The 58221-nt window shown below is 42.9% G+C and overlaps 2 protein-coding genes across 4 annotated transcripts; both read left to right on the forward strand.

The window, feature by feature from the left end:
* Positions 1–2753: 2753 nt before the first annotated feature.
* peli2 (pellino E3 ubiquitin protein ligase family member 2) lies at positions 2754–14018 on the forward strand. The gene is made up of 6 exons (XM_085258238.1): positions 2754–3079; positions 8848–8977; positions 11044–11145; positions 12360–12557; positions 12795–12983; positions 13381–14018. The coding sequence occupies exons 1-6, from the start codon at positions 3003–3005 to the stop codon at positions 13957–13959; spliced, it is 1275 nt and encodes a 424-aa protein (XP_085114364.1). The 5' UTR covers positions 2754–3002; the 3' UTR covers positions 13960–14018.
* Positions 14019–22123: 8105 nt separating this feature from the next.
* On the forward strand, positions 22124–47164 carry tmem260 (transmembrane protein 260). 3 transcript variants are annotated; one of them, XM_085256154.1, is made up of 16 exons: positions 22124–22197; positions 26859–26890; positions 28904–29055; positions 36998–37175; positions 37271–37384; positions 37804–37983; positions 38062–38102; positions 39408–39494; positions 40551–40659; positions 40978–41150; positions 42423–42594; positions 43074–43213; positions 43786–43962; positions 44917–44970; positions 45241–45325; positions 45439–47164. In XM_085256154.1, the coding sequence occupies exons 1-16, from the start codon at positions 22188–22190 to the stop codon at positions 45697–45699; spliced, it is 1965 nt and encodes a 654-aa protein (XP_085112280.1). In that variant the 5' UTR covers positions 22124–22187; the 3' UTR covers positions 45700–47164. The 3 variants fall into 3 exon arrangements, with proteins under 3 accessions (XP_085112280.1, XP_085112279.1, XP_085112281.1); XM_085256153.1 differs by lacking the exon at positions 22124–22197 and adding an exon at positions 23169–23656; XM_085256155.1 differs by lacking the exon at positions 22124–22197 and adding an exon at positions 23169–23373.
* The last annotated feature ends 11057 nt before the right edge of the window (positions 47165–58221 follow it).

The following is a 58221-nucleotide window of genomic DNA, read 5'->3' on the forward strand; positions in this document are numbered from 1 at the left end:
GTACAACTCTTATGAAAGAACTAGTAGCTAAAATCTAGAACCTACCAAGGATGACACCTGTAATGCTGGAAAGTACCACTCTACTGTGATCATTTGAAAGTGAAATTTTACTATTCTACTTGAGCCCTTATAAAGGCACAAAGGCCTGGGTGTATTCTTTCTAAATTTTCCATATTTTCTTTGCCACCTCCGGCTTTTTATTTTTGACAAAAGGATAAATCTGCATGCGACTAGACATGACTTGACTGTGACTTCTCTTCGCAGAAAGCTCTTGCTCTCATCTTTTGCATGTTAAAAGGCCTTTAAAACAACAGGACTGTTGTGCTGCCTGGAGGAGGGGTGCGGGTCAGATCAGGAACACAGGCAACATGGAATCAGCACATTCCTCACATTCTCCCACACTGTCATGCTCCAGTCAGCTGACTGGAGGTCTAGCTGTTGCCTTCATGGAAACCTCGCGAACAAATATGCTTCACAGCATCTTTGATATGCTTGTTAAACTGGATCGCGCAGGAAGCACCTTTCACAGCCTGTTGTTGCAGACTGCTTAACCATGTGTGCACAACTGACTGCAAAGTGGGTATTTCCTACTATACAGTCATTTGCTTACACGCCTAAAAATGTACATGTTTGATAGTATATCTAAAATGAGGGATATTTTCTACAGTTCCGCCATTGTAATCAATATGATGTCCTTTGTGTGGAAATTGCAGAGATTTTAAAATGTCATAAATCTGAGGTTTCACTTTGTCAGACACATGCTCATTGTTTTCAAAGTCAAAAGTCAAAGTCAACTTTATTGTCAATTCTGCCACATGTACAGGACATACAGAGAATAGAAACTACGTTACTCTCAATCCCTAGATAAAATAGCAAATCACCTCTTGCATAGAGATGCTATCACGTAAAGCCTGCCAAAGAGCAGTGAGGAAGTTGACAGGGGCCTTGTGTTTCCTTTGCTAACACTCATACCCTCAATTGTGCAATTTAGTTTGTTGCAGTACGCCTCTGCTCTGCATGCTTCTTGCTTGCTAACGCTTGACTCCTCCCCCTAAACACAGATTTACACTCATACTACACCAGCACAGCTCCAGAAAAGCAGCCCACTCCCTGCATCTGCTCCCTATCAGTGTGGTATGTGGTAGAAAGCTTTTGATCCCCCCCCCTGAAAAAAAAAATCTGTGTATGTATTTCTGTGGGTATGCATGTGGGAACGTGAATCAGACAGACACAGAAACGACCATAGAGCTCTATTACAAAGACAATGGCGGATGAAAGCAAAGAGAAAGGAGACAGTGACACAAAAAAGGAGTAAACATTCATTATACCCACAGCATTAAGATCAGTCCCTGGCCCTTGTAGTTCCAGGCCAAATGCAGCTTGATCCCTATGCACAAATGCCGAAGAAGCTGATGTTAATCCGTGCTATCAGTGGCACCATTAAAGGGATTCAACAAATGCCAACTATTTGACTTGTAATGCTTACAAATGCACAATACTCTGTCTTATTGTGGTGAAGTTTAAATTTGTTGTTCGTGAGGGTGGGGAGGCTTTTTCCCCCCTTCCGGCTCCTGTATTCCCTGACTACCTTTTGTTTTCTGTAGGTGTTATTGCACTTTGAAACTGGACACCAGTTCAAATAGAAGGCCATTACTGCAGAGGCAACAGGGCTGAAGCAGTAATAGCACCTCCAGCCATGCAGATTCCTGTTAAACAAGACAGAGCCATTAAAGCGTGGAGGAGACTGCTAGACAAAAGTGGCACTTTCACCAGAAAAGCATGAGGGGGAAAAAAAAGTGAATGTGTGATGTACTAAAAGAGGTGTTACTAGAGGCTGAGAGGTTCTTAGTAGCGTCACGTGTGGACATTTGGATAAATTAGATTTCTGAGTCAGTCTCAGAAAAGCAATTAGCCAAATTACTAGGCCTTGGTGTTATTATTTGACAAATGCGCATCAGCCAGTTGACTGACATTACAGAATGAAATAAGCATGCACTCACGGACCGGAAGCCAACAAAAGGCTTCATGCTGAAAACAGAGACAAAAATGAGCAATGGTGTGGTGAAAATAAAACCTCGAGGCATGCACATCCGTAGTGATGTCATTAAGTTGCACAATCAATCACATGCATTAGCCAGCTGCAATAAAGTCATAATCAAATAACACAAGATCCTAAGGGGTTACCAGCAAAATTACAAAATCCGATTTCACAATTTATTTTTTTTCACACACTCGCTGAAAATGTACCAGGAGGATTCTGAATAGTTTTTTTTTAAAAAAACCATGTCTTTTCCCACTTTTGATATCCCGTCCTCGGTAGGCATAACTACTGCACTCATAAATCATGTGATCCTTGGCACATTTTGCTGAAACAGTAAATAATAGAAATGTAAATACAATGACAAAACGTTTAAACCTTTATTTCCGTCAAATATAGGAAACTGAAATCACGTCAGGAAAAAGTATGATCCCTTTAAGAATTCCCAGATTTTACTCTTTGTTTACATAACAGAAGGTGCGATCCATAAACCAAGACGGGTGGTTTCAAAAATGATTATTACATTATTATTATTCAACTGCTTTGTCTACACGAGAATTAATTAAAGATGAAGCATTCTCATGTACTATTATCTATGTGTTTAATGAATAGATACAATAAAATTTGACCAGGCATACCATTTTAACCAAGGCGTAGGTAGAGAGCCCCCCCTGTACAAAGTAAAGTAGAAGTGAATGGTACGTTCCGGCCCTGGTCCTCGCTGTTTTTGTATCTGCTTTAGAGCGCATTCAACCGCCAAGTAAGTTACGTTTTGCTATGTCACGCCGAAGAAGTTTCAGACCAGTTTATTTTTAGCAAACTTGATTCGTGAGGACACTGAAACACATGCTGCCGTGTACGCGATCTGAAGCGAGTCTGCGTCGCGCTTTTTAAGGAGGAATTTTAGGTAATTTGTGAACCGTTATTACTGTAAAGCTAACCGTGAAGTGAAGCCAGGAGCCTCATGTTTTCGTTAAGCCAAGAGGAGCACTGCGCCCCATCCATAGACCTAGTGAAATACGGAGAGCTGGTGGTTCTGGGGTAAGTTGAATCGTTGTTGTATTTGCTTCTGAGTAAGTGTGGACATGAAACTGAAAACGAGTGTTTGTTTTTAAGTTTCACAAACGGCCACTCACACTGCTACCTAAGCTACATGACTGTAAGTTTTTGAAAATAGCATGGAGTTAGCAGTGATGCGTTGTGTATTTTTGTTTTTTAAATTCAAGATCAACTTCCAACACAGGCGACATTATATAACATCAAAGAGGCGCTGTGATGATTTTCAGGGAGCACGTCAAGCTCTGTTTAGAAATTTACAAGCTCACGTTATCCCACAAATCAGACACGTGCGCAATTACAAATGTGGACGTTTTAAATATCCCATTCCCTGTCAACCCTGATAACTACAAACTGCCTGCATGTGTCTACATATCTGTGTCCGTGAAATAGGACAGATTTGGGACAACTTTGGGAACCCCAGTGAAATTTATTCAGCAACTCTGACCGGACGCTCCTTCTTACCTTAAAGTTGGATTCATGGGGTTTTAGGAATTCGGAAGTAGTGATGGTCCCCTCCCCCAGCCCCAGGGTGCTTCCTTTAACACAACTTCTGCAGTCACGCACGCACGTACTGCCGGCTGTTCTCCGAGTTTAAAATCACACTCCTTGACCTGCAAAAAGTTACCTTATATTCCTTATTTAACAGACAAGGGGAGCTTAAATGTCGGATAACAGCGAGAGCCTTATGAAGTACTCTGTAATGATATATGTAATTCGATAAAATGATATTGGGATATGCTACCTGATGTGGGGAACATTCAAATGTTATTTATACAGTAAAACATTTTTTCTGTTCATAGAGAAAATCAGCCAAAGTATGTGCTGAATTATACTGTATAGTAAGTAGTAAGGAGTCGGTTACTGATTTCCATACCTTATACAGTATCTGCCATTACCCACAATGCTCCAGTGCAAGTCAGAGAAACAAGGGAAAGCAGTGGACAAGTTTATCTAATCTCACAGGATATATTCTTAAATTGCTTTATACTAGCAGAGTCTAAGCTGCCTATGGGAACAGCATCAAAGGCTGCTCAGTCAAGCTACCTTTCTGCTGTTTTTTCCATCTTTGTATTTGTTTATATCTCAGTATGGAGTAATTTTTGTTGGGCAGGCACAGAACCACCATGTTTTCACAGAGTGTTGAAAACAAGCCGAGCTGTAGTTCTTTAGTTATTTATTTATGTGTTTTTTATTATTCATCTGCTTTAAATCATCTTATGTGGCTTCTTAAAAGCCTTACTGGCATCTTTACATTTCTTGCCCAACCAGTAGATGATCAGTAATCAGTTCCTTATTGTCAAGCCTCCATACTTATTTGCCTTTAAGTTTATCGCTTACTTATTTCAAGGTATTTACAAGGCTCTTCTGACAGTTTCACATTGCAGAACAATTACGTCAAACCTGCAGCAGTGGAAATTTTGCCTTGGTGTCAAGAACCTGTGTAGACGTGCATTTTTTTTCTATATAGTAAACTGGTCAGGAGTCTCTACAGAAACTGATAAGAGCCTCACCATTAACTGTATTGTTGTCAATAAAATATCAGTAATTTACCCAATGAAAAAAAAAAAGAAGTCAGTCTCATACATTTACTGATATAATTTCAGGTAAATATAAAACATGGGAAAGAAACTGCCAAGGAATTATGACTTAAAGCATTATTTATCAAAAAAGATGGTAATATTCTGTCCGTCTGTTATTTTGCCCATCAGATGTATTGATAGCTGGCATGCGCTGGTCATTTTCAAGCTATTTGTTGAAGTAATCTTTGTTTTTCACATCACTCTTTACATTTAAAAGCCTTTTGTAGAAGAGCACACCTACTCCTGTTAAGTATTTGAATTATTTGGCGTTCATTCTGTAACTATCCAGTTGCCACTTGTACTGGATAATATCAGAAAGTACACAGACAGTCTGTTAATGTAAAAAGGCAAACAAAATAAGCAGTTACTCACATCTGTGTTGTCACCGAATAAAGCCAGTGTAACTTTTACCTTTATTATATCATAACTGCTTTGTCCTCTTTTTGTTTTTGTTTTGTTTTTTCATTTTGTTTTGTGTGTTTTTGTTTGGTTGTTTAGAATTCATTTAGGACAAATTGCCACAAGCTATCCTTCTAAACAGTCACCTTCTCGTCCTGTCTGTATTGTCTTGGCCAACAGATGATGGAAAACATGAGTGACTGAACTTTGGCCAATGGCCAGTCCTGAGGCGCTTATAAAAGTTATAAAATTTTTATAGTTCAGATTTACTGGTGTCCATGCGGCTGTGTGACTTTCATCTTTACAGTATTTGAAATAAGGTGCTGAAATGATGGCTTACACAGAGAGCAGACTACACTGTGTTTTTGTACACTGCCCTCCACCCATACACTCGCAGTCATAGTGCTTATTGTAAGGGATAAAAAGTGCTGAGTGCTTATTACCCCAGGCTCGGTATGTGGCATGTTTGAAGCTGGTACTTTTGTTCCCTCTCCTGACATAAAGACACATATGTGAATCAGATGTGACGGGTGTATAATCACTGCCATGACATCACATCCCATTGATAAAACTGATGGTAGACAAGATAGCTGACAGCATGGAACAAAGCTTGTTTGAGCAGCAGTTCCCTCAGTGGTTTGTTGCCATGACCGTGGTGGCTCTTATTACTTGCATGGCTGCCCCTCCATCTCTGCCGCCGCAGATTGGCTTGGTGCTGGTCAGTGAAAGGAGGCAGGATGAGGAGGGGGTGCTGCATGGGTATCCTGCAAATGAAAGGATGGATTGATCAGGACTCAGCCTTTGCCTCTCTTCAGCTTCCTCTGTCCATTGTGGCAGGGAGACTAGGCCTATTGATTGAACTTTCTACATTTTGCCTTAGAGAACCACTCATTAAAGGAAAGTGTACAAATCAACTTGGGAGCATCTTTGGTACAGACTGACATAGATCGTGCCTTTTTATTAATATTATGTAATTTAAATGGTATAAAGAGAAGAGACATCTCTTTCTGGGGGTTTTTGTCAGTACTACAATAGAAGCATTTAAAGATTTCAGGTGTAACTGGTTTAATCTAGAGTGGTGCAGTGGTTAGCATGATCACCACTCAACAAGTATTCAAACCTCTTGGTGGATTGAGGCGTTTCTGTGTGCAGTTTGCATGTACGTCCTGTGCCTGCGTAGGTTTTTTTTTTTTTTTTTTTTTCCTTTTTTTCCAGTTGCAGCAGGATCCTCCCACAGTCCAAACACACTCATGTTAAGGTAATTCAGAGGTTCAGAAACTGCAGGGCATGAACAACTAGGCAAAAGAGAGACTTTTGTTTATTACCAAACAAGATTTGGCTAATGCTATTGTGCTTACTTGTATATAAAGTAAAGTGGGGTATGCCAGAAGAGGTTTGAGAGCCACTGGGATTTTTGTTGATTGTGAATTGGCTGTAAATATGCATTGGAGAGTATGTGGTAGTCTGTCTTTCTGGGTCAGCCCTGTGATTGACTGGCAGCCTGGCCAAGATGTGCCCAGCCTCTCACCCCGTGACGCCTGGGCTAGGCTCCAGCACCCCTGCTGCCCTAAGTTGGATAAATGGATAAGAAAATGGATGGATGATGCTCATTTAGTTGACTCATACTGTCTTTGCTCATCATGCCATCTGGTTGTCTGTTAATGATGTATTATTTATGTATTTTTACAGCTTAGATTGATTTAGATGAAGTCCTAGTGACCTAGAAACCATCTTGTGTGACCCTGTAAGCCTAACCTAACTTTCTGTATTTCTAATGAGTGTTACAGCTATTCAGCATATCTTCTCCTCATTCTGTGAACACTAGCCTTTCATGTTAGCATAGGAAGTAGGAGGTGCTGTTGGCTCCTTACCGCAACCCTGGAGGATAGGTGATATGCCAGAGTCTTCTAATCCCTGCTGCTAAGTATTGGAAGGTAAATCCGCTGTCTGTCTGGCACGGGTCAAAAGGGAAAGCGATCACAATTAGTTGGAACGCAGCTTTAAAGAGCCTGTCCTAGCTAATGTGACGGTGGCAGTTCCTGCATGACAGAATATTGTTCCTCGGTATAATGCTGAATAATTGAAAGCATATGCTGCGTTTCTTGCAGAGCTAGGGTTATATTCTCCAGTCAGAATTCATCATGGCAAAAACACTAAGCTGGATAGCATTTGATTGTGTGCTTTGTATGAGACACACAGGGGCAGGTAGCCAGCCAGTAGACCCCCCTAAACTGAAAAGACATCTTTATGTAGGGCTGGCTGGTCTTTATTTAGGTGGGGTGTTTTTAGAGCAGGTCAAATAAAAGTGGAGTACAGAGAACAAACCATGTGAAATTAGCTTAGGAATGTGTGCATCAATAAAGGGGCTTTATTTGTTTTCTCTTACAGATTACTTGTAAATGAAAGCAACACAATTACTATATAAATGGGGGGAAAGTGGGCATTATTTTATTTTTCTTTAGATTTAATGTAACTTATGTCTTGTACACTTGTACTTTATTTTGAAAGCAGCATGAGAAGGCCAGCTCAGGCTTTTGGAGCCCAAGATTTCACAACTGTGTAAGGGTCTGCATTTAAAGTGTGCACTGGTCTAATGACATGGAAATAGAATCCCTGAAATGGCCTTGAAAGGAGTACGATCAGACAGTAATCACCACTAAAAGTAAAAGCTGAACACTTTAGGAGAGAAGGTAAGCAGGTCTGCTGTCATTTGACACTTTCCTCCTGTCTTTCTGTCTTTGTATTTGTTGCATTTAGTCCATAGAATCTTCCAGTGCCTCTCTAGCTCTCTGTGGGTGGCTTGTCCTACAGGCCAGCTTTGTGCACTGTGCTGACTAGGACCATGTGTTTCTTTGCCTGGCCAGCCGTGTGGAGACATGGGACAGGTGGACTAGCCTGGGAGGGAGGTGGGAAGGAGCAGAAGGAGGTTCTGTTGCTATTGTTCAGAAACAGAAAGGAAAAATGTCAGATTACATTTGGCTCGTAGACTCTGTTCCCCTCCGATACATTGGTGTGCAAACTTGAGGCATATAATATAAATGTGTATCTTGTGCAAAGTGTCTGTTCAGCACATTTGTGGTTTATGTGAGTGTGTGACAGAAGGTCTGTGTGTTGGATGATAGTCGAGCATGGGGTGTCCCAGCTGTAGGAACCAGCTGGTGGATAGAAAGAAGACCAGTTGTACCGGAAGGGGCTTCTTCATTCACAAAGAGCAGCTTAGGCTAGGTGCCTCTCAGCACACTAAAGGGCAAAACTGGAGTCTGTTATTAAGTGATTTTGGAAACGGAACAGATAGCTTTGTAAGCTGTATCCGTGTATAAAATTCATCTTTGAAAGAATGTGTCTGAGTCATCCACCCAGACCGTGCATTCCCAAAATGATAGCAAACCTGACATGCATCTTAAAACGTGCTCCTGCCTGGGACACAGAGCAAAAGAACAGCTGCAGTTTACACAGTGCACGCACACTGAAATCACCAGCACCAGAGTGCATTATGTAATAAGAGCCGTTATCCAAGGTAACGCTTAGATTACTAATAGGGTGTATTAGATTGTCAGTGATGTAATGCGTGGCAAATCTCCTTTTCAGAACACACGAATGTTTCTAATTCTCTGTGTTTACTTCTTATATGATTACAAGACTTTTGCCTGTAAATCTCATTAGACACATCTTTTTGCAGCTATGGAAGCTATTAGCATTTTCACACAGATGAAATAAATAAATAACTGTCAATTTGCTGTCCTTCTCTCCACCCTGTCCCGTCTCTGACAGGTACAATGGCTCCCTGCCCAACGGAGATCGCGGTAGACGGAAAAGCAGATTTGCTCTATACAAGAGAATCAAACCCAATGGTGTATCACCAAGCACTGTGCACGTCCTCAACACACCCCAGGCCACCAAGGTACAGAAGGATGATTTAAAGTGATTTAATGAACAGGCTCTCAGTGGGATTGAACATCTGTCTGCCTTTCTTCTTCAGACAAAATGTATGAAAGTGTGCAAAAACGTAACAGAAGAAGGAGGTGATATTTCTTTCTTTTTTTTTAGGTAATAGTTTGGGGGTTTGTTTTTTTTGGTTTTTTTTTTTTGTTTGTTTTTTTTCCCACAGCAGCTGAATGGCCTTTTAGTGATTGTGGTAGCTAGTAAATTGTGCTGTGAAAAGCACTTTACATTATTGTTGGCAGACCTTAATGTTGACATTTCCACTACAATGACTAGTTCCTAGCTGGGCTTCAGAGTTTCTCTTCACGGCAGACTGCCTGCAGGGAAGTGCCACATCCAGTAAAACGTGTTTGCCTTCCTGCATTCCTACCTTCGGTTCCTAGGCGAAACTGCTAAACATCAGACAAGACCCACTTACCTCTGCACCACTTGGAGACCAGTGTTTGACATTTTTAGCTAAAAGGCTGTCTGGTTCAGGTTACTGTCAGGTTGCGGAATCCAGAAATCTGCTCTGGGACGATTCAGTGACAGAGGCCTTTTCATGGCAGAGATTGCGCTTTATTTTATTTGAGTTTGAGCTGCAGTGTGCTGTGAAATATGGCTGAAGTGTTCTGCTGCTCCACATCATAAATTACGTCTCAGATAGTTTGCTATCTGCATTAGATGTGGCTGTTTTTACTTTGCATTACATTAGTTACTGGCTGTTTCACTGACCACTTCGACCCTGGCACCGTGTTATGGGACTTGAAGGATGAGCTCAGGGGTTGTTGCTTTATGCTGACCTGGCTCATCCAGGTGTATAAACGGTCAAAAAAGGGCCATTCTGTAAGAGACGAGCTGGGTGGTCAGCTTATTTTAAGGAGAAGGGGGTATTAAAGAGGTGAATCACTAAAATGAAGCCCACCCCCTGTAACCCATTCTTGCTCCCTTCCAGTGCAGCATACGAATGAGCTGAGGAGTCTCTGCGGCTGAGAGGGAGAGCTCACGTGTCGGTGCACACTCTAGTGTTCATGGCAGATAATGAGGAGCTCCCATGATGCCACTGCCAGCCTCGTATTCAAAACATTATGATTCCAACTCCTACCACTCGGGAAGGTTGGGGGAGGATATTTTGGGGGCGTAGCGTTTATAAAAAATACATATTTGTGTGTGCACTGCTCCTTTTTTAGTTCTTTAACAGGTGGAGCACCATTTGTTTGTAGCAGCGCAGTCAAGACAAGACTGCATGCGATGATGACATTTGTCCCCGTGTGCATCTGATGTTACAGCAGACCGTGGCAGCTCTGATGACCCACTTTCCCTCTCCCGCTTTCCCTCCTGCACGTGACGAAGAGGAGGGGGATGTTTAGGAAATGGAATTTTGCAGATTAGAGCAGAGATGGCATGTGGTACAGTGTTGATGGAAGCTGGGGCCGGGCTTTAACCAAGCCTTCCTCGCTACACTGACATGAAGCAGTTCAGTTGCCTGGCGAGCTTGTGTTAACCGAGGCCAGCAGGGAGTTTATGGTCACTGTTTTGCGAGTGTGACTTTACACAGTCTTTTTTTTTTTTTGTTCCGCTTCCCAAAAAATTCTTGTAATAGGTTTTAGGATTTTGGTAACATCATGACAAAATTACACAATAAGCCTGTAGAGCTTTGGCTTAATTGTGAGCTGTAAAAAACCGCACATGCACGCTAATAATCCATAGAAATGTTCCAAGTTGTCAATAACAAAACAAAAATAAGGACAATAACATGTTTTCTTCCAGGAGCACCTCGTAGTTGTTGATTCTAAGGAAGTGAATCATCACTTAAGTGCCATGTGTTTTAATAGTGGGTTTGACTTTTGCTCTGGTCTTTAATTTAACCTCACCAACGAGGAAAGGATTGTGCAAGGAAGGTTTTACTGTAGTTCTGCTGTGCTGTTTGGCACTCTCAGATCCGGTGATAAAGCCACAGATTGGATGATGATTTATTATACTGTTGCACTGTGTACTTTGTTATGAACAAGTTGGGTTTTTTGTTTGTTTGTTTTCACATTTCAGGCTGTGAGCTGTAAAGGTCAGCACAGTATCTCCTACACGCTATCGAGGAACCACACCGTAGTGGTAGAGTACAGCCATGATAAAGACACAGATATGTTTCAGGTAAAAGTCCGTTCACTTTTACTTTGGCACACAACTGCATTCAGATACATTCACACCCCGTACATTAGTTTCTCAGCGATTACAGTACTTCTTTATAGTCAGAAAACATAGAACAAAAAGGCTTTTGTTCTGCTTTTTTTTTAATGTACTTCTATACCTAACATTACCAGTTTCGATCTAGTAAAGCCAGGAGGAGTATTTCCTCTCTGACAGCCAAAAATGGTCAGAGCCTGTTCCCCATTCCCATGGCAGGATGTGGCTGTATTTTTAACAGCAGGAGAGCTGCTAGTTCTGTGGCTAAGACATGTTGTTTGAATTTGATGCTACTTAACCTGTTTTGTTTTTTTAAGGACTGACAGTTGTTGCAAAGATTTTATTGCCCTTTTATTGTTTGTGTTCTGTTATATTGCCTACAGGGGCTTCAAAGGCTGTCAGAACAGTAATTGCTATATCTTTAGATTGTCATTTCAAATGGCTCTTTATGAATGGGATAAATGAAAATATGGATGTAAGCTTTAATTTGACTGATTGACAAGGTGTCTTTGGGCTCTTTTAGCCACTTTGGTTATACACAACCACCTGATTAGACTGCAAAGTTAAACATTTATGTATAAAATGCTTTTCACAGAGTAAAATAAGTAAAGTAAGAAAATTAAGTGTTGTAATAGCAGAAAAGCAAGTTAAGACACACAAAAAGTATAAATGTTCAAAAACACGTCCAATCATATAAATAAAAATCATCTGTGCCCGGTTTACACTGCTCCAGTATTAATCTGAACGTACAGCAAGGCAGTGATGAGCCAAGGGATGTTAATGTTACAGACACATGCTTCATATTCAGCACCCTATCTTCCCCATGTGACTAAACAATACTGAACGCACCAGAGAGAAGAGGAAGCCACTCAAAATGTTGGACTTCAGGACAGTGTAAGGGGAAAAAGAGGAAATGAAAGGAGGAAAGCCTATTTTTGCCTCTGTTTATTCAGCTTGAACTGTTTCCAAGTGCTGAAAATTATGCCCATTAAAATATATATGGATACTCTGTGTGTGTTTGCTTGTGCACGTACATAAGCTAGCAGGATGCAGAACAGTTGCTGTGTCTGGTATGAATTAAAAAGAACCTTTCTTCATTGATTGCACTATTTTGAGATTCTTTCGAAACTGTTGTGCAGTACAGCATAATATTAATTATTATTTTTGTGTTGTTTTTGCAGATTGGGCGTTCTACTGAGAGTCCCATAGACTTTGTGGTGACTGATACAATAGCAGGGGGTCAGGAGGGTGAAGAGACTCTTATCACGCAGAGTACCATCTCTCGTTTTGCCTGCCGAATTGTCTGCGAACGCACCCCGCCCTACACCGCTCGCATCTATGCAGCCGGATTTGATACGTCCAAAAACATCTTCCTTGGGGTAATTACAACTCGGTGTACCATTGTGATTATGCACCATCTCTATCTATGCTACTTTTTTTAGCCTGTAAGGTTACATGGCTGCCTTTTTTTTTTTTTTCTTTTTTAGTGCTTCTAATCCTTGAAGCTTGTAACCAGATAAAGAAAACCACTGTTTCATATGCACTGTTACGTAAAAAGTGAAATGCCACACATCATGTCAGTTTGTGTCATCATCCATTTTCTGTCTTGCCTGTAGGAAAAAGCTGCAAAATGGAAAAACCCTGATGGTCACATGGACGGCTTAACAACCAATGGTGTGCTGGTAATGCACCCTAAGGGGGGATTCACTGAGGAGTCCAAGCCCGGCGTGTGGAGAGAGATCTCTGTTTGTGGTGATGTTTACACGTTGAGAGAGACCCGCTCAGCACAGACCCCAGGCAAACTGGTGAGTAGTTGAAAAGTTAAAATGTATCAGTGTATGTATGCAGTGACACTGTGATGTTAGAGAAATACTTTAGAATATTAAAGTGGTCCTGTTATGTTTATTATTTTAATTCTTCCACAGCCACTTTTAGAGTAGCTTTGAATGAGTCCCAAATCAGAATAAGTAATTATCTTGATCCAAAGTCTGAAATAATCCATGTTTGCTGAGTCGCCTATTGTACACAAAAGGTTTAAATGGCATTTGGGTGGGACTTATGTCTGAAACTCAGCAGTAACAGGAACTAAAGGTTGTCAGTCTGTAGTACAATGTAGTAATAAGAAATATCAGCATGTCATAGGCAGTGGATTTTTTTCCCATGTAGAAGGTAAATGTGTGCGCACTTCACTATCCTCCGCAGGTGGAGAATGAGAGCAATATTCTACAGGACGGCTCCCTGGTGGATCTGTGTGGAGCAACGTTGCTGTGGCGCACTGCTGAAGGCCTCTTCCACACTCCCACGCAAAAGCACCTGGAGGCACTCAGGCAGGAGATCAATGCAGCGCGCCCCCAGTGCCCTGTGGGTCTCAATACCCTCGCCTTCCCCAGCATGCACCGGAGTCGTGCCCTTTCATCTCTGGAAGACAAGCAGCCTTGGGTGTACTTGGCGTGCGGTCACGTGCACGGTTACCACAACTGGGGCCACCGTTCGGAGCAGGAGGCCAACACTGAGCGAGAGTGTCCCATGTGCCGGGTGGTGGGGCCCTACGTGCCACTGTGGCTGGGCTGCGAGCCGGCCTTCTACGTGGACACAGGTGCACCCACATACGCCTTCGTGCCATGCGGACATGTGTGTTCAGAGAAGTCGGTCAAGTACTGGTCAGAGATCCCTCTGCCCCACGGCACTCACGCCTTCCACGCAGCCTGCCCCTTTTGCGCCACCCAACTTGGCCCAACTCAGGGCTATTCCAAGCTAATCTTCCAGGGTCCGGTGGACTGAGTTTAAGGGGTCTTGCTCTGGCAGAGGAGATTAAACAGGAATGCTGACATGCAGTGAAAGATTATTTTGTGCTTTCTTTCATTTATGTAAGCCAGCTCTGGAACGAAGCGAGCCTTTTTCAGGTTCTGGTCATGTACTGTGGATTGACAATAGAGAGCCATTACAGATTGTTCGGGGCCTTTTGTGGCTGTTTGGATGGCCACTGCAGGATACAGAGATGTGAAGCACACTGGACCACAGACGCACGGCTCCTCCAGAATTAAATACTGTTTTAGCTGTCCTGCCAACAAACCTCTTTAAACAAAGCTCCAGTGCTGGGCTGTAAACTACAATGCCTGCTGGTTTTCCATCAGAGGGCTGTAACACTAAGGTTGTAGAAGGAATGAGTTGAATTTACTCATGAATCAGACTGAACCAAATTATAGCAAGCAGGTGTAGTTGAGTCTTCTGGGAAATATGTGGGCTGGGGTGGGGGAGGGTATATAATTCAGTTCCTGGTGGGCCTGAAACCAAGATTTTACAGAGCCAGACAGCTGGACTGTTGGCTGAGAGAAAAGCCAGGTGAAGATGGAAGTTTTAATAGTTAACTTGTTAAATGGTCCACACTGATATCCTGGTCCTTAACCCGTAACGGCATCAACATCTTGTAGCTCTCCGGAGGCGGTTTCTAACTGCCGAACAAACTTTGAGGGAGAGTTGGGGGGAAGACTTTTTATGTACAGAGATATAATCCAGTGCCTCAAATCCCATCAAACTATGGGAATATTTTTCATAGTTGACAAAAAGATATTTTGTTGAAGGTAAAGAGAGAGATAGTTTTGCAGAAGGTGTAAGAAAAATAACGACCCACACAGATTCTAACACCAGAGGTATTTTATTACACTGAGGCCCTTGTACTGTTTTTTAATGCAAATGTTAATATATTTTTCTCCAGCATATATAATGTATGTGAGAATGCTTGAGCGTATGTGTGCGTGCATGTTTGTGTGATTGTGTGCGTGTGGATTGGACTGCGTGGGTGCCCTCGGGCCGTTAAAATCACCCTGCATCGCTTCACCCCGATCCCCAAAACGCTACCAGAGAGAACGCAGGATTTAACACAAGGTCGCAGGGGCTTGACAATGAATGTACTGAAATGCATTGACCCTTCTCGCTGGTGGTGCTTTGATTATACAACTTGCTTTCAAGGTGTGATCGAAGCCTGCTTTCAGTTAAATAAATCGCCGGAGCCGTACAACCATATGAATCAAGCGTACCTGCTTGCTTGCTAGCTGTCACTGCCCCACACAAACACACACAGACACACTGTATTCAATCTGCACTGTTGTTAGCTTTATCCCCACGCTGGGTTTGATCCAATGATTTGTACGCTGTCGAACCTGGGCACAGTCTCAGCAGCATCCAGAGATTATACCAAATATAAGGAGGAGCTGTTTTCTCTCCGCATGCAAGATGCGACGGCCACTTTTTCCTCCAATCCAAAGTGTTTCTGTAAACAATGCTACCCCCAAACTGCTGCTGCTGCTGCTGCTGTGGTGGAATGTTGACAGCTCTGGATTACAGTCAAGGCTGTTCAGTCGCTTCATGGGGAACAATGATATTATCACACTCTGTGCCAAATTTGGTAAGTTCTATTGTGTGTGGATGAGTCAAGTTGTCCAAAACAAAAGTAGCAGATGAATTGAAAACTGAAGAATCTGGGACAAATCTGTCCGTGATGTTAGCTTTCCAGACTGTGCCCAAACGAGTGTCGTTTCCAACATTAGATTATGAAATACAATAGTGAGCATTAAAACAATGAGATGTTAAGGGCGATGTTCTATTATATAGCATTAGGTTTTCCCAGACTTTATTATGATAATTAAAAAATTCAGAGGTATATCTGAGGCGGAGGAAATCTGCCTTTGTCCTGGACATGGTATTTTTAATTTATTTTGTTTTTTCTTTCCGCTTCCCTCTGAAGAGAAACATATTTGGCATTGTTAAGAATGTCAGCAGCATTACACTTTTCCTCTAACCACAGAGCATTTCAGACTCGCTTGATTTCTGCTGATGTTATTTAACTGCCATGCTGGGTCAAGCACTAGGCCACATACTGTACGGTAGCATTCCCTTCTAACCTCACGTGCGTTCGGCTCAAACACTGTGTCCATTGCTTAAGACTGTGTTCTGTAACAGCTGCAAGAGTAGCTGCCTCAAACATTCCTCCTCGGTAAACATGGGTGGGGCCCACAGTTCACCCAAGGGCTTGTTCTATGATTATTATTATTATTTTTGTGTCTCTAGCAGGAACTCTGTACACAAGCCATAGAACGCACTGATGCTCCTAATGTCTCCTTTGCAAAGAATAAAATATTTTTTAAAAACACTCTGCACCAAGTTGGATTTCTCTCTCACTCTGACTGACAGTTTCTATTTCATACTTGTGGGTAATGTTCAGGGACTCCTTTTAAAGTGATCCACCGATTTTTAAAGGGCTGTGTGCAGCTGATGGGGATTTGTTGGTTTTTATTTAGTGGCTGCCTTTGAACACACCAGATGTCTCAGCTGTGTTCGCACAACCAACATAGCAGCAATGTTTAATCACAGTTACATATGTGTTTCATCATTCCTCTGTATGAGCATTTCTCCTATCTTGGTTGCCAAAATGGCTCTGAATTGTGATTGCTCTATCAGTATTTTTTTTCCAGATAAGGCAGAGAATTTTCTTCAAGTCTGTTTTATTCACATTTCTTGTTCTATCTTATCAGCTTCATCTTAATATTTATTAGAGAATGACTGCATGAGTGTAGCCCCTTGTTTTCAGTAGTTTTTTTTAAGTATGCAGTTTCCCTATGAAACCACAGGAGGGCACTGTTTCCTCAACAATAGCGCCTTTGGCATTATGCCTCTCAAGCTACTGAGCCTGCGGGATCCAATAGCTTGAAAACACAGCAAATAAATAAAAGTTTGATGTTGGTTATGAAAAACACTAAATATAAATGCATCAAAAATACATATGAAACATCAGAAATTGAATTATTTAAATTGGCATGCCAGTGAGGACTAAAATCCTCCAATTAGGCTATCAGAACAGTCTAATCAGTTCAAACTAAATATATAATCTATTACATACCATATGTTTTTGCTTATGCAGTCAAATTAATTATAATAGTCTTTTATCCCCATCTAAATCCTGGCGTGATGTATAAGGAGTGCATAGTTGTGTGCAATATTTAGCTTTTAGGATTTTTTTTTTTTTTTTTTTAGTGTACATGCAAAAATATTGTACCATGATGATATTTTCCATCATTCGCATGTGACTTCATCCTCTCTATAATAAGGACGCATGAAAAGGATTTAAATGCATAACATGTCATTCTGGCACAGGGAGGGGAACGGAGCTGTGGGATGCCGTGCTTCCTAATTAACATTTCTGCAGTAGATGTGAAATAGGTTCATATGTCTGCACACTTGCCTGTTTTTCTTAATGACAGAAGAGACACTGAAGGTGACAGCATGCTAATTTTGAGATCACTTGGTGGGTCCCCCTGCCCCTAAGCAGGGCTGGGTTATGCAAATAAAGCAGGATGATACTTCTTTTTCCCTTCTCTCAGTTTCATGAGTAAGAAATGAGGTGCATGTCCTGCACTAATGCTGAGAATTTACACAAACGATGATTCTCCTATCATCCCCCCACCCCTTTTTTTTTTTTTTTACTTTTATGGGACCATTTTGCAGTTCAGTGGGAGTCGTTGTATTATAATTGTACTAAAAAGTTCCTTTTGTTTGGTTGACTGAGCAATCAGAGAGCACAAAGCTGTCATATTTGCCTAAAACAAGATGGTGTATTGACAATGATAGCTTGCAAGTTTGCTCCTGTTAAGTGAGTTTTCCAAACAGGAAAATTAGGATGTTTTAGAAGAAACTTTATTATCCAGTGCTGTAATGATATATTGGTGGCGTCTTTAAGAATATTAACAGCATAAGAGGAAACCATTACCTGTATCCAGACAGAGCATTTAGAGTTTTTGGGTGGGCAATGGCAAAAAGAAATTCACTCTTACTAAATAAAGTATTTAAGCATTCCAGTAGTTTTAATTTGATAGCTGAGAGAAGTGAGCTGCAAACTATATAGGTATAGGGTTAATGCAATTATTTCTCAGAGATCAGTGAAAAAGTATATGCTGTACATCTCCACACTCCTCTGGGTAGGCCCCTGCACATAGTGATAGTAATGAAATCCAAACAGTTTTCAAGGCCTGGCTTCAAAATGTGGCTGGTGGGGCGGGGGGGCAATCAGTTGTAAGTGCATGCAGCCTTGGAAAAAAACCCAAAAAAACACTGAAACTTTTAAGCAGTGATCGTGCCACTTCCTCAGATATTTAGATGAGATTTTTTCCCCCTCTAACAACAGCCAGCAATATATAGGTTATTGGATTAAAGTCAACAACAGTTGTCAATCATCCAGCTGTTACACATCTGAAGGTTGTATTCAGAGTTGTGCCTTAGTTGCCTTACATGTTTTCTTTTTCTTTTTGTCTGTCTGCCCTGTGATTTCACCCAACATGTGAAATGCCACAGGTGGCTGCGGGCTGTACGCCAAGCTATCAGCGGGATACCTCAGCTGGCAAGTTGAATGCTGTGATATTTACCTCAATTACCCAGCGTGCAACTGAGGCAAATTATATGCAGATCATCATCTGTAAATAAGAGATAGTGCTCTTCCCCTCGTGTAAATTAAGTAACAGCACATACAACCCTCAGAAGCTAACACAAGACACATTTGTCTCCCTGGTTTTTTAATAGTAAACTTGGCAGGTCTTTTTTTATTTTTTATTTTTTTTAAATCTTCTTGCAAATTGGACTGCCACAGCACAGTGCCACATATTGGACTTTGCTGCTAATTCCTCGCTATTTCTGTCTCGAGTGATTAGTCACTAATTGTTGCTTCAATCAAACACCTGCATGTCTTACTTTAAGTCAGGTCCAGCCTTTGTTATCCAGGCCCAAGGTCAAACACCTCACACAGGACTCTCCTCTCACTTCTGAGTCATGCAATTTGAGTTGTCAAACAAAACCATCCCACTTTTTGTATGTGTGTGCGTGCATTTGTCTCCTTTAGCTTGCAGCCAGCTCTGTAGCACTACACAATTCAAAGCTGTATGCAGTGCAGTTTGAAGAGGATTATGATTATATCAGGCCTATTTACTATTTCATGTGGCTCTTGATGATACTTTGTACTCAGCCTACTCAGCTTATTACTTTCTCAATGAATAACAAATGAGTTGTCAAATAAAAGGCAAATAAACACAGGGCTAAAGAGAAGCCGATACAAATATTTCATTAGAACATATGTGGGGAAAAATAGGTTTGGAAAATCAAGCATTAAATTCAAATACTAAAGTGGGGGCATACTTTGCCTCTCTGAGCATCTCACGCCCCCCTTTTTTTTCCTCTCTTGTCTGCTCTTACACGGGCACATGCGGCGTCTTGCCTACTCATCCAAACAAGAGGACAAATTACTTTAATTATGGAGTAATTGCAGAGTCTTGTGTTAATTAAATCTTTATCAGTTCAAGTAAGTGGATTGCTCCCACATGGAAACCATGCAGTGACGTGCCGCCTTGCTCTCTCCCTCCTCCCCCTTCTGCTCTGTCTAAATTTTCAGTCTAAAACCATCTTTTATTCACAGCCTCACCCAACTCTAACGTCTCCTCACCCCTGCGTCTCACACTGAAATGATTGGGATTAGCATGATTTGGGGAAAGGGTGGGAGGGTGGCAGGGGTGGGGTTGTTTTACCAAGTCTGTCGGCAGCCAGCTGTTTCTTAAAAATACCATAACAAACATGATAGCACCGACACGAGGGAGTGTCCTCACGCTGGAAAATGAGATACAAGATTTATCTCAGGTTCCTGGTGTTTGACAAAATTGAATCCTCTCATTTTAATTGCTCTCGACTAGGTGTGCAGCTCCAGGCGATGAAAACAGGAGCTCTGTATGTTGTCCCTTGTTCTCCGCAGACTATTATGTTCCATTGTGCAAAATGCCGATTATGATTTGCTTTATCCTTGTCATCTATCTTATTTAGGATCATTTAAGTAGCCACATGTTACAAAGGAACAGCAGTCAGCCCTGTTATTATGTGTGTTTGAGTCCCCTGCTTGTTGTAATGAGAACTGGATCACAGAGGAGAATTAATCTCTCTGAAGACCTATTCTGTGGTTCAAGGCCTCGCTACATGTACATTTTACAGGGAATGGTTGTATTTTTTCCACTTGCAAAAGAGCACAGCGTTAATGCTTGTTGTTTCTCGGAGCTTTGTCTTTTGACTAGTATTTGGGCCAGGCTGTGTGGAGCAAAAGAGAGGCAGCTTTAAATGAAAGGACACAGTGAACGTACACAGAGAAGAATGATCTAACTTTATTAACCAAATTTTGTTAAAAACACACAAAACATGAACAAAAACATAAAATTACCTCGTTACGATTCCAAATGATATTCCCAGAGCGATGTGACCAAACATGCATTAACCTGTTTTTTTATTGGACAAAAAAGTGAGACTGTTTTTCAGGGATGTGAAAAGTAGTTTGGCACTATGTACTGTAATTACATGTTATACACTTTTATGGTGCTCACTGTACACTAATATCCATGGGCTGATATATTAACAGCATGCATCTGAATGAAGACAAATAAGTCAGAAAGAACCAGAAACAACAACAAGAGATCCACTCCCCCGGTTAATGTCTGTGGGTTCCAGGCTTCAGCCAATCGGCGCAGCATGCCAAGGATTCTTGACAACGTATTAAAAATTAGCATTTTATTTATGATTATGTTAATTTGTCCAATTGCATCTGAGACTTTGGCAAAGGGGGAGGAGGTGGTAGGGCTGTGTATAAAACTGTTCCACCCCCTCAATTAAAGCTGAGAGTGCGCACATCAAATGCATCTTGATTGTTTTATTTCATATGCATTGCAGTGGCCCACAGAGCCAATGTTATGAAAAGTACATCCTATCCAGTTATTTCTCACCCTGTCTGCATGCTGCCCATTGATTGTAAGCGAGAGAAGGTTGAGTAAACATGGCTGCTCTTTTTGCAAGTGCAAATACTGCAGAGTTTTAATCTTTCTGCGTCAACACAATGTACAATTTGGCTCGTGGACACCGCCAATGTGCAGCTGTTTAGCAGAGAGAATGTTTATGAGTCGACGAATGGGTGTAATATGGCTGTGAAGCAGATTCAAACGGGCTTAAGTGGATTACACCTCATTTCAAGGATGCTTAAGGTAAGATTAAAACAGATATGTGGTAGGTTAAGTGAGGAAAATACAAAATCAAATAGATGGAACTGCAGTCAGCCACTTTCTCATGCGTGGCTGCTCTTTTTCTGTATGTATAGCATTGAGTTAAAAAAAAAATCAGCAACAAAAATCTGAGACAAAATGCTAATTTTTCATGTAAAAAGGACTCGGCAAAGAAAGCATACGCACATTTTAAACAACAGTTTTGCTCCACTAGACCGTCACAATTCACCGTTAATGCCCTTTCTTATCTTATGCTACAAATCCCCAGAGCTGGAACATTAGAACTCTCTAATCACACACGCTGGCACACAGTGTGGGCACTCCACACAAACACAAACACACGCATACAAAGTCACACACCTCACATACAATCTGAAAAAGATAATGAATTTAATACTGCTGCTATTACAGTCAACTAATGTTTGTTAATAGCCTGCCGCCATATGGCGCGAGGGCCTCAACCATGTGGGTAATTCCTCTCTTTGGACAAGCTGTCAATATAAAGGCCGTGCGTTTATTTTGTGAATGCATGGGATAGAACGGGGGGTGGGGGGGGGGGTGGGTCTTAATCCAGCTGGCTCTCTAATGATTTCTCTGTGCCCCAAATATGAGCTACATGGCTGCGAATGTGCCTACAGTTGTGTTTTATCTCAAATATCAGAGCTGAAATGTGTCCATATTGGCGCTCCAATGAGCATTTGCGCATATGTGTACAGTTTGGGTACAAGACTAGCTTTCTATGTGGTAGGGGCTAATGGAAGTGATGGTTTTAGAGAGAAGTCTTTATGACGTGCCTGATTACCCCTCACCCCCCACCATCCACCACCACAAATTCATCCCATCTCCTCCCCACATCCCTCTTGCCAGCACTGCACCCCAGTGGATAACCAAGCTTGGATTAGCAGTGACATCACACTGAAGAGATGGCTGAGCCCCAGTATGAGGAAGGGTGAGTACTTTGGTTTGTGTGTGTCAGATGGGTGTGAGTGTTATGTGTGTGTTCAAGTCTGATTAGACGGTGAGGGTGGTGGTGAGAGGGACGGGAGGATTAGAGAGCCATCTGAGAGTTGGTTAGGTGCTGACACCACTCCACCTCACCAAGGGCTCAATTTACTGAAGGATCAGAGTCATTTATGGTGGGCTGGGATTATTATCAGTTCAATAGGGCAATTTCTTTATTACAGTCACCTCTCAACCTGTGAAATATGGACACTTGTGATACATTTACAAATTCGTGTATCTTGTTTCTGGCATAATCTAGTGCTCTACTGTGCACGTAATTGTGCATTTGAAGCAGGTACTGTAACAGCTTTAATATAATAATGTTTTAATCCAGTAATAATGCCATTTTCACTGTAAGGCTTAAAACAACCCCTCCAAATGAGGGAAGGCAGGCTATGTTTGAGTTGAGATACTCAGCAGTCCCTCTCAACTAAAGCTCTTGAAATGCACTGAGAAATCATATGCATTAGAAAATGCATATTTGCATGTTGATCCTTCAAAATGGTGCCTGGCAATGAATAGTAATCACAAACAGCTGGTTTGAACCTTTAGACTTTAACACATACTTTTCATTAGCATATGTAGTTTCAGTTTACAAGTTAGCCAGATTGAGAGTTCTTTCCATTTCTGTACATTTTAGCACACAATATTATACTTGGAAGAAAACCTGAAAACTTGAGTATGTTTTTACATTTATGAGTAAAGCGCAAAAAGGAAAGGCTTTCAATTTTTAGACTAATTTTGACAGAAAAATAAACTGTCGTGCTAGCGTAAAGATGCAGACCCAACCCCTCTCCGTTCAGCTCTGTGAATACAAGTGATGAAAGAAGACTGATGTACATTCCTGAATGACATTGAGTGAACCAGGAAGTAGTCATAACCATGTTGCTTGGCCAACACGTCCGAGATAAAACACTGGTCGTCCTCATTTGAAACGCTCGTTTTTGTTTCCCTTTACAAAGCAAGAAACAGCAATTCAATGAGTAATGCAACTTATGAGGAAAGCGTGTCCGGTAATATCGCGAGGTTAGCCAGTCGGCGTGAATGTGGCTGCTACTTTCCGCGGGCAGGAAGGACCTAACTCAGCACACTCTCCTGCAAGTGTGCTGAAGACTATGCAAAGGTTGTACTTAGAACTAAATTAAATTTACTTAATCTCTACCCAACATCGTTTTAGACGTAGATCAAAGTTTTATTTATACCCCGAAGGGTCTGGAATACATGGACGCTAACGTTAGCTCGCTAGTTAAGAGACATTTCAGTGAAAATCGTCCGTATTTCCCCTGAAAGAAACAAAATGTCCGCGGAGCACAGAGCAAGCTGGATACTGACAGGCACCGTGGTCGCTTGTGTCGCCGCTCTGTATGTGCCCTGTGTGCAGAGGACGGTCCCCGGTGGAGACTCAGGTTGGTGCTAGCAGGCTAGCTAACGCTCATTTGGTCACGTGGCTTTGTTGTGTTGCCGGGAGCCAATCATATTGCACCTTGTTGATGAAACCGCTGCAGCTTGACTGGTGCTGTCCATGGTGCTGCAAGTGCAGGTAAAGCGACGTTTGTCGACGTGACAACGTAAACAAACACATGCCAGACTTTGAGATACACATATATAAATTGAAAGAATCATTCTTTCATTCATGTTTTTAAATCGTCCGCGGTAAATACGAAAACCTCTAAATGAGACACTAATACCTTTTTTACTTCCAGTGTTTAAGGCTGATTTTGGAATCAACGCTGACTGGTAAAGACAAAAGGCATTATTTCATAATATTCAGTCACTGTAATTAACAAATAATGCAAAAATATACACGACTATCTGTATTTATTTCTTTGTTTTCTTTCTTATTCTTTTAAAATATCTTAACGTCAATTATCTTGACGTAAGTTGGTGGTGCTGTAAAGAACAATTTCCTGTCCTATTTGGGATGATGTAGTTTAATGTAGCTTATGCTTTTCTGTTCTTTAAACTCAGCTGCTTTTAGTTGTACTTGTACTTGTTTACTTGTAATTCTATAACATAACTTATTTGGATTTCGTTGAAGTCTGTAGAGGTATAACAGTTCTCCAAAGTCACAGTTTGGTTCACACCTATTTTTATTAAGAGTGAATGAAAAGGAAACATTTTAATGACTTAAATGTGATTCAGTCGTTACTATAAAAATATGCTTTGACCCAATGTTACCTGCTACACATACGTACAATGGTACTGTAATATAAAATTGCAATTAAAAAAAAAAAAATAGATCAAATAATTGCATATTATGTTTTTCAGAACTGTTAACATTTTCATTTTATTTTGTGACATATTAATTAATTAATTTTTTAACAACGGATGCTCTTCCTGATACAATCCCAAAAGGTATTTGTGTCTCTCGCCAGACCGAACCAGCAACCTTTTGTTTGCTAGATGTTTTTGCAAACCATGTTTGACTCACACCTAATTGCACTTTTCCTCCACATTTTATGCATTTTTTCATTTTTCTGACTGTTGGGTAACACAGACACCATAATTGCTGACAAAGCACTGTTGACAGCCACTCACTACAAATAATTGTCCTTGTTTATTTAAATTCAATATTTTGTGTGCATGCATAAACCTAATTTACATTTAACACGGCTTACTGTGGACTTGAATGTATTCCACTCAGTACCTTCCGATGTGTTTTCCCAACATTCTTGTAATGCAGTTTATGAAGGAGTGCCTTGAACAATTACAAACAGTGTTTAGAAGTGATACCAAGGTTACAAACTTGTAAATTATGGACTTGAGGGCATGAAGGCTCTGCTTGTTAGGTTTTTACTGCTTTGGCGTGCGAGCTGCAGAAGGGAATGCATTTTTGCAGAATGAAAGCATAAGAAAAGCTCGGCCAGATATAAGCGAGGAGAGATGAAGCGAGAGCGGGCAATTGGAGTGCTGAGTAGCCCTGCTGGTTGTGCTGCTGTCTAACGAACAGGGCCTTTGAAAAAATGGCCAGCCCCTTCTCCACAGTGTTTAGGGACGGTGCAGGATGCCCGCTCTGATAGTGCCAGCTGAACACCCTTCCGAATTCTCCAGGTCTCCGTCTCTGTGTCCTAATCTCTTTAGGTGTGATGTGCCCTGGAGAGGCTTGAGCGCAGCCCCGCGGGTACGCTGTTGTCTAGGAATGTGGAGTGTGGAAATGATGGGGATTATGGGAAGACTGGTGTGGGTGCCCATGCTCCACAATCACAAAGACTCTTGGCACCCATGCTGCTACCCCGTTGAGTCAATATTTTCCCTTTTTAGTATTGGGGCTGCAGAACTGCATCTCTGTTGCACTGAGATGGATGTTTTGGCTTGGTATTAGTTTGAGTTTCAGTGTTGAATGGTGTAAAAGTGTGCCACTTCTAAGGGGAAAATGAGTGAAATTGAGAAGCCGATGAAGGATGAGAAAGTGTGATGTTAAATGATGGCAGGTAGCTGGCGGCTCATGCCAGGTGAAATGGAGCTGTGGAAACATTTAAGCTGTGCAGGTGGAGGAGTTCTGACTTCATGGTCCATTAGACTGATAAGAGTTAGGGCTCCTCATGTGGCAGAAATTTAGGCATCGTAATTCACTGTATCAGCAAGGTTGCAAAATATGAGAGGAAACCAGTGCCATCTGAAATCCAGCCCTTCTGTTTTGTAAAGGTTGTTACTGCATCCCTGCTCATGTCCCTACTGTGCAGATGTTTGTTTGTTTGTTTTTAAATATATGTAACAGCACCAACAGCTGCTCAGATTGAAACAGCGTGTAGTGTCTTACGGATTCGACATAGCTTGTAAAAGTGATAGAGTCTGCAAGAAACAAGGCCAGCGTTTCATTGGATGTGTTTGACGGAGGAAGGGACTACCCGTCTGGTACCAGTAGAGGGGGCTGTCCTGAACCTAAACATTTATCAATGTCATTTAATCTGAACCAAATTTCAATTTTCATGAGTGGGAGATGCAAACATTGGGTGAGAAATCAGTATAATTTGAAATGCTCTGGGTGTATTCTGGCACAAATGGGTTGGTGCCCAGATACATTAAAGCTCCCTCAAAAAGCTTTTAGGGGTTTTCTTTTCACTTTGTGCTGCGCCTCACACAGAGCTTGTCAAAAAATTGTGCAGCCGGCTTTTATTTTTACAGCTTACTTCATTCTGTGACTGTCACCGGCGTAGCCTTTCTGTTTGTGCCCAACGGACTAAACGAGACATTGAGACATTAGGAGTGTGGGAGCAGGAGAGAGGCACGTAGAGCAGCAGAAGAAAGGACCCTAATGCATGGGGAGGATGGGACTGGAAGCATTATTCTCAGATCTGCATATGTGTGTCTTTGTGTGACAAGGCATTGGAGGGGGAGTCTAATGGTTTGTGTGTATGTGCGTGTGTTTATATCTGTGTGTATGTGCCGGAGAAGGGAGGGAGGCATCGGGGGAGAAGTGAAAGATGAAGAGAATGAGCGTGCCGCTTAGGAAATGTCACACTGGGAAGATTTGCAGGTTTTGATCCTGGCAAATTAATGCAAAACCCCAGTGCAAGTATTTGATTTGGGAAAACTTTGGGAGCAGACTTGTCTCTTAATAATAATTATTGGGTTTACATTAATTTCCTCCCCTATTCTCTTCCACAGGAGAGCTGATCACCACTGCTTGTGAGCTGGGGGTAAGTATTAGCTGTATTGTTTAATCAATTCACTCATTAACTCTTATAAGCATTAAGGAAGTTTAATTAAGCATGGGCAGAAAGCAGATTAATTTACTTTCAGTCCACAGGTTTTTCCCCTTCTTTTCTATACACTTATTTTACTAAGTTGCAAGTAGAGAATGCTATAATTTGCAACCCGTTTTTCAAATCCAATTAAAGTCAATGGTAAGGCGATGGCTTTTGTAGGCTTTGCCTTATGTACGGTATAAGGCTTATTATATCCACCCCTCTTTTTTGTGTGTGTGTGTAAGCCGCGAAGAATGAACTAAATCGGGTTAACAGTTATAATAAGTTTTATTATTTAATAAAGTTTATTACGCCGCTGTGATCCTTTTAGGGAGGCTGTGTCGGTGTCACTATGCCAGTAATCCTGCCGTTAGTGCTGCAGTCCGTGTGGCCTGCCTGTCTGCCTTTCAGGCCTCCCCAGGGCCTTGCAGGCCATCTCTGGGACCCAGGCTGCTGGCCCCCCTCTTCTGATCCCCAGAGCTTGAGAGTTCTCCTTCTCTTTGCTCCCTGTGGCCTTTATCGCTCAGCTGTCCTTTAGCTGCATGTCTGTACACTGCTGTCAGCCCACACAGTCCTTCCTCATGCTCTTAATCGCTCTTCATTTTGGTGACGTTACCCACCTGCGTGATGCTACCATTTAGTTCACCACTCTCGCTGCTGGAGCTTTTCTCTTTCTCTCATATTTACAGCCTCGCTTTTTGCTCATCGAGTTATTGCGACGCGCCTTTTCCATTTCCAGCTCCTCACTCAAATTTTAGCAAAGCTGTTTGTATGTCTGCAAAAAGATCCTTTGCCGTGTTCGAGGTAACTGGTGAGTCAGTCACACTCTCACCTTTCGGCTTTCTGTTCATTCGAAGAGCTGCCCCTTCTCACTGCCTGCATGCTTTGTGTTATCTGTGCCAGGGAATGAGTCTGTGTTTAATGACTGAGTCCTTATCTGGGTGGAAGAGACTTAGTGGCTAATTGCTGCGATTGCCAAGATCTCCCAGGCGAAAATGACTACGGCTCTGCGGTGGTTTGGGGGTTGAGGCTGGCGAGCACCACGTGTTATACCACGGGCTCTAGGGAGCTGCACTGTCCTTGGGAAGAGGCCCGCAGCAAAGAAGTGAGAAAAGGGGAAAAGAAAGGGAGTGTAGGGCTCTCGTATGACAGCACAGTCAGAGTAAAGCCAAGCAGGATGTTTCTGACTCCTCACAAAATTCACGTGTGCTTACCTGCTGAGGATAAAATGTTGATACAGCAATATATTAAATCCCTTTCTTGTGCGATAGAATTACAGATATGGTACACTGTTGTTAAAAATCAGAGTTTTTAAAAGTAAATTTTGTAGGGACTCTCCACACAGTCCCGATGTACCGGAGTCACTACCAGCGCTTATCACATAATTAAGGGAAAACAGAAGCTGAAGAAGAAGAAATTTAAAAGGGGAAAAGAGAGCTGAAAAACTAAACAGTTTCATTACTGAAATGGAGTAAAAGTAATTCATAGTGATGCACACTGGCACTACATTGCAGGGAATAAATACATTTTTTCTTCTATTTGTCTTCTGTTTTTTAAAGTTGCACAGTTAAGGTGCATATATCATTGATTATTGTCTCTTAATGTATAAGGTATTGTGATACAATCATCATCGTGGTAAACCTATTGTGATAGCATCACATTGTGAGCTATTTTTACACATACTGCAGCTCTTTTTCTAAACATCAGTGGTTTGCCTGCCAGATCTCTGGGATTGTGCCAGTGTGTGAATAGCAGATCACTGAATTTAACAGTAGTGAGCAGAATCACGTGTTTTTGCCCCTTACTCACTTTATCAAAGCTGCTTCCCTTCCGAAACCAAATGGAGTATTTCCTCTAGTATAGCAGTAAGAACGCATCTCCAGCTACATGCTGCATGTAAGAAAGGAGCACCTGATAAAAAGTTCACGTGTGAAATGGCCCTTGTCTTTGTTTTTGTGTCTTTAGGTGGCCCATCCTCCAGGATACCCACTCTTCACTCTACTGGCTCACATGGCTATGCGTCTGCTGCCCTCACTCTCTCCAGCCCACAGCGTTAACCTGATGAGTAGCCTCCTGGGGGCTGCAGCTTGTGGTGGCTTCTGCATTACTGTCTGCAGGTAGGCATATGAAAAATGTGTTTCCCAATTCCAGAATTTCTCGATGCATTATGTTCTGTTCTGGGATTTTAGTTATTGTATAAAAAATTACATTGGTGCACTCTGCAATCGAGTAGGTATCAGTAACTGAAGTACTAAATTCTCAAACAGAACTTTAAGGAAGGCACAAAGAGCCTCCCTCCTTCAGCAGAGGAGCCTTCTGGTGACTAACTCACATCAAGGGAAGTAACAATAATAAGAAGACATTTTTGAGTGGCGGCAGTCTTTAAACATTCCCCTACTGACTTTTTGCATCGTGAAGCTGTCTGGAACAGAAAGTGGTATTTTTGGGCCCTGACTGACAGGCAGTGGTCTCCCTGATCCTCTGTTCAGTATTCAGAAGCAGAACCCAGTCGCCGTCCTCCCTCCCAGCACCTTACCCTCCCTGTTTACCTATCAGCCACCCGTTGTGAGAATGCGTGTATGTGTATGTATATCCCAATTATTGTGCCCTCCACCCCCCCAAACCTGACATCCCTGTTCTTCTGCCCCCCCCCACTGCCCAGCATGCTCCCAATCCTGACATGGCACGATTTCTAATCTCTCCCCTTCTTGCCTCCTGGGTCTGAGAGGAACAGGATCACTCTCTGCGCTCCTCCCTCTCCCCTCTCGTCAACTACCTCTCCCCTCGCTCAGTCATAAACACAGTTTACGGTCCCCGCATTGCCATCTACCCACCCTGCAGCTTCGCCTGCTGCTGACCGTATCATGTAAGGAGTATTTTACCCCTTCCTGCTTTGTCTGTGTGTTTATCTTGCATGGTTAACCAGACTGCCTTACATCACACTTTTTGCTGATTTTAGTCATTTTCCACACTGCATTTTGGTGGCAGCTTAGTGTCAACATTTTACCTTTTTGTCCCTCTTTGTGCATACTGGGCTGTTTCCAATCATGTCATATATTTCTAAGTTACTATTTCCAGAATAGAAATTGTTGAATATGATGTAATTTCTTCTTGCTGCACACCTTGGCAGGCTGTGAGGACTCTGTGATAGCGGGAGGACAGCAAGTGAAAATGAAATTGTGTGTGTTATAAAGTGTGCAGTGCTGGGCCGGCTTCCTGTGTGCTTGGCCAGTGTGTGCGATGTGGCAGGAGGTCTGGAGAAGGTCAGGGTACAGGGTCATCCCTGCTGAAGTAGGGCAGGGACTGGAGAGGGAGAGCTACCCAGGGGACTGGCCTTAAGCCCAGACTGCATCAGTCTTAGACCCTGCCCTGTCTTACTGTCTCTGAGAGGTGAACCAACGGCTGCCAGCTTTCACCAGTGTTCCCAGGACAAGGCAAAAAGGACAAAACAATAAAAAGAGGGTTAAAAAAAAGGGGGGGGGGTGTTAAAACACTGCACTTCTTCGTCATGCTTTAACTGGACATCCTTATTGCTTCCCTGGTATTCAGGCTTTTGATTGGACTCCGTTCTTGGCCAGACATTTACAGTTATTTTGAGGGCCGAAAATATCCATGCTGTCTGCTGATATTTGGCTCCTATTTTGCATGTTAACCGTAGCCCCAGTTTATAATCTCGGGGGATTTAGATCCAGTTGTGGATTATGGTCAAGTAAAAAGTCATTAAAAGGCTCTGCAACCCCCCTTACCCACAACCGCCAGCTAGGGTTGATGAGTGGTGAGGACTTCATCCAGTTACACCATATAAGCTCTTAAGTGTGAATGTATAATCTACGCTTCCAGTTTAGAGAAATAAGCATAAAAGGTTTTAGTCATTATCTGTTCAGGGCCTAGACTGGGATGAGCTATGAGGCTGTGGATCAGTTGGCACACTCAGGTTACTGGGGGGTTACTGGAGAGGGCAAAAGATGAGAGAACTGGGCGAGGGTTCCCGGATGGTCGAGACCTGCTTCTTGGTTCTGGCGTGCAGGGCATTTGTGTGATTTAACCCTGTCAACAATACTGGCATAAATGCCACGGCCATGCAGAGACCCTCTGTTCAGGCCTTTCCCTCAGATGAAATGCCAAAACTGACCAGCCGTTCATACCTGCTCTGCCCTTGTAGTGAGTGTGCTGTGTCCCAACATAATTAATTTCTTAAATGTCATTTGTTGTTTTTGTCCCTTTGTTGGCCCTCCTAAACAGTTTTTTTTGTAACTACTTCTCATTTTTTTGCTTTTCATTTGCTGGGAAATAGGCCGACCTCACCCTCCCAAACAAATTATTGCTTTGTGAAATTATGTTCAGATGGCAAAATATTTTGAAGTTAATACGGGTACTCGAAGTCAGTTTCTCTCAAATAATAAATGGTAAGACCTTGAAATTCATCTGGAATATACCCAACATTGTGAGCCTTTGATGTATCAATTTAAATTAGTCGGCCAGATTGCCGTGTTTAATGTGGGGGAATGTAAGTTGATAGGCTTGGAAGCCACTTCTCTCTCTTGCATAAGTTTAAATGTAGCTTAAATTTAGCTTCCCTTTGATTTGTCAATTACAGTTTTCTTTGCTTGATCATATAGTTTGATGGCCGAATTGCATGTCTTGTTATGTTTTCACACCACGGCCTGACAAGCCTTTGAGGATGGTGGACGTAATGATAATTACTATCGATTGCACTTGGAGGTTCACAGAGAGAAACATTTGGCTGGTGGAATGCTAAAGGCCTCAGCTGTGAGTCTCTGGAGGAATGCGTAGCGGGATAATCCAGACAGCTCTGTATTTTGTGCTCTCTCGTTTCATAGTTTATCTGCTAAAGCTGCTCTGAATCTCTGCTACCTGAGAGGAATCTCTCTCCATTCCCCAGCTTATCCCGAGACACCGCGAGCAGACACGTTAGCGAGCTGACAGCCATCACAGCAGAAAAACCCCCCCAACTTCGCCCCGCTCAGTCATCAGCACTTTTCGGTTTGATCACATGATTACATAACAGGCCCGTTGAAGCACACCAAACGTGTCTGGCCTCCCTCTTTCCCCGGCGGCCCTCGAGAGAAAAACCGCACACCTGCGAAAGGCTCCCCTGCCAAGAGCTAGCCCATGTGGCACAGCTGACACCTCAGTGGACGGGAGGGTGGGCGTGGTGCCATCCCCTGCCGCATGCTGCATCCCCAGCTCCTTATAAGGACCTCCACCATATGGTCCCGATGGTGCTTTCTCTCCTTGCTCAGGTGGGTTGTTTTTCCAAAGGGGTGGGGTTGTGTGTGTCTTGTTGAGGTCGTGTCAGGAGCGACGTGTGGGGGAATTGTTTTTAGCAACCACTGATGTGGGTTTGTATCCAAAAAACAGCTGAACAGAGTTGTTTTATTGGGTAATGCTCTCACCTCTTCCTGTAGGTGGCAAGGATGCCCCTCCCTCTCACGTCTGCTACTCTTGGATAAAATCTTCAGCCCAAGTATCCATAGAGAATACACCCATTACTGTTATTTTTTGAAATTTATTTATGAAAATGCAGAAGACAATTTTAAGTTTGTCTGTTTAAAAGGCCTCAATCGCTGGACCTTTTGTTCCTATTCTGCAGTATCTCATCCGTCACATTGTAGTCCAACAGACCTCCTTTACTCCCACCCTCCTCAGCATGACCAATGGTTCCCCCAGGACTCATCCTCTAATACAGTTAAACAGATGTCTAATGAAGATGTTATTTCCTCATTACTGGCTACGGGATGGGGATAGAGCGGAGGAGGGAGGAGGGCTAGATAGACAGCAGAATACAGTACCAGTTTAATATTCCTTTTGCCCGTGGGCCCGAGATTGTGTCTGCTTCGGACGTCAATATTACATTCCTCACCCACCACAGGCAGTCTTAATAAGGCACCAGGCACAGAGACGGATCAGACTCGGCAATTACAATTCACCCAGAATTAGTTAATGGAATCTATACAGCAACATTTATGTATCACTGGTGTGTGCCTAATGACTTTGTTGGAAAAAAGCAGCAATAAAAAATGGCATTCAGTGAATTGCATAAACACGGGATTTTTCTAAATTGTTTTTTTTTTTTTTTCACCCCCCTCTTCCTGTAATTTTTGTGTGTTGGGTGGAGATTAAGATGGCATTCTGGGAGAAATTGTCATGTCAGTGGCTGCATTGTTTGAACAGAATTGTGGTGATTAATTTTACACGCACTTGTAGCGCTGGAGCGCTTTCTTGGAGGAGGGGTGTCTGAGCGGCAGAGCCAGGACCCGTGTTTACCCTCCTTTCAGCGCAAACAGACAGCGTCTTCTTCATACACCGCACGGGGGAAGGAAAGATGGGGAAGTGCTTGGTTTGGAGACTTGATAGACTTTTTTTCCCCTCCTGAAACATACAGTGTGGACGTCAGTTAGAAATCAGATTTTCTCAGTTAGTTCTTATTGTAGTTTAAGATGAAATAATCAGGAAACATATCATAAACAGCCGTCATTCCAGTGGTCATTCCACCAGCTAGCAAAGTTAAAATATATATGATAGGTAATTATAATCAATATTTTATCTATTAAAGGGAAGTGAAAGGGTAACTGTATGGATGTCAGTGCTGCCATATTACTAATATCAACAGTAATATCACCATATAACACGATTGTTATGTTTCTGTTTAAATAACCATATAAAATAAATATAGCATTGCATACCTAAACAATTGTGCAGCTGATAGATGATGAATTTATAAAAATCACAACAACAATTACTCTCAAGCATGAATTAAGCTCTTGACTCTACATGTAATACTGCACATTGCATATTTTTTTTTAGATTTTAAACTCCAGTGTCGTGTTTTTTGAAGTGCATCTTTTGTTGATAACCCAGAAATCTACAAATCTTTCTGCTCTCATGTGACAAAAGAACTTAACCCATATGAACTCGAAACAGCAGAAATGTATAAAATCGTAAAACAGTTCGATCGTACTGTCATGATGTAATTCCTCTGAAAGAAAATTAACATTGGGTCATTTAGTAGTACTAAATCAAAGCCAATACTTTGATTTACTGACATCCCTTAATGTTTGTGTATCAGTTGCAGATTGGCTTTGAAACTTCAAAGCAATACATCATACCCCTGTCATATAATAGCTGCTAAATAGCCTGCCTGGTGTCCCGGCCAGAGGGGAGCCCTGGGGTGTTTGCTCGGGCCAGCTGGAAACCTCAGCCTCAGCCCGAGCAAGGCCACCCCCTCTCTCTCTCGGGCTTTTTACCCTCTTCAGGAATGTGTGATTGTTTTCCAGCACCGCTTAACCCAAACCACCACTCGGTTAGAGAACAGTGCGTTGTTGATCCGCGATGGCACAGCTGTGGTATTGTCTGTTCCCCGGGGTGGTGTGTAACAGCGGCTCTCTTAGCCAGCTCCATTGTGAAGCTTCATTCAGTGCAGAGTGCTGGTGTAGGTTTTTTGTGTGATGCTGTTTAGCGCAGACGGCCGATGCTGGCATGTCTCTGGCCCATACTGTAGAACCGAGTGTGTAAATGAGGCAGGTTCTCATTTTGACACTTCAAAGTGATTATACTGAGCCTTTATTGTGTCCTTGAAGGGGACATTGTCTCTCGTATCATTGTCATTTTTTTTTTTATTTACCTTTAATCCTCCCTTTTCAGCCTGTGCTCCTCTTTCATATTATTCAAGTTGAATTATGGATAGTTTTTTTTACTTTATTTCCAAGTTTGTGTTTCGTTTCAGGCTTTAAGTATATTGGTCATTCCTTAATTACCCAAGTGATGACGCAGGCATTTTTTGGCAGGTTGGATCAGTTCAGGGTTGAATAGTCTCGTTGTCAGCCGTGTTATTCTCCTGCCACGTCCCAACCAGTCCATTGTCACTGAGCCACAACATTTCAGTACAGCGGCAGCATCCTGCACAGCACTGAGTCGTGATAACAGGGAACACGGCCACACTGGTGTCAAAATGTGTCCTGCTTTATCCGAGCGCCCTGCGAGCAGCCAGCCTGGAGAATGAGCTGTGGAGAGGCTGACTGGGACCCAGGTGGTCCCGCGCAGACAGACAGGTCATTTACAGGCTGCACTGTACACACATCACTGGCTTCTTACTGACTGACAAGCTCTAACAGAGAGATTTGTCAGGCACTCAGGGAGAATAAAGAAGTTCAGGAACAGAAGTGTGTGCCTGTGTGTGTGTCTTTGAATATGTGACGAGTGCTGGCTATCAGACGAGCTTCAGAAGGAGGAACAGACTTGGTGTAATAACCCCTTCTTTGGGACCCCCATGACTGCTCTGCACCCCGTGCCACCCCCAAACCAGCCCCCCGCTAGGTGCATGAGCTGTGGGTTAATTGTCATGTGAGGAGGTAAAATAATGGGTGCGGGAGGTCTCTGCACCTCAACAAAAGTCCCCATCTGCATCCCCCCACCCCCCTCTAGAAACGCCACCCTTCTTCATTTTTCCTTCAAGTTACAACTAATTCCTGGAGCGGTGCAGCGAGGAAGTCGGTGCTATCGCTTATTAAGACCCACTCCTAGACGCCACAACCCCCCAACCCCATTAAGTGCATGCGCACACACATACGTGTGCTCATTCAGCAGGCTTGCCTTACAGAGAACACAGAAAAAAATAGTGGAGAGTAGCAGAGAGAAAACCCAAGAATAAAAGGGGAAGTAGTCAGCAAGCTAAAGTTTTTTTTTTCCACCCTTCTCTCGCTCTCGCTCTCCTTTTTTTCCTGATTTACCGCGCTTTCCTCAGAAAGCTCCATTGTTCCCCTAGCCTAAGTCTCATCAGGCCTTTTGTGGCTGACTATCACAGCGGCAGGCAGAGAGCTGGAAATGTATAAATGGTATCATGCCTTGTGATTAATGGCGGTGCTTATGAGTCAGGTCTGATAACGGGCCTGCTCTCTACTCAATTTCAGATACCGTTAATGGAATCTGTCTTCTGCGATTGTAATGTGAGAGCGCCTAATTTGCTATGGAGCTTGAAGCTGTCACCGGCAAGGGATTGTGGGGTCATAAGGGACCTGGCAGCCGTTTGGCCTGCAGCTTGTATCTGCGGTGCTGAATAGAGCAGCTCTCTGCCTGTCAGTTAGCTGATAGGCTGATGAGGACTCTAAGCCACTCCACACAATGGCGGAAAGGGCCATACTGCCTGACTTCCCTAATTGTCGAGCCTGCTCATATTTCAGAGCCAGCATGCTGGGGACTGGGTTGCCTTTTTTTCCTTTTCTCTTCTTTCCCCTCTCTCTTCTTGAACTTTTTTCTTCCTTTTTCTATATTTCATCCTACATCCCGCACACTGTCTCACCCCTTTAATGCACACTTTTCTGCACTATTTTCCTTTTCTTTCCCTTCTCCCCATCATTTGTCGCCTCACTCTCTCTCCCCCTCTGTCTCTCAGTTTAGTAAGTGGTGGGTCTTAGCGTATGACAGATTATCCCAAGTTTGCTTCAATTACCGCAGAGGAGACGGAGACAGTACAGGAGAGGAGGAAGGGGAAAACTTTTGTGCACACATTATATTTAAGAAGCTGAGGATAAAGTGCTATCTCCACCACGGTGGTTTCTGTGCCAGTCTGTTCAAGATCAACCGGCTGCTCGAGAGGGACTTCTCATGATATGTGAATTACCCCAAATCACTGAGTGTTTTTCAAGGTCTTGTCCGAGAAGCAAACTTGGGTAGAAGGAAGATTATAATGGGTCCCCAAATTAGTTATAGGGAAGTGGTGGCTTTTTTGACAACAACATTTAAAATTTGTGTGAAGCTGCTGACTTTGTTATTTTCTCTCTGTTTTTTTTTCAGTGTGTCGTTGCAGTGCAGCTTAGATAAAAAAAAAAAAATTGAAAAAAGCAGTTTAAGTTCTGCAGCCTTTAGAAATACTGTTTTTGAGGTTCATTTTAATGCAGTCGTTTTAAACAACTGAAATATCCAGATGGTTAAATTAGTACAATAGTTAATTTAGTTGACCAGATTGTAATTAACTTCTTGTCATTGTCCTCCGATGCAGTCCTTTCTAAAGAGTAAAACCCTCTTCTTCTACACTTTCAGGTTGGCAGGTCCTGGTCCTGGAGCAGTGCTGGCTGGTGGGCTGTTCGCTGTGTCCAGACTCAGCTGGCAGTGGTCCATGGTGGCAGAGGTCTTCACCCTCAATAACCTTTTTATTGGCCTTCTCTTCTTCTTGACCGCCAGCTTCCGCTGTGCTGAAAATGCCACGCAGAGGAAGAAGGTAACTCAAAACACCACACAACAGATGCAACACACAGGTTATGTTTTATTCAATGTAAACGCACAATGCTGCACTGTTTTGGTTGTCCCTGTTAGATTGCACACTGGGGGGCATTATGCTGTGGCTTGGGGCTCTGTAACCAGCACACACTGGTGCTGTATGTGTTGGTCATCATTCCTTGGGTCCTTTACCGACTGTGCTCTCAAAAGGTAAGTCACAGGGTCTCTTTAAATAAAGAGAATTATAGATGGCAAAGAAGAAATAGGCTGTGTGCAGTTTTTTGACAGAAATAAAAAGACTTCAAAAACAAGATATTTTCCTCTCATATCCTCTTAAAAGCTGCTGTTTGTGAGGTGCAGCCAATCAGAGGGAAGTTGGTTTAAAGGGAGAGGAGCTAAAATGGCTTTAAGATAGATATAAATATGGATTGTTTTAAACTCTGAATTCTAAATATATGAAGCTGGAAATTAGCGCAACTTCAAAGTTACTGTTGGTCTAAGAAAAGAGGGGCTTTTAGGGCCAAACAAGGCTCTCCAGTCTTGTTGACACGCACACGTTCCATTTTACTTTCTTGCTCACGGTTTGGACAACATGAATTTAAGAACATCTTATCCTTGTATTTAAACAGGAGCTGTCTTTGCGTGGCCTTGTATCTCTGGGATTCTGTTTCCTCGCTGGCTTCCTGCCGTACATCTACCTGCCGATTTCATCCTACCTCAACACAGCCCACTGGAGCTGGGGTGACCAGACCACCCTGTCGGGTCTGTTGACCCACCTGCTGCGAGCTGAATATGGCACATTCTGTCTGGTAAGTGTTGCTTGCCTCGCTGCATTTAAACAGACCCTGACCCTGTTGGCTTAGCTTACATTGATTTTTGTTTTGCAGGCAAAGACAGAAAGCTCGGTTAACCTGACCACAATGCTGCAGTAAGTAAACAGTCTTTCTGCTGTTTGCACGTGAAACTTCCTGGTCTGAATATCGTAAACGGCACAACAAGATGGTCATTTAATGCGTATAATGACCATCAGCTAAACTCACATCATCGTTTCCCAGAACAAAGTAACATCACTGAATTTCTAGTTTTTGTGGCCAAAGCAGCACATTTAGTCCGTCTCGCAGGAAACAGTATGTTTCTCATCCATAAACTGCCCAGCATGTTTGATTTGAGTATTTCATTTCTATTTAGACAGTAGGATCTAGGATGGAGAAGGGAGGAAAGTAGGTCGATTTGATCTGAGGCACAGTGAGGGCACGTTTGGGACTAGAGATGGAAGACCCAACTGCTCTTTGCGATGGTTCTGGTGATTTACACAGGTTTAGCCACATACACACGCACACCAAGCCATTATAAGGGCCCACAGTCATTTCTGCAGCCCATCTCTTCCCTTACTTTCCCCAGCAGCTTTTGTTCTTCCCATTCCACTCTCTCCCATCAAAGCAGAACTGAACCTGCTTAGAGGGCCAAATCACTGTGTTCTCTTTCTCCAGCAGTTTGAAATGATCACTCAGCTCTGGTGTTTAAGCGTGACAAGCTGTGATGACAGACACTGCAATAGAGCTTGAGAAATTGTATTTTTCCACTCTAGCACCTCTACCCCCTCCACCCCATTCCCTCCCTTGCTTCCCTCTGCTACCACAACCACAGTCATCCCATTCCTGGTATCTTTCTCCAGCTGACGGGATGGGGTGCGTGTGCGTCTTAAGACCCCCCACTACCAGCCCCCCCTCTGCCAAGCACCCACCCCTTTCCATCACCCCTGCTGCTTGATGGACAAGCACACCTTCAAGATGGGGAAGAGAGGCGAACATGACAGGCATGTCGCACTGGAGACGTAAACCCACTGGAATAACTGACACGCACACACACACACACACGAACACACGCTCATGAGCACATTCACACATAGTGTACATTGGGAGATATAGAGACTCAATAAGCTGTCAAATAGAGATGGGTATTAAGGAAGAGGCAGGAAACTATCTCTCCGCTCTGAGCAAGCGCTGTGTGACTGACAGGCGCTGTGAGGAGAGGATGGGGCTGTGGGGGGTGGATGACACAGTCATTCGTATCTGTCAATCCGATTGAAAGGAGGAGTGCACAGTCCAAGGAGTTTGTTTTGATAGGGGATGAAGGGCATTTAATAATTGGTGTCCTTGAGTTCAGTAGCAGGGAGGCTACTTGAGCTTGTCTTCGGTGTCCGTCATGTCTCTGTGTGTGTTTGTGTGTGCAGGGCTCAGTTGGACCACTCCCTGGCAGAACTTTCACTTCCTGTCTTGGTACTGGCAGGAATGGGCTTTGCGCTCTCCTCATTGGACAGGTAAGGATGAGTTGGATGCCAGCGTGCAACACACCAAACTCTGTCACGCACATCTCAGCACCCACTTCAACTACAAAAATCTAATCCCCTGGAGTAAAAGACGGGGAACAAAACCACTGACAAAATGCTGATCTTAGAAAAAAAGAATACAAAACAACACTGAGGCACCTAACTGTCAAACTGTCACCACGCTCCACATTCAGATCAAGAGGATTTGATGTGTATTTTGGATTTTCAAAATCATGTTTGTGTGTACAAGTAAATCACTGCCTGTATGCATCTATATGTGGCAGCGTGATCCTGTAATTCATTACAGGAGAGCCTTTGCTGGGATCTGTTGGGTGGAGCTGATAAAGCCCCAGTAATGCCCCAAAGCCCCGCAGGGCACAAGCTATTCCCCTTCTCCCGAGGTGCACTTCAATAAACTTGGCTACATACACAGACAGATGATGAAGAAGAGGAAGGTCGTCTAATAGATTGCCCAAAGGAAACCCGGCAAATGCTTATTTGCCCCATGTTAAAGTGTAAGGTTATAAATATGATTTCATTTGCTTTTTAGCTATGGTGCTTGTAAGTAAGGAAAACGTAAATCAAGAAAAGCTTGAGTGATTATAAGTGTCCGGCTGACGGAGATCAGCAAATCAGTTTGTTGGCAGGAAACCTGAAAGCTTGTCTCTTCAGGTTCGGACGATGGCTTATTTTTTTGCCACGAGGGGAAATTTTTTCTTTTTGGTGTATAAGAACGTTTTACAGCTGTACTGTAATGAGTTTGTGATTCAGCGGTTGGCACCAGCTCATTATGACTCAGTCTGCATTAGAAAATCAATCATGCACCTCTTAGCTTGCTGGCAGATACGTTTTCTCTCAGGCTTGTGATCCCCGTCCGTGCATTAATATTCTTACAGACTTATTCAAAACAAGTATATTTTTACAGAGTAAATAGACAAAGTGATACATTAGACTAAAAATATGGAAATGGCAGACTGTGCATGCAGAAAAAAAAGGAAAGCTGGTTAAATATTTGTGCGCTGAATAACCCGAGGTGTCCCGTCCTAGGAGGTGTCGCTCAGTGTCCTGGCTGTTAACTGTCATGCTGGTGGTCTACTCGCTGTTTTTTGCATGGAGAGCCAACCTGGACATTAGCAGACCCTTACTGCTCGGAGTGGTGAGCTATAAGACTTTTATGTTCTCAGACATCTTTTCTCATATCATAGCTGAAGCATCACACCTTGTGCTCAGCATTGAATTACAAGTTTGTCTCAGTTTTCAATATTCTGAAATAAAACCAAAGTGACAGCAGCGTACTGTATGTTGATGCTGATCCTGGTCCAACGGTAAAGCAAACCCAGAAAAAAACAAAGCAAAAAAAACTACAGAAAACACTTATTTGCCTCTGTGTGTGTGTGTGTGTGTGTGTGTGTGTGTGTGTGTGTGTGTGTGTGTGTGTGTGTGTGGTATACACTTGCATGGTCACTTCCTGCAGGTTGAGCGTTTCTGGCTCCAGAGCGATGCTGCAGTGTGTGTGCTGGCAGGCCTCGGCTTGAGCTGGACTCTAGCTGGGCTGGAGAGGAGGCTGGGCTATGGGGGGTTGTGGAAGACCACAGGCTGGGTCTTCACTGCAGCTCTGCTGGCACATATGGTGCACACCAATCACAGGTGACTATTGCACACGCTAACAGTAACAAGCTTGCTGTTGTTTGGTGTGATGAAAATCTGCAGTGCTGTCGATACACAGTCAGGAATTACTGTGGTGTGCAACAGTGGTTTTCATTGCACAAGTCTAAAATGGTAGATTTCAAGCAACGAGTTTAAAATGCTGACTTTAAATTTGAAGATTTGTTGTGTTGTTGCAGTTAGACTCATTTTGGCCCCGGCCTCAGAATTGCACTGCATGTGAATGAAGACACTACCAAAGGAACGCAAAGGCAGCACTTTAAATGTATTCTCATTGTTTAATTTAAAAATCCAGCGCTCCGAACTTTAACTCCTTACAAAATCCTTACAGTTCCATTTCCACTGTTGTATATTTGCAGTAAAAGGGCTGAGTTAGGGCTTTGTAACGTCTGAATTTGGAGACAATTAGAAAACTAATTCTTAACAGCAAAGATTTTGATCACAGTGGACATAATTATTGTAGCTGCATTGTTTTTTTCTTCTACAGGCTATTAGTGATTTCAGGCTCTAATAGTGTTTTTGTGTCCGACTGCTCGAGTCTTACGGTTTCTTTTCAGATACTCTGCAATCCATGTATCTGTCAATTTAATGTTTTTACATTATTCATGTTGCAGTAACTACACTGAACCCAAATGCATATGAAGAATGAAGTTAAATACTTCTGCTTTGTAAACTTTAAATGATGTAAAAACTCCCCTCTTCTAGCTCCTTCTAAAATCCCCATGCACAGTTTTTCCTGAGTCAACCTGATTTGTTTCTCTTTTGCTTCTCTGCGCTTCATACTGCAGGTCTGAACTCCACATGTCAGGTTTTTCTCTGCTCACCCCATGGTAGGGGCTAAAGAGAGGCACGGTTAGCACATAGATTCTACTCTCAGAGCTCAGTCTGAGATGTTAGCTGTCCGAGAAGGCAGATTACACCAGCGTAGCGCTGGGGAGTGCCAGACAGCCATCACTGAGCGGCTTTGATCAAGGGGAGAGCATGGCCTGTGCTGTCAGACCCATCACACCTGTCTCCCCACGATTAGATAGGCAGCTAGAGTGAGGGGAAGGGGCGGGGGCACTGACAACTTACCCTCAGAGCACCTTGAAAGCGTACCTACAGACACTCACATATACACTGCTGCACACATCTCACACACACTTCTGAGCAGGGGTAAAGATGTGTTTAACCATTTTTAAAATGGGAGAAAATGCAACTTCTGTTTTGATGCTAGTGTAGAGTAATTGCTTGCATATGTGCTGATGATCTTAGGGAGTGTGATCAGAGTGGGAACACTGTGGTGGAGAGGTTCGGCAGGGAGCTTCTGGCCTCCTTCTCCAAAGACTCAATCATCCTGACCAGAGGAGATCTGCCTGGAAATTCTCTGCGATACCTGCACTACTGCCAGGGCGTACGGCCTGATGTACGCCTGGTTGATCAGGAGGTCAGGAGGTTTTCCCTGTTCCCTGTATTGAAAAGATTTTTCCTTCATAATATAAGTTAAGGAATTTTATTTATGACGAAATTGTTTTGTCTTATTTTTCTTGTCCATTAAAACCGCACTATATTCAAAAGAGATTTAAAAAATAAAGGACAAAATGTGAATGAAGTGTGATTTCTCATGATAATATAATGTTTTACATATTTTGGCAAAATGTAAAAATCAGCTTTGTGGTAACTGAAAGAAATTCATTGAAAATCATAAATTAGACCCTTAAGTCAGCAAGTAGAGGCCTTATAAATTGGTTGTGTTGTCTTATATACTTATTAGTTTGTATATGTTATCACTATGATTCATCAGTTGCTTTAAGATATAATGACACAAAAATCCCTTTAAACTAATTGCACTGATGATTGTTTAACTGATAATCGACTGGTTATAAATATTTCTCTGGGATTGGTGGTGCTCTTTGTTCTCACTAGATGATGACATATGCTTGGTATGTGGCCAAGCTGGCACAGCACCACCCTGGGATCCACTTTCCCGGCCGCTGGTGGGACCCGGTCAACCCCGAGGAGAAAGGCACCTTCAGTCTCGATCAATTTCTGTCCCGCAACACGCAGTGAGTGTCTCAGACACATGAAAAGAGCAGAGGGGGAATAAAAGGATGTTAAATGGAAAGAGAGAGAGAGTGAGTGAATTGGGAGGGCAACAATGAGCAAGTGGGTGATCTAATGAGGCAGAGATCAGCAGAATGGTCGACACAGTGCAAGCACAAGATAAGCCCACAGAACTGTTGAGGCCATAAAAGGAGTCTGATGAACTACAAAAGTCAGCTAATCTACTTGATTTGGTTAAACGGTCTCTGGTGGACTTGCTGCTGCTCCCATGATTCACTCCTTCAGGAGGAACTGAGATCCAGAAATTGGATAGTGCCTTGTTAATACCAAGCCCACCAGGGGGCAGTGTTTGCCAGGCCAACATATATGTATCTCTGTGGGGGCAACACTGACCTGCGGGATTAACCCTCGGGGTCTGTGAGAAGCGCAGGGCTGATGGGAACCTAGAAGGTGCTGGGATGTGAGGAAATTTCTGTCTCCATGTTGTCACTGTGTGTGTCATTATAAACAGCTACCCGGAGATAAAAACTGAGGGCACGCCTCTATTTAAGAGTTTGTCTCTGTTTTTCTGCAGGAGGGATGTGTTTGCCTGCATCGGGCTTCCTGATGGAGACCTGAGCTGGGAACACAGTTATTCCCGCTGGCCCCTGGGTGTGTGTGACTACTTAGCGCCCGTTCAGAAGCAGTTTCACCCTGAAGAGTGGGCTCATCGTACACGCAATATCTATAACTGGAGTGATCCACACAACAGGTTAACAGTTAACTCTTACCTTCATGCGTATTTCAGCCTGGATTATACTATTAAAATAATTTATATTTAGATTGGTGTTGGGGATGTCATGTTATCCTCATTGCTCTGAAATTCAACCTAACCTGTTAAATGTTTTTAGAAAAGTTAGATCTCTTTGATCTTCATTCGAATTTTCATAACATTTCAGCGTCGCTGATTTTTAAATGGTTAAAAATTAGCATGGTTTAATTTTTAAGGTCTGCTGTTGGCCAAGAAAATAAACAAATCCTTTGGAGTGAAAAGAAAAAATCTCAGTGCTCACTTTTCTCTCTGTGGTCTTCAGTCGTCCCTCCACAGACTCCACAGAACGTCCCTCAGTGGGCTTGTCCTCTGTTCTCCATGCTGTGATCCAGCTCTTTGTGAATTTTACCAGAGCAAGACATTAGGCCCTTAGCCATCTGAAATGAGACTGAAGATGAAAAATAATGAGTTTCTTATTGCGTTTTGTCAATAACTGTGTCAAAAGTGGAATTAGTCAAAGCTCCATATTTTGTTGCTGTTGCCAGGAGCCCTTCATTCACTCAGATATCCACGGCTGAATACTGTGACATTATTTCCCGCACCCTCACGACAAGCGTGTCTGCCGATGCCCACAAGCCAAATATTAGCTCGGAAACCCTGCTAAAATATTCTTTTGAAGAAGAGGTCAAGTGTTTACAGTCAACAAAGTGGGGAAAAAAAGGCAGATGTGGTTTTACTCCATGTCTAATGTGCTAGCTGGTATTGTTGCTCAGTCACTTAATGTTTATGCAGCAAACATTGATGTTTAGTGTATCAAAACCTGCACAGCCAAGTGGAACAATATATTCACATAAATAATCATTTATAGTTAGTGGAACTGTGAATAAGCCAGCGCGGTGCCTGAAGGTTGTATTAGATAAAGAAATGATTTTTTTTCTCCCCATGTATGAACAGTTTCCATCCTGCATCCTGGGAGCGTGTTGCTAATGAAGAGATGTGGCAAGCCAGGTATGCTGAATGCTTTACAGCGGATGCTAGTTTTCTTGTTTGAAGTGGATGTATACTTTCGAGCGTAAATAAAAAGATGTGTCACGATGCATATTGCCCCACCAGAACATCTCCATAAACCAGTCTTGTGTGGTAAAACATCTACACGTACAATGTATTTGGTGCCGGCTTCTACATAAATCACTCCATTGGAGTGGTGCGTCTGAGAGTGTAGATCTGCATGGCTCATCCATCCAGCACTTAGCCCTGAGCCTGCGTGCTTTGTTTCAGGATGAAGACGGCTTTCTTTCTGTTTGACCTGGCTGAAAGGATGCAGGGAGAGGGGAAAGCTCGCCTCTTTGAGCTGTCTTACACTGTGAGTCTGACCCCCACCTGCAAACACTTTACCACAGTAGGGCAGATTAAAATGCATCAGGAAAAGCATGAATGTTTTTATGTTTATCTCTGTTTTTTTTAATTGCCGGGAAGCTATATAAGGAGATTGTTGAGGCCCACTCCGACTATCCTCCAAACTGGGACAAGAACCTGGCTCTGGCTTGCGAGAGGCTGCTCCGCTCCGGTCACAGGGGTTACAGTGCAGACAGCCTACTGACCTGCAGTGTCCAGCACTTCAGTCTTTACTTAGAGAAGGATCCCACTGATCCCCAGGCACCCGCCATCCGCTCAGCCATTACTCACCTGCTCCAAGAGAGAGACAGATTCCGACAGAGCCGGAGGCAAACCCCATAAGATCCACGGAGCTGGAACAATGGAAATTATGGCTGAGCCAATGTGCCTCTTTGTGTGGTTTTAAGGTGACGCTCTATGTGGATCAAGACTGGTGCACTGGTGTTAAGTTTGGCTAAATGTACTGTGCCAAATTGGACTTGTATGTCAGAATTTGAAATGAAGGGAAATGCTGGTGGATAAGTTCTTGTTTGAAGTTACCAAACAGAGCTAACACTGTGCTACGTCTCATTTGATGAATGTTTACAGTTGACCAGCGGCAGGGCATGACTTTAGGAAGCCCTGCCTGACCTCAATCAAGCTCTGCACGCTTCTCTTAAAGTCACCCATTCAATTGCTTTATCGTTACATCTCGTTCTCCCCCCCCTTTTTTTTTTCCTATTCTGCTCTCAGAGCTTTTAACGTGCTGATTATTCTGCCTCAGCCTCTGCTCTACTTCTTTTTCTCACATTAGGATGGCAAGACCGAGATTGAGGGAAACCCAATTTGGGGGCAGAAATGGGGGATTAGAGCGGCTGTTTAATCTAGGACAGACTTGTGCTGTGCCACGCAGCCTCACTCCACATCAGTGGCAGCCCTACACACCCACCCACCCCTCTATCCTTCCATCAGTCTATCTTAGATGGTCCTTTAAATGTTTAAAACTAATGGATTCGATGAGTGCTCCCCCCCCCCCTCTCTCTCTTCCTTCCTAACATGAGGGCGGTAATCCCTCTTGGATTTAAATGAAATGTGAAATGTCAAAATGCCAGGGACCCTTTTAGAGGTGCGTTCGTGCGTGTGCCCATGTGGGCATCTATGTTGATTTGGGTCTGCATGTGTGTGAGAACATGCTTAAATCTCCACTCAGCCCCCTCTCCTTGCCAGAATTGCTCATAAACCTATTCGATAAACAGATCGGCACACTGAAAAGCAAAATGCTTTGATCATTAGAGAGACACAAAGTCATGGAAAGTTCACGGACAAACGCAGATACGCAAGATTTTCAATACTCGACTCACAGAAAAATGGAATCTCAGGTCTGTGAATGTCGGGAAGAGGTGCCGTCAAACTTAGTCTGACTGGACCGGGGTTGTTTGAAGAACACCCCTGAAGTACGCCCTTGTATCTGACGCATCAGTTACACACTGTTTTTAAAAATGTTAGTGTTGATGTTAATGAACCTCGTGCCATGAAATTTGTTGTGCAGAGGTCAAATCAGCATTTTGCCATAAGCTTTATAAAACGTTTCCGAAGAAGCCTGCTGTTTGAGATACCAGCGGAAAGCGAGGGACAGTGAGTGCATGTGCAGTTTTCTCCGAATGTAATCTGCCCTCTGTGTTCGCAGGCCTGGTTAGCGGCTGTCAGCTGGCTGGATGATGAGGTTCGACCTGCTGTAGCGCAGATGGTTTGGTTTCACATAAAAACAAGGGGGAAACTGTCATTCTGCTTTCTACAGATTAAAATATTTCAATAAAGATTTTTTTACGTATTTTTGTGCTCTGTTCTCAAATGTAGTATTTTTGATCAAAAATGTTATCATATTTGTTGTTTTGACATTGCAGGCAAATTAATAATGCGAGTTTAAATCGTGTTTTTTAACTTCACTTGACTGTATTGGTGTAGTTTAATGTTTACATCAGTTATCTGCTGCCACATGGCTCATCCCCTCTTATTTTTACCTTACTTTCCTTTTATCATCCCCCTCTTGTCACCCACCCTCCCCGCCTCCCACCCCCTCTCACTCTGTCTTTCCGTAACCCCTCTGTTCCTCTTCTCTCCCGTTTCTGAGAGTCACTTGCCCACCCTAAATCAGCAAGCTGCCGAGGATTGTGGGAACCCATGGAATCGCCGTGACCAGGGATGCAGGCAGGGAGCCACGGCAACGCTGGAATGTGGGGCGTCTGAGGAGATAAGAGCTGTGAGCCCAGCCAGGGAGAGGCGCGAAGTGGGGGAGGACGCAGAGGCAGAGTGAGGAGGGTGAGACAGAAACAGGGAGAGCAGCAAGTCTGTGAATGGGGAAACAGAAACACAACGCCATAAACAGCCAGAGAGCAAGACAGAGTGAGACAGAGAAAGAGGGGCGGGGGACTTAGGGGGGCACACACTGGAGATGGGAAGCCAGCCTTATTCCTCTTTGCATTTCATTTACATCCCTGGCCGTATCGACCAATCGGATTGGGAGCAAAGCCCAGGGCTTAGGAGGGGAATAAAAAGACAAAATGCCTTTGCTGCTCTCATCCCTCCCTGATAATACCCCTTCTGTTTTTCTTTTCTCCTTTTCTCTCGTCTATAAGTAGATACTGTCCGAAATGCCAGCGGAAAAGCGACACCTCCGCTTGCTGTGTATCTCAGATAGACCGAGCGGGAGCAGGGGCTGAAAAGACAGCTTTAGCAACTGGGCCTATCTCCACTCCTCTCTCTGGCTGGATGGGAGCTTGGAGTGGAAGGAGGCGGAGGGCTGGGGTGTGTTGGTTAGTGTTTGGGAAGAGAATAGAGGGTGTGAGAGGCATGATATACTGAGCTGGCCACAGATTTTGCAAAATCTTACACTCTGAAAAACTTTGCCTTCAGATCCCTTTCTTAAGCATGAGAAACCTGTGTCAAGGATGTTTACCAGGTGCCACCCATCCTTGTAAAGGTTGCCAATGCCTTTTACCAAAGTCTGCACATATTTGTTAGCTTAACATTGCTGTCCCATGCAAAAAGAAATGTTTTTTTCCTCCTAAGACTCGTATGTTTCATTTCATACTATGATTTAGTCATGAAAGTGACTTATTCAGGTACAGTACTGTCCAAGTCCTGAGCAGTTTATTGAAACATGCAAGCGTACATGGAGATACAGTATATGAGGTAAAAACAGTTTGTACATTTCTAACAAGCTTGAAAGTCGATATTTGGTATGACCACTTTTATTCTTCAACACAGCCTGAACTCTCGTAGGCAAGCTTTCTTGTATTTTCTTTAAGTTGTCTTTAGTAATATTTCTCTGGATGCTGTCTGCCTTTTCTTCTGTCAAAATGATCCAACACTCCTTTGGTAACATTGAGGTGCAGGCTCTGGGGAGGCCAGGCTTGCATTCATCCCTCCACTACTGATTTCCAGTCCTGTTCTTGTCTAAGTTGGAATACCTCAGTTTTTTTCACCCTGCTTCCCTTCCACAAGAAGGAATTCTTAACAGCCACTGAGACCTTTTCTGATGAGCCTTTAGTTAGGCAGTAGATGGTTTTGAGGCCTGCCACTTCTTCTGTCCTCTATTCATCGAGTTTCCTCAGTTTTTTTGTGACACATTGCACACCATGCCAAAAGACAGTACTGTATGTATCAAGTAAACATGTATGAGAAAATGTAAAAAAGCAGATAAACAGTTCTCACTTTTGTCTAAGTGTAAGGAGGTGCTGAGTTTGGACCCATGCAGGGCCTCTGTGTGCACTGGACTCTACCACAAAAGTCATTCTAAATCTCAAGAGTTTCACTTCCTTCATGCAAATGTATTCAAAAAACAACATTTGCCTGCAGGTTTGTCTGAAACACCAACTCCTGTGAGCAGGCACACTGTAACCTTAAACTTCTCTCAGAGGTAGCACTACTGTTATCTTAGCTAAATTAACTGCTCTCCTGAATGTGTATTGCGTAGAATTAGGCCCATTAACATCAGTCTGTGTTGACATCATGATTGACTTTTCTCAGGTTTCCGTTTGCCATCACTCTTGATTTGTGTTTCCACAGTGTGTGGCGGCCAGTGTTTGCATGTCAGGTGCAGCATGTGTGCAAGTTTATTTGTACAGGTGTTTGTAGTGCCCTGCATTGTGTTACTGTTTGTATGTTGTATTTGCAAGTTTCTTTACTGTGTTTAAAAAAAAACTGACATTGTCTTCCTGCTCATGTCTTTGTGTGGTTGCACCTATACCGTTGTACTGCAGCTGGATCCTGCACTGCCAATGCTGCCTACGTATAAATAGTGCTTATTGAAATTTACTGTTTGAGAGATGAGTTTATCTCACTTGGGGTTTGTGGCACAGCTGTTAGAGAAAGAGAGGGTCCGTTACCTGCCTGCACCAAAAACCTGTGAGTGATCAGGTCACATTAGGACCCTGTGTGGACCCCCCTGCAGCTTCACAGCATCCTGGTCCTCTTTAGCCCACACAGACTCCTCCCAATAGTAAATCAAACCAAATAATAGAGGAAGATATCCGAGGGATTAGAGGTCAGAGGGTTGGGGAATACAACATCTCTATTTCCAGGATGAATTTTCAACCGCTTGGTAATCTCTGCCCCCAGGCTCCATATACCTCCAGTGGTCTCTCTGGCGGGGAGGTGGCATTGCCAGGCTGTTGGAGTTGGTACTCCAGCTGGGTGTGCGTGGTTGATAGGATAGCGGGAGATGAGGTTGTAGGTTGATGGTGTAGATGGACAGGAGAGCAGAGGGATGAGTAACAATAGGTCCCTCCCCTGTATCCAAACCGTACCTTAATCCTCACGGATAAAAGTGTAAATGTACGGTGTGTACGATCATACGCTCGTGACATTTTAGCAGATGAAAAACGTTCGGCGTGTGTCTGTGTGCTTCCTGTGTGTGCACGTGTCCACAAAGTTTGTTTTAATCTGCAAATTTGTAAATGTGAAATAACTTTGAGTTCTTTCGAGCAGGCTGAATATTATCCCCAAGTTCCCGTTGTTATCTTGTGTACACACATTTGTTTATTTGATACAGCCCCGCTCCACTACAGCACTTCTGTATATCAAAGACAGCAGTGCGGAGCGTAATTGAAAATGGCTACCGTGGAGAAAGGTCTCTCTGCTTTGACTGAGAAGAGGCAGGAAAAAGCCTCATTCTCCGCTCCCTTCTTAGATCTATTTAAATAATTGAGGAGTAAACTGACAAATTAGGCACCTTTATGGACGCCCCTGGGCTCTCTCTGGGGTCCTTCACTTTTCCCAGTACAAGAGAGCGCCACTAGGCACTGGATAATATCTCAGTGTGCTTTGAGAAGAAGGGGGGTAGTGGGCCAGGAGGGGTTTCGCCAATCAAGCGGGCCACACTTCCTCCCCCAGGTTCTAATTTTGTGCCACATTAAAGAGCTCGGCCTCCATTTAGGACACAGAGAGGCATTTTCATAATTTGCCGGGTCTCTCGACTAGCTCGGGGTGCCTTTTTTCCTCTCTCTTGCCTCTCTTTCCCTCACTCTGTATCTGAATGGAAGGCCCGGGGAGGAAGAGGGGTAATTCATTCGTTTCCTTTCAACCAACCAGCTTCAGTTCTGCATAATGTTGCTGCTAGGTGTGTACGGAAGCTAATATTTATCTCTTTAATAATTCCCCATTAGACCTGAATATTATTTGCCACATAAAGCCTACACTGCTTATTGTGGGGTGTGCATTGAAACGGTGGCATTTGTGCATTGCAGCTGTGACCATTGATTAAATATGTGTACTGTACACCCAACACGTAATCTAGGTTAAAGTTGTTTTAATTCTTCTTGCTGACACCATCCATTCATGCAGCTGCAGCATGTGTAAGCATTGATTCATATGTGATTGGTCACATAATTCACAGTCTCAGGGGGCATTTCATCGCTGACAGACAAGCTAATCTGAAATCCCCCAATTTACAAATGAAAATCCCACCATCCAATTGAGCTAATAGAGGGACTTGAATGGGATAATAAGATGTGGTGTAATACTGTGTAAAAAGCCTGTAATGTTGTGTTGGTGTAAGAGCCTGTGTGACTGGATGTTTGACTGTTTGCAGTGATTATAGGGGCCTCCGGGCCTGGCGACGGCTCCGTGGCTGGGACAGGGAGCTTCTCCCTGGGCAAGGAGATACGCCTGTCTGCCCCTTCTGCTGGAGCTACAGGGACCAGGATGTCATGAGGGAGAGTGCTCCCTGTGAGCTCTCTCTCTCTCTCTGTTTTGCTTTCTGTCTCTTTCTGTACCTCTCTCTCTCTCTTCCTCTCGTTCTCGGTCTGTACTATTGCAGTGCTTGCAGATGTGCACAAACAAGGGAGGATTAAAGCAAAACGAATCTAAACAGACAAATGGAATTAGAATGATGGGTGTCGGTGGGCTGGTTCACAGTGATAAACATAATGATGCTCTGCATGTATGTGTGTGTGAGTGTGTGTGTGTGTGTGTGTGTTCCTGTGTCTGGGGGATTATCAGTAGTTAGGTGTGTGGTGTGTATGGCTGGGTGACTGCTTCTGGGTGTCTTTGTGTGTTTGCCTATCCGTCTATGTTTTTGTAATTATGTGTGTGTATATTTACTCTGTCTATAGTTGTGTGTTTGATAAATTAGTTATTCCATATTGCCTCACAAAAACAAGTCTCTCCGTGCCCTCTGCATGTGTGTGGGTATGTTTCTCTGTTTTCCTTTCTGTTAGGGTCACATTTCTTTCTCATCTTCCTCTGTGTTTCTGTTTGTGCAGCGGACACTTTTGCCTGTGTGTACTTAGTGGTCACCGAACTCAGTACTGACCTGCAACTTGAATATCATAAGGCACTATTTGCCGGAGTGGAATATGGAAGTGTAAAGCTGACCACTGCTCTGCTGTTTATGTGCAGTTGTGTTGTGTTCTTCTGTTCTGCCAGCAGTCTGTGCGTTTATGTGGTGTTGAGGTCAGGGGTGTGGAGGAACCAGCAGGGGGGCAGTGATCAACAGTCTGGGGCTCCCCTGCAGAGGGGCTCTGGGATTAGGGCTAAACCCTGTCCTGCCAGATGGGCACAACACATCCCCACATCACATACAAGCACCAGCACCTTTAGGACTGCTTTTGCCCTGCCCCCTTTCTCTGTGGAAACTGACTTAAACCCGAGGTAAAAAAGAGAGACAAAAAAGCAAACTGATATGCTTACACACTTTTTAAAAAATCCAGTCTGTGCAGTATAGATATGTATTTTTTGTTTGTTTGAGGAATACCAATTTCTCCACTGATTGAATTTTCAAATTTGGTGCATGAGGGTTTTGTTACACTGACATAGCAGGAAAAACGAGGCCGTGACATGTTGTCCATCGTTTCTTCTCAGGACCTCACAGAAACGCGGCAGAGGAGACGACTGAGATGAGGCACGCTTCAAAGTGTCAGGTAGTGGACAGTATGGCCAGTCAGCAGGTTTCAAGGGCATCAGAAATGAAACTTACAGGTTGTTTTGATGTGCTGTATTTTAGAGCCACAGGCTACACTGAAATGATAAAGTGTGTCTGTGTGTGTGGTAAGGTCTGTAAGTGTGTAGATTGGTGGCTCAGGCATCAGCAGTGGGTTGATTGCTTCCTGCTTGACTGTTATCAGGCACAACTGGCACTAAATAGCATTTATAATATTGAATGCATTCCCATAAATCTATAAAATTATTAGCTTTTTATGCATTGGCTCATCGACTTTATGAAAAATCTTGCTGTTTTCTGTTTCGTTACAATTCCTTCTTAAACTCGTAGCGACCTATGAGTCCATCAATCGCAAGTGGATAACTTGACATTTGCACGAACCTCCGGTGCTTTGTGATAACAGCCCACCTGTAACTATTATCCACTGGTTCCCCAGCATGACTTAGGAAATCATCTCTGCATTACTAGAAAGCAGATTACATGAGACAAGTGTACAAACAAATAAAAGATTACAGGCTGTGAACATGTTTCAGTCTAATTCCCTTTCAACAAGCTGTGCTCAGCACAATGCTTTTCTCTCCCCAAGCTAAATTTGGATTTCCCTGTTGATGTGAAGGCCTGCTGGCCAGCCATGTCTTCCACCAAGAGCACAACCTCTGTAATGACAATGTTCCACAAGACTGGCCTGTCTCCTCTGCTGGTATTAGTTAGGCTTTGGAGTTCAAGTGACTACAGGGTTTAAACATGGATTTTTTTTAAAAAAAAAGAGGGGAAGAAAGACTCGCTGTTGTTCTTGAAAAGCTGTGTTTATCCAGGATTAGAGACACCAACATGTTAATAATTGTTTCTCACAGAACTGCAAAGAAGCACTTTCCTGTAATCCCCTAATCAGGCATTACACCTCTGAGCGAAGCCACAACGCAGGCGCGTGGTGTCTGTGACGCAGCACGCCTACGCTGTGTCGTACACCCACATCTTCCCCAAACCACACCCACTTTGTACAAAAGCACCTGCTCTAGTTTTCCTTTTGTAATCTACACTTCCTGCATTCACCTCATCTGCTCAACGCTGTAGATCAGTTGGGACGATAATAAATGTTTTCACTTTTATAGTTTTTTTTCTTTGTTATGAAGCATCTGCTGTGGATGTATCAGAAAGTTCTGCACGTGTCTTTCATTCATTTTTAACTATAACAGTCTGGTGTTGTTTGAACATAACATTTATTAAAGCACAATACTTCTGCTCCACTAGGTTTCAGAAATATATATTCTGACTTCTACTTTGCTACATTTACAGCCAGAATTGCTGCTCACTGGTATAAGTTTAGCAATTTAGCTATTTTAATGAAAATGATAATTACACATATACATCATCCTATCTATAATAATTGGATCATATAATGATATATGATATGCCAATGCAAAAATCAGTTACTTTTGGTATTTATAGTTAAATTGTGTGCTTGAGTAAGGATCACAGTAATTATTTATGTTTATGTTTATGGTAGCGTTTGCCTGCGTACGTGTCAGTTTGTTCAGTTTTCAGTGAATTATGATTTAAACTTTCCATTAAAATTTGGCTTAAATCCACTCAGGCCTTCAAGGTCAACTCAATAATTTATTTTTAGAAAATTGACAAAAATCTTTCAAACTCAACTATGATTTTTACAAGTGTGGCGTGTATCGTCAACATATAGAAAATGCAGTATAAAGATATAACAGCTGACCTTTGACCTATTCGCCAACGTCAGTAGCTTGATTTGAAGGTCAAAATGATACTAATGCTATATAGAGCTATTCCATTGTTTGTATTGATACAGGGGCATGTATGGAGGGGATTGTAAATATCACAGTACTTTGGAGCGCTGAGCGCTTCTTCAAATAAGGTCAAACTTTAATAAAATATCTTATCTTTACAACTGTGGTTAAAATTCTGCTGCCTTTGCTTGGATGGACAACATTTATGAAATTATACTGATATATGGAGGTTATAAATATCACATTACAGTATCATGTCACATTTGACCTCTGACCTCACTTTTGCATTTCATATCTGCTTTTCTTTGAAATTGATTGAAAACTGTGTTTTAGCTTTAAGGAAAGTGTTGTCAGGAGAAAGTGAATATTCTGCCTATTTAGTTTGAACTATATGATATTTTATAATGAGCTCAAGTTATTCATGTCCAGGTACTTATAAATCAGTACCTGTTACCCATTACATACATCTGCATAATGTTTGTGTATTTAAAGTATCTGATTTTTACTGTGCTTAAAAGCCTCTTTAAAATATGCTGAAAAAGAAAAAAGAAAACAAAGTGAATATGTAAAAAATTCAGTATTATTTCCTTATTAGTAAATACTGTCCAGAGAGTGAGCTGCCTTGGGAGAGGTTGTGCTCTTTTTGTTCTGCCATTGCTCACGACATGGTAAATATCTTGATTTGTAGAAAGGCAGATAAGATTTGTTTTCTGTCTGTAATGGTGTTTGTGCCCTAAACGTTGTATAAAGACTTGACAGCTCCCAACTTAAGCTCATTTTCTTTCGTCATTACTTCATGCTCATGTCTATTGTTTTGGGTGATCAATTATTGGTCTCTGTCACGATGAAACCTCTTTGAAAGCCAGTTTGTTATTTCTTAGGCCAGCTTGAAAGTAGTTTCTGCAACCTGAAGCTGTGACACCTTAAGGAGGTGGAATGCAGCACCTGTTGTGATGCTGCCAAGGTCACATAGTTTGATAGTCATTGGTCAGCTGTCCTCGGTTGTACAGTGGCAAAGGGTCAGACGTGAGACCACTGTACATGCTGAGACGATGACAGGGCTGAGGTTGGTGTTGATGAACTTTTCTTCAAAGCAGTCCTGGGAATGTGATGGCTGTCAACGTGGAAGCAGTAGATGAGCTTTCGTGTGCTGTTTATGAAGATTCCTCCAATATTGTGGCCTTTTAGCTTTACACATGCTTGTTGAAGTTATTGCACCCTTCCCCACACAGATGCATGTTTGTCTGCATGCTTGCTTGTTTAAATGAGACTCACCACATGTGGTTTTTCAGTCCTTTCAGTTCCTCATCCAGTTTTTTTGTGATTTTCTTCTTTTCATGCATCCATTGTTAGCGCTTAATGTTTGTTTGTTTGTTGTTCCCCCTGGTTTCTGCCCTCCTCCTGTCTCCTTGCGGGTTGGAGAGTGTGGTGAGGGGATCGGCTGGGATTAACCTGGGGAATTTAATTAGTGGACCTGTCTTCACTGCTCTTAACATTTCAATCTCCCTGGGCTGGCTGACTGGCCAGCAGCTGGGGAGTTCAGAGGCAAGACACATGTTTAACAAACAGATTAGTCAGTCATCCTGGCGTATGTATGTGATGTAGAAGCAAGAAAGATGAAGAGGAGAATAACTGAGAAAGCACAAAGGTACGCCTTTTGCAATTTTTACAACTACATATTTTGACTTTAAAATGCAGTAATAACCAGCTGTGACCATGAAGGGGGGGGACTTTTTATTATTATTATTTTTTTATACATATGCAGTACTTGCCACTGACTTTGATAGCTAAAACTGGGGATTTGTGAGGCTAAATTAAAACGTTTTTGGTTTTAAAATGACGTGTAAAGTAAAAGTGGTCGAGACGTAATTTTTCACAGGACAGTTATCATGCTCTAATATTTTAGAATAATTTTGACGGGTATGAATTAAATATCTGACCACACCCTGTCCTGTTGGTGGAGGTGTTGGGGAGCAGTGTTATTGTGTAACCACTGTGAGCTTGGGGTAATCTCTATTCAATTCAAAGCCACACTATTTCATTGTAATCCTGATGCTAAACTCCCCATTACCCCATCTGGGACCCAACAACAACACCCCCCCTCTCCTCCCACCTACGCTGCAAACATGCACTCAAAGCAACCGTGGCTGTGTGTTAGAAGTGCTGTGTGCCCTGTGAGCGCCTGCTAGGAGGGGTCATGTCCAGCAAATTAAAAAAAGCTGCCGTAGGAATGTCGCCAAGTCTCACAGGAGCAACCGGCACCCATCCCTCTTCCAGTGCTGACCCACTGGTCACCGGTGAATCCCCTGTTTGTATTCTGCACACACACCCGGCTCCGGGGAGCGATCCCACAAGCCTCCTGTGGGACTGCTGATAATTTAAGTCAAACATTATGTCCCCGCTTGTTTGACACCCATTTAAAGCTTTTCAATCACATGTGTTTGCCACAGTCCATCGCCTAGCCCCAGAGTGCTATCCATGTCACACCTTTTGAAAGACCTAATCAATTTTGTTTGATCAAGTTCCTCGTGTCAAAACAATTGATTTTTCTTCAGAATGAGATTGGTTGACTGATAATTCTGACTAGGTTAGCTGCCCCTTTTTGATTTCTATGAAACGAGGTTTGTGGACTTTGTTCCCCTCCCCCAGCGTGCCTCCCCTCTGTACCCCTCCTAGTTTGGGGCTGACTGGTGTCACAGTGTAATTAAGGACTCTTAAAGAGCTACGGAGCATACTCATTAATGAACTGTAGCATCCTTGCTGTCCATAGACTGAAAAGAGGAGGGAGGGGCAGATTCAGCTGGAGGGCTTGCCGGCTGAATGGCTCGTAGTTCAGTTGGTGTCCAGAAGGCTGAAGAAGAGCCTAAAACTTGCACAAAAAAAGGTTTTGTTGATAATTAAAAGCATGATGGGAAATTGATTATCTTTTTTCAGGGGTAATAGTCATAATTTAACAGGCAAAATCTTGTCACTTGGGTTGGAATCTATTAAGGGCGTTCACGAGTTCCTCTATCCTTTCAGCAACAACAACAATCCCCCCCCCCCCCCCCCCCCCCGTTTTAGTTTTTGTGTGTTTTTTTTTTTTCATTTTCATGGAAATGCAAAACAAAACAAATGGCTGTGTTTGTCTTTATGAAAGTAGGCCAAACAACTGCTGACAAACAAGAGGGGGAGTTGTAGGTCAGGGCGCCACAAGCCATGTGTAACCGTGCCTGTTGAGAGAGCATGACACACTGTATAAGCCACAATAGACACAATAACATACAAACGCCCCTGCCAGAATGATGTAATATCGTCTAGGCTGAACAAAGACGCACACGGGGGGAAAAAAAGTGTGTTTTTGTTTTTTGGACCGGGCAAATGAACTCCATATCATAACAGACTTAAACATTTATACCAGCTCCAAGTTGTATGACCTGCTTTTGAGACTCGTACTCTGAGACCAACATGTCTTGGTATGTTTGATGTAAGGAATATAAAACCAAGACTTTTGTGAAAAAAAGTTACAACAAGCACTTGACAGAGTCAGACATTCTTGTATTTTTTTAATGGGGTCTTAAGAAGTAATTCTTTTTTTGTTTTTGTTAAACCACTTAACACTGACCTATGAATTATTCAAGCCTATAAAAAGCCACCTAACTCAAGCGATGAGCCAGTGTTGTGCCTAAATACAACAGACAACTTAAC

This window comes from Mchenga conophoros, linkage group LG19, assembly GCF_057382185.1.
Source record: "Mchenga conophoros isolate Kocher_MC1m ecotype Shallow Benthic linkage group LG19, M_conophoros_male_GT1.1, whole genome shotgun sequence".
NCBI lineage: Eukaryota > Metazoa > Chordata > Actinopteri > Cichliformes > Cichlidae > Mchenga > Mchenga conophoros.

Excerpts from the sequence above, each read along its gene's own strand:
- peli2 (XM_085258238.1), top strand. The coding sequence starts at position 3,003 with ATGTTTTCGTTAAGCCAAGAGGAGCACTGCGCCCCATCCATAGACCTA. Across the intron at positions 3,080-8,847 it reads GGAGAGCTGGTGGTTCTGGG|GTACAATGGCTCCCTGCCCA; the intron begins GTAAGTTGAATC and ends CGTCTCTGACAG. Across the intron at positions 12,558-12,794 it reads CCAAAAACATCTTCCTTGGG|GAAAAAGCTGCAAAATGGAA; the intron begins GTAATTACAACT and ends TCTTGCCTGTAG.
- tmem260 (XM_085256153.1), top strand. The coding sequence starts at position 23,548 with ATGTCCGCGGAGCACAGAGCAAGCTGGATACTGACAGGCACCGTGGTC. Across the intron at positions 42,595-43,073 it reads TACGCCTGGTTGATCAGGAG|ATGATGACATATGCTTGGTA; the intron begins GTCAGGAGGTTT and ends TGTTCTCACTAG. Across the intron at positions 44,971-45,240 it reads GAAGAGATGTGGCAAGCCAG|GATGAAGACGGCTTTCTTTC; the intron begins GTATGCTGAATG and ends GCTTTGTTTCAG.